This window comes from Mauremys reevesii, linkage group 2 (genome assembly GCF_016161935.1).
Source record: "Mauremys reevesii isolate NIE-2019 linkage group 2, ASM1616193v1, whole genome shotgun sequence".
In the NCBI taxonomy this organism is placed as follows: Eukaryota; Metazoa; Chordata; order Testudines; family Geoemydidae; genus Mauremys; species Mauremys reevesii.
Window position 1 is genome coordinate 260,396,775 of NC_052624.1, and position 72,089 is coordinate 260,468,863.

At 41.5% G+C, this 72,089-nt stretch overlaps 2 long non-coding RNA genes across 2 annotated transcripts; one reads left to right on the top strand and one right to left on the bottom strand.

Annotated features, from left to right (window-relative positions):
- The first annotated feature begins 286 nt into the window (after nt 1–286).
- Nucleotides 287–13,240, top strand: LOC120399228. Its single transcript, XR_005595041.1, has 3 exons — nt 287–372; nt 12,708–12,779; nt 13,154–13,240. It is a non-coding gene; the product is annotated as an uncharacterized LOC120399228 (long non-coding RNA).
- Nucleotides 7,327–24,908, bottom strand: LOC120399227. Its single transcript, XR_005595040.1, has 3 exons — nt 24,824–24,908; nt 11,610–11,685; nt 7,327–7,447 (listed from the first exon to the last, which is right to left on the bottom strand). It is a non-coding gene; the product is annotated as an uncharacterized LOC120399227 (long non-coding RNA).
- Between the last annotated feature and the right edge of the window lie 47,181 nt (nt 24,909–72,089).

Here is a 72,089-nt window from a genome sequence, read left to right on the forward strand (position 1 = left end):
TCATTCCAGGATCTGCTACACACTTAATGTGTTGTTGTTATTGATCGTTGCTATTATTATTTTATTATAGTGCCTAGAAGCCCCAGTCATGGACTAGGACCCCGTTGTGCTAGGTGCTGTACAAACACGGAGCAAAAAAGACAATCCCTGTCTCAGAGAGCTTGCAACCTAAGTATAAGACAAGAGACAACAGACAGATACAGACAGTCCAAATGGGGGATTATGAGGAAACAATGAGATAATATCAGTCAGCATGACAGTCTGTAGTCTCAACGCACCAGCAGCTTAGCAGTTGTCAAGCTTTTTATATGCTGGGAACAGCGAACTGTGGCCACTGGCAGCTGTGAGGGGCTGTGCCTGAGGAAGATCAAGGTAAATAAAATGTCTCATGGCCCACCAGCAGATAACCCTGATGGACCACCTGTGGCCCACCACTGCTCTATGGCCTAGTAATTAGGACATTCACCTCTGAGGTTGCAAATGCCTATTTAAATCCACAGGAGGAGGGAGAACTTGAACTAGGGGTCTTCCACATCCTGGGTGAGTCCCCATCCACTAGGTTACAGGTTATAAGGGAGGTACTTCTTCCTTGGCTTTTTTCTTCAGGCCCCACATGTGACTTAAGCAGCCAAATGCCAATTTTCACCCAGTTTGTGGCTCACAAGCAGGCATCTCCCTGCAGCCTGGACACAGAGAGGGGTGGGGCTTAGGACATACCTCAGTCATCAACATCTCCTATTGGCAACCTTAAGCGGATCTCTGTACAGCATGTGGCTCACACTCTAAGATCCCTAGCTCTCCCCATGCATTGTATAGAAGCCTAGGTGCTTGTCTCAGATTTGTGGATTGTAGTGTTGTTCCTGTGATTTTCTAGGCACTGTTGATGCTCAACATTGCAATGCTTAAGTCCCTTAATGGATCCCACCCTTTGTGACTGCTTTATGGTGCAAAAGGTCTGTACCAGGCAGAGAACATAGCCCCAACTTTCCTATATTCACTCAAAATATCTTTACATGAATATTTTAATACTGACATTCATTTCTGGTTTAATTATACATTTTAAGTAACCATTACTCCAGATAACTATTAATTATCATTTGAGTAAAAAGGTATTATTTGACCATAAGCGTTTTTGTTCTGGTTGTTTGTTTTTACCATGCTGAGTTTGTTTGTGGCAGTATGAATTATTTAATAATATTGGCACCAGCAGCTGTGAAATGCAGAGAAACAAGATTATTGGGTTTATCAGATCTCATCTATCTAAATATGTTTTGGTTGATCATTGAATGCACACAAAATTTAAACAAAAAACAAAGTGTCCTAGATCAGAGCCTGCTTCACTAAAATGTTAAAGGGGATTACTTAACAAGGACTTCATTTAAAAAAAAAAAAGCTAGCTGCAGAGTTCACAAAAAATGAGCAAATGCAGGGTCCTTTCATTTATTAAAGCACTCTTCCTTTGTCATAAATGGTCCTCTAGAGAATGCTGTGCAATCCAGAACAGTTTTAGTCATCCAAAGACAGCTAAAAAGAAAATACGTACTTACCCAATAACAAAACGAAATGTAAAAATATCCCACTAATGATGAAGTATTTTCTGTCATAGATACAGCAAGGTGGGGCAGATGACCCCTGTCAAGAAAGGGTGGTCAAAGTCAGCCTCAACCCAATACACCTATGTGGCTTGTTGGAGCTGGGGGGTGGCAGCCCCTTAAAAGAAAGGAACTCAGCCTATTTGGGGTATCTGGTTGAAACAAGTGTTACTTGCTGTAGCGGGGTGACCACCCGCTCCAGCCTGGAAGGGGTTGGAAAAGCCCTGCAGAGGGCAAGGTGAAACCCTGGCTGATTGGGGGAAGTGGCTGCAGCTGGAGCCATGCCCCAAACTGAGCAACAGGGCCTTATAAGAAGGCCAGGGAAGCCAGAAGAAGCAGTCTTCCTCTGCCTGTAGAGGGAGATGGGCCTGGCTGCAGGGAGCTAGAGACAAGGTACTTGATTGAAGCAGGGCTGGGGAAAGGCAGAGGAGCTGGGGAGCTCCAGTCTGGAAAGCCTGAGACTGCAGCCTAGCAGAAGACCAAGGAGTACTGGGGGTTGCAGAGGGCAGCCCAGGGGTAGGCCAAGGCAGCAGGTCCAAACCCAACCTTGCCAGTGATGAGTAGGCTGATACTGCAGTCTGCCCCAGGGTGCAGGGGCTAGACAATGACTGGCAGTAGCCATATACTGAGGCGAGGTGGGGATAGAGGGTGGGGGTTTCCTGGGGAGGGAGACCCTGAGAGAAAGGGGTTACTGCCAGGGGGCAGCACCCCATGTAAATGGGCACCGGGTCCAGGGAGGGACACGAGGGCCAGAGGACAGGCGGATCACTGGCCTGCAGAGGGCACTCCAGAGCTGGAATGAGCTAATTCCCAGGAGTCACCGGCAGGAGGCGCCACAGGGGTGAGTCCGCTCATCTACACTTGCTGACAAGGAGTCAGAGTATTGGCAGACCAAGCCCTCTGAAAGAAGAAGTTGAGTCGGTTTGTTTCTTTTGTTGAAATCTCTAGGACTAACTCTTGGCCTTTAACCACACAAGAAGGTGCAAGCTGAGGATCCTGTAAAGCCTGAAAGTAGGGGGCCTTGGCCCTTGTGGACTGTGGAACTTCCTTTTTTGTTTGGACAATTTTTAACCCCCCGCCCCACAGAAGAGGGAATACTTGCTTTGTGGTACAGCTGAAGGGTTATATCGCACACTGCAGAACTGCTGTTGCCCAGGGAATGATGCTGACTGAGGAGATATCTCAGCAGTTAGTGATTATCTTCAAAAAGTCATGGAAGATTGGTGAGATTCCAGAGGACTGGAAAAGAGCAACTGTAGTGCCACTGTATAAAAAGGGGAATAAGGACAACCCAGGGAATTACAGACCACATTACAGTCATCTTAACTTCAGTACCCAGAAACATAATGGAGCAAATAATTAAGAAATCAATTTGTAGACATCTAGAAGATAATAAAGTATTAAGCCTTGTGGATAGGGGGAAGCGGTAGATGTGGTGTATCTTGACTTTAGTAAGGCTTTTGATACTGTCTCACATGACCTTCTCATAAACAAGCTAGGGAAATACAACCTAGAAGGAACTACTATAAGATGGGTGCATAATTGGTTGGAAAACCATTCCCAGAGAATAGTTATCAGTGATTCACAGTCAAGCTGGATGGGCATATCAAGTAGGGTCCCACGGGGATCAATTCTGGGTCCAGTTCTGTTCAATATCTTCATCAATGGTTTAGATAATAACATAGAGGTTACACTTATAAAGTTTGCAGACAATACCAAGCTGGGAGGGGTTGCAAGTGCTTTGGAGGACAGAATTAAAATTCAAAATGATCTGGACAAACTGGAGAAATGATCTGAAATACATAGGATGAAATTCAATGAGGAAAAATGCAAAGTACTCCACTTAGGAAGGGACAATAAGTTGCTTACATACAAAATGGGAAATGACTAAAGTACCATGGAAAGGGATTTGGGGAGTCATAATGGATCGGATCACAACCTAAATATGAGTCAACAGTGTAACAATGTTGCAAAAAAGCAAATATCATTCCAGGATGTATAAGCAGGAACGTTGTAAGCAAGACACAAGTAGTAATTTCTTCTCTCTTTTCTGCGCTTGTTTCGCCTCAACTGGAGCATTGTGTCTGGTACTGGGTGCTACATTTCAGGAAAAAATGTGGACAAACTGGAGAGACTGTAGAGGAGAGCAACAAAAATGATTAAAGGTATAGAAAACATGACCTATGAGGGAATATTGGAAAAATTGGGGGTTTTAGTCTGGAAAAGAGAAGATTGAGAGGGGGCATGATAACCATTTTCAAGTACATACAAGTTTGTTACAAAGAATACGGAGAAAAAATGTTCTCCTTAACCTCTGAAGATAGGATAAGAAGCAATGGGCTTAAATTGCAGCAAGGGTGGTTTAGGTTGGACATTAGGAAAAACTTCCTAACCATCAGGGAGGTTAAGAACTGGAATAAATTGCCTAGTGACATGGAATCTCCATGGAGATTTTTGAGAACAGGTTAGACAAACACCCATCAGAGATGCTCTAGATAATACTTACTCCTGCCTTGAGTGCAGGTGACTGGACTAGATGACCTGTCGAGGTCTCTTCTAGTCCTACAATTTTATGATTCTGTGCGTGATGTCATGGAGGCACCTGCCTTCGCAACAAGGGGATGACTTTGGGACATAACCTTTGACACACAGTTTGCATGAATGAGACTTGAAACATAACCAAGAGATAAAAAGTCAGATGAGATCCTCAGTTGGTGTAAACAGTCTGTGGCGAATTGCCGGCACTATTATGATGGGTCTCGTGCTTTCTCTTCTTGGGGGGGGGGGGTGTCAGGGCACCATTTCTTGCCCCTGAATTGGAATATTAATTGCCCCACTAGTGTCCTTGAGGAGGGGAGTGGAGAGGGAGGGACCCGGGCCCGCCCTCTACTCCAGGTCTCAGCCCAGGGGCCCTGAGGATAGTGGTGAACCACTTGAACTGGCGGTTCCTTCCCCTGGGCTACTTCCCTCTCCTGTCCTTCAGCTTGTGGGGGGGGCTTCCTGCCCTCCCTCTGCACAAGCCAGGTGCCCCTTACCTGGGTCCAGGGTCTTGGACTTCTTAGCCCACCGCAGCACTCCTCCAAACTTTCCTCTGCTTCCCTTCAAACTGTTCTCTGCTCCAATACCAATCCTTTCTGCTCCAACTCCTACACTGTCTAATTGAAGCAGGGGTGTTTATCATGTGACTGACTGCAGGTGCTCTAATTGGCTTCAGGTGCTCTAATTGGCTTCAGGTGCTCTTGTTAATCTATAGCAAACTTTCTTCACCTTACAGGGAATAAGGCTCCCTTGTAAACCTCTCCTGCTGCCCTCTGGCCATGCTATATCACAAATCATACACCTACTGATGATAATTCACACCATCTGAAGATCTGCTCCAAGAGTATCACCAGATCACTTATATGACATGCATGCCAGTGTGGTTGAAAGTCATCCACATGCCCCTCAAATATCACTTAAGGTCTCTAGATAGGGTTTAAGAAGGACTTACGTGGGAGGATAGACCTTGTATAGGATCTCTGCACAGGGGTGAATATTACCCTATACAAATACAAAAATAAAGATGGCAAAAGTACTGTCACTAAATCATGATTATTTGGATACAGATCATTCAGAAGATGTGTGTAGCACATTACCAAGTTAACAAGGTCAGACTGATACAGCTTGTTTCTTATTAATTAGGCGAGTATACTAGAATAAATGCTTAATGCCAGATTTGTGTGCAAGAGTTGAGGAAGGGAGCAAGGAGCCTCAGGCAGAAGCAACTGCAGTCCTTGTCCTTCCTCAATAGCAAGGATGGCTTTATGTTAGCAACTATAGCAACATTAGACTCTGTAAAAGGGGGTGATGGGAAGAAAGGGGTTGTGTCATGCAGGGATGGTTAGATGTAGGGAAGAACTTGTACTGAAACCTATAACAGAGTGGTGCAATGGCCATGCTATTCCTATGTTGGGATTCCCACCTCAAGCATTCTAAAGTAATCATGAGATTGGGTTATAAAGCATGAGATTAAAACAGCCCCACAATTTAAGGGTTCTTTGTCTTCTGGTTTCTGAGCCTTTAGGGTACACTCTAATCATATTTTCAAGTTTTTTTCCAAACAGAAATGACTTAAAACTCTTTTAAAATGAAAGTTGATATCTTTATGTATTCATATTACTCTGGGATCTTGGGCTTTAAGTAAAAGACAAAATATAGCAAGAGGGAGCAAAACTGCCTATGCATTGTAACAAATTCTGGGCTGTAATTTAAAGGAACAATAATGCCTACTGTGTCTCATAGATCTAATTTGGGCTGCTCCTGTTGGTGACACACCAAATTACTGTAAAGAAGATGAAGACTTAGGAGAATTGGATGTTTTAAGCTTCCCTGGGCCTCAGCATGTGACAAAACTGTCTCCTCCTTTGGTCTCTAGAAACTTTCCTTGGCTCTGACTTTCAGTGTGCTATCCCTTCATAGAAATGGAGTGCTTCAACCCATCTGCTTTAATCCCCAGTGCTGAGCCCCAAGATACTCCAGTAATGTAAACACTCCTACTCCCAAAATCCCACTGGGAGCCTTCTGGGTTACAGGTTAACTTGTTCAGGGGACACACAGTAGGTGTAGAATATAACTCAGATAGACATGTAGTCCCTCCCCCAAAGTGTGGCTTAACACCTCCTTCCTGGTGTTTACTACTTGGAGTAGCTTCCTCCCTTTCCTCACCTGGGTTGGCTCCTGGGTTCCTTTTTGTGATGCCTGGTATCTTCACCCAAGATGATTTGTCACTGTGCCTGAGACACCAGGGGTGCTGTCCCTTGGGAAAATGAATAATGCTACCACTGCTGGCAGGAAGCATCAAATCCAATACACAATAAACAATAAAGTACATCAACACAAACCCCAGCAAAGAAATGACACACCCCAAAATAACAATATAACAAAGGGGGAGTGGTAAAATAGGATCCAGGGAAGGATAGGGTTAAGGTTAACTAATAAGTACTAAAATATCAATAAATGAACTAATCCCCCACCTCCTAAAACTCAACTCTTTGCAGGCCACAGCTCCCTCCCTGGCAGCTTGCCAGGCAGGTGCTACACTGAGGATGAGTCCCGGAGATGAGTGTTGCAGTGCCATTAACATCAGCCAGCTTAAACAAAAAGGGGCCCTCTTACAGTGTCTCCTGTGAAGGTCTCAGCTGGCACCAGGTTGGATCTCTGTCACTCCGGAGGCCAGTCTCTGCCAGGCTGGAATCCTGCACTAGATCCCACAGCAGTTCAAAGACTCCCTTTGTGGGGAGAGCGAGTTAATCAGAGGAGAGTCCCTGAGCTGTTCTGATTCTCTGTCTTCTCTCAAATTCAAAGTTCAAAACTGAAACAAAAACTAATCTCTTTGTGTCTCAGTCAGGCTGTTCCCTCCCACTGAGGGGCCAAGCAGCCCTGGTTCATCACTGGCCCAGCAAACTGCCTGTCCATGTTATCCCATGCAGAAGTTTCCTAATTGCCTTATCTGGGTTTTCTAGTCCATTCTGTTCCACCCCTGACTTCAAGAAAGCTGAGCACTCTGCTAGGTATTGGTAGCCATTACTGTTGTAATCCATAGGGTAGGACCCCTCCACCCTATCAGCTCAGTCCAGAGTTCCAGGAACTGGCAAACTCCAAATGAGGTTTACAAATACTTTCCACTGTTGCTCTTTACTTAATTGTGCAAGAAATGAACAGATCCATACAAAATAACACACCCTACATGCATTACCCCCTTTCCCGCTCATCCTTCCTTTGGGAGTCCCTGAAGGACAATCTTTGCTCGTGTAGCCACAGTCTCCCCCTGTTCAGCAGCTTCCATCTCCTCCTTCAGCAGCTTCCATCATCTTAAACTTGTGAAAAATGGACAAAGAGAAAGTAAAGCAGTTTCTTCCCTTTTATTACCTTCCAGCCTCAACAGGGGACCACAGAGTCCTACCTGGCAACTTCCTTGATAGGTTACTTTTCTCCAGCTAAACTAGTTCCTCTAGACAGGGGATGGCCTTTTGTGTAGAGAGATGACAAATCCATGTTCAAGCACCTTTGTTAGTCCTTTGCTGCCACCTTTGGAATTCGAGTCTAAGGGCTTGTCTACACTTACCAGGGGATTGACGAGCGGCAACTGATGCATCGGTGGTCAATTTAGTGGGTCTAGTGAATTGACTGCAGATTGCTCTCCCGTCGAGTCCTGTACTCCACCAGATCAAGAAGTGTAGGAGGAGTCGATGGGAGAGCATCTCCTGTCGACATCTCATAGTGTGGATCCCCACAGTAAGTAGGTCTAAGCTATGTCGATTTGAGTTATGCTATTCACGTAACTCAAATTGCGTAGCTTAGATCGAATTTCCCCTGCAGTGGAGACAAGGCCTAACATGGAGGCAAGTAGACAATAGAGACAAAAGTGCAGCACATTCAAAATGGAGTTTGCAGCCTGGTAAAGATGTATACAGAGAACTCAATCTAAATAGAATCACATAGATTTCCCCAAATTGTCACAGTGCCATGGTTTATAAATCAGATAGATGACCATAGGGACTGTGAATTAGGCTGTTTAATAGCAAAAGTAGATATTGAGTGTTTATAATATATTGCTGGTTTACCTGTGTTTGTTTTCACCTACTTAATATTGAATAGCAAATGGAATTGATTTAGTTACATATGTGTCCTCACACTGTGTTCTTGCTTGATTTTTGTGATACTTTTATAGTGGGTAATCTTGGAAAATTGGGTATAAAATTACAACCTTATTTAAATGATTCCTTGTTAAATGAGCCCCCTCAAATGCTGAAATGTGTATAGATCTGTTTTTAAGGCAAACGTGAATTTGATTTCATGTACAAAGTAAAATGGCATATTACTGCTTGAGCTCAAGGTCTCTTTAAGCAGATGGATTTCTCAACCTGCTCTGAACAGAATAAACACATGCTGCACAGTCTAAACTTACCCAATTCCTGTGGCTTGGATTTTGTTTTGAAAGTTTCACGCAGCTCCAGTGAGAAGACATTATTAAAGTGCAGGAGACAGGAGGAATTATGACCAAAAAAATAAACTACTCAAGCCTTTTTTTGACCTTCAGCTTTTGTAAATAGGAATGGGATTGTTAATTTAGGTCAACAGAGGTGCTCTGCTAAAGGTTATATTTTTGGTCTCACAATTCAAGAATGGTTCAGGCTGTTACTAAGGAGATGGTGAATCTGAAGCCATTTCTGAGATGATTCAATAATGCTGGTGTTAAAATGTTAGATATTTAATATATTCCATAAGGGCAGACCTTTTTCAGAAGTTCTCTATTAAAATTGCTGATTTCTATCACATATCCAGTTATCTCATTTCAGGTTACTGACACTGGAGGCATGACAATTATTTTAGTCTTCTCTCTCTCTCTCTCTCTCTCTCTAGGGTAGGGTGTGTGTGTGTAAGTAAAACTCTTGCTTCTTTCCCTTCTCATACCTCCTCCTTCATTCCTTCTCTCATCCCATTTCCATCCCTTCTAAAAGAGTATATGGATACATATAGAGCATTGCACTGTAATTTCAAGATACCCACACAACATACCTAAGTAAAGACCAAATCCAATACCTAGTGAAACCAACAGGAGTCCTTCCATTGACAGCAATGGACATTAAATAGTCCATAACTGGATAAGACTATATCAGTCTTGCTTGTTCTCCTTTTCCCCTATCAGGTTGTTGCATCTTGCTTTATATTTAGACAGTAAAGTGTTCCTGGCAGGGAAGGAGTTTTCTTATCTCCTGTGAAGTGCCTCACACATTCAGAAATACTGAATAATCAGAAAACATGGACCATAAGAATTGAAAAATTGGTTCTGCTTTTGCTAGCTTTACATTAAAATAGGAGGGGTGAACATTTTTTGTCACCTGGAATTTGGTGTATATTGTATTTTCTGAAACATGATTTTACGCTGAAATATTTTGTTAGATTAAAGGAAAACAAGAAGGGGTGGGGGAGGGAGGTGATGACTATAGAAAGCTGAGCATATTGCTCACTCTGTAAGATCCCCGTCCTTGGATCCCCTTACAGCTCTGCCCTGTAGCAGATGGGCAGACACACTTCTTAAATGTAAAGATGTAACACAGAGCCTACAGAATTAAAGCCACCACCGCTACAGTGTGCTTATCATCAGGTTAGTCGTGTTACAAGGTAGTTGTGGGCTGCTATCTGTGCATGTACTGCAGTCACCAGAGCTCAGGGAATACTAAAGAAGTTACAGTGGCGAACATATTTAAACATTCAATAATTTTAAATGATAACTCTTTATGACCAGAAACAAACATGTGCACTGTTGTCCAGTTGCATTCAAGTGCTTCCTTTGTGTCTCCCTACTCTAGGGCTTCTGCCACTGGGCAACACCCCAATGCTCTTATATATGTCATTTCAAAGACACAACATGCAGTATACTACAGACTTGGAGGTGGGACATAACCCAGCTCCTTGTTCCTATCCTAAGGAGGAAGTGAGCAGATTTATTCTGTAATTAGTGTGGCCTTTGCATACATTTAAAGGAAAGCCTGATGAGGTGCACATTATAGTAGTCCAGCCTGCCTGTTACAATGGTCTGGACTGTGAAGCCTCCATCTGAGAGAAATGTGGGTATTGGCCATGTTGCAGCATTTAGCCAGGTCTCAATAATAAATTCAAGAAAAGCTTCTTCATGAATGGTTGACTTGAACACAGTAGTTCACTATTGTCCTAGCATTAAGCAACCTATAACCAAAGAAAATCACAGTTTCCATCTGTGGAGGCAGTTTTGCTTTCCAACTACCAATGATCTTTACAATCCAAGTCATGGCTGCTCTTACTGCTGTATCAACCCTTCCTTTATGTGGCTCATATCCGGAGGTCTTTACTCAATTTTTGCTTAAGCCACTAACTTCAGCATAAGCAATGTTCTAACTATATGGCCAAGTGACAAAGATTTCACATTGGCCTCTACTGCTTTCCTCCCCAGCTAGGATATTCTGCAAGATTCCCAGCCAGTGACAATGTTCTCTATCAGCTACTTCAGACTAGCAGCCATCAAAGGGATAAGGATACATATCCTCAGTTGACTATCAAGAAAGCAGGATGCAGCAAACTGCATACGTGACTGTACTCCCACAAGAAACTCTACCAATAGACATCTCATACGTTAATACACACTATACACAGTGGGGACAATCCTACTCCTGCTGAAGTCAAAGGTGGCAGGATTAAACCAGTCATGTTCCTGCCACATATTATAGCCATCATGAAATTAAAAGTGGCTCTGACCAGAGGCGTGCAGATTAAATTATACTGTCACTCTTCTAATCTGATCAAGTAAAGGAGCATGGAACGTATTCTTTTAGAATCAATTTTACTATTTCAGTAACAAAGTAGGGCTTTCCAGAGGAAGCAATTAAGATGATTTCAGCTGAAAGGCTGGAAGATTCAAGAAATCCATTAAGACACAAGAGGTTTATAGGGGTTGTTTTTTATGAAGTTGTCTTTGTGTATTGAGAGCAGATAGCTAAGAAGAACATTCAAAATGATGTGTCGAATGCAGGTATATAAACTGAACAGAAAATTGTGTAAATAAGCATAAGTAAAAGGTCATTGTAAGTGACATGGGTCACAGTTTGGAGAATTCAATAATTTGATTCCTTAAGGATTGATTCTGGGGCCACTGTTATTCAGTTTAGTTAAAGACCTAGACCAGAGCTGTGCTTCAGACTGGCAAATATTTCTGAAGATGAAAAGACTGGAAACATTTATATCTTAAGTAATACAGATGCCATCTTCATAAAGACTAACATTTCAGGAGAGTGGGCTATACTTGTTGTACACCAATTTTTGTACAGATTTAACAAATTCTTCAGTTTAGAATGTAGTGATAGCAGGCTTCTTTCTGTCATGCCTACAATTTCATTTCACTGAGACTTAGAAAAGGACCTGTTCTAAATAGCCTGAATTAAACTCAGGACACAATTCAATTCCTGTTGTTTCAGTGCTCTGCTTAAGAATTTCAGCAAATACCTTTACAGCTGAAGCCATCTGTCTCTGTCTAGAATCCTTTAATTCCATAATTCCCGAACATTCATTTCTGAGAATCCTGCAAATGAGGGAACATTTGTATTATGGTTCTGAATGTCTGCCAAATAGTTCAGGTTTTCTTTCTAGCTCTCTCCTTAGTTTTCCAATGTTGCTTCCACCATCCAAGTGTACCAAAAATGCTCTCTGGTTCATTTACATTTAAGTTACTGAAACTTTTAAGCAGACTGAGATAACTAAACCCAAATCATTGTTAAACTATAGTTTAAAACAATACACTAGTCTATAGCAGAGGTTCTCAAACTGTGGTCCGTGGACTACCAGTGGTCTGCGAGCTCCATTCAGGTGGTCCTCAGATAGTTCCCTCTAAGGTGCATGCCTGGGTGGCCGCACACAAGAGAAGGAAGGGCCACCCACCTAATTAGTAGAGTCGTGCAGGCATGGCTTCACTAATTAGGTGCCTGGACCCTGGACAATACGCATATGTAAGGTGAAGCGGTGGCCTTGTGGGGGAATAGGAAGTAGGAAGAGGGGGTGAGGGGAATTTGGGATTTGCAGGGCTGTGGCAGCCAGAGAAAGAGGCGATTCTCCTCAGCTCCAGGGCTACAGGGCCAGGGAGAGATGACCCTCCTTCCCAGTCCCAGCTCAGGGGCTGTTGCGATGGGGAAGAGAGAGCACATCCATCACATTAGAAAGGTAAGAATACTGATATTAAAATGAGTTGTGTGCTTTTATTTGTAGAACAAAAAAACCTTAATATTAAAGTTTTTTTTATATATATAGCCCTTTTATCCAAAGCGCTTTACAATAGTTAGCTAATGGAACAAACAACATTTGGAAAGATCATTAAGTGGTCTGCCAAGACCCTCAGCAATTTTCAAGTGGTCCCTGAAAAAAAAGTTTGAAAACCACTGGTCTATATAGTAAATAACCTTGAAACTGTGACCAAATGTTACATTATACATATCACTACCAGCTGCAGTTATAATTAAGTTTGCTTAACATTTTCCATATTAAGCCATTGTTTGCAGTTGCTTTATAAGTTTTTGGGTTGAATTTTTCCATGCTTTGTCTTTGTCCCAGGTTGACTTTTATGTTTCAGTTTCAGCATAAATGGATCAGCTGTTTTCAAGAATGAGGTTAGAGAAAATTAATGTAAGTAGTTTTGTTGACTTTTTGACAAATGTCTAATTGTTTGTGGGGGGGTTAAAGATGGTGCTGGAGCACAGCAATGATTTGGACAAGGTATTGGAAATTTTGGGAGAGAATAGGCTGGGGTTTTGTGTTGCCATGAAAATCTACTTAGATGTGACCAAATAAGAAGCTTCTGAATATCACCATGTGCACATGCTCCATGTTAATAGACTTGATCCTAACATTTCTGAATATATCATTATACTGAGCATGCTTCCAGATCCACTGACCTTCCATCTGCTGCATGTGCAACTTTAATCTGACACTTGTGTCTGTATTATGATAAAATATATTATATAATCACTATTTTTCTACTTATCTTCTGCTTCATTCAGTGCACAGGATAGACAGTGAATGAGGCAGAAGTTTCTACAGTCAAGGTTGTTCTCTTATGGTTATGACACTGAACTGGAAGCCAGGTGAGCTGGGTTTTATTCTTGGCTCTGTCACCAACTTTCTATCTGATGCTTGACGATACTCTCACAATGAAGTCATATAAGGGGGGCAAATTAAAGTTGCATGGAGAGCCTTAATTCTGGCATTTCCTAATCTTTTAAGAAGTTTGTTGTATGTAATTTTAACAAGACTGGCAGAACACTATTTTACCTCTACCAACCAGTGCTAAAGTAATAATTGGAGATATACCAATCTCCTAGAACTGGAAGGGACCTTGAAAGGTCATTGAGTCCAGACCCCTGCCTTCACTAGCAGGACCAATTTTTGCCCCAGATCCCTAAGTGGTCTCCTCAAGGATTTAACTCACAACCCTGGGTTTAGCAGGCCAATGCTCAAACCACTGAGCTATCCCTCCCCCCTGGTGGGAAATGCTCATTTAGAACCAAGACTACAGAGAGCTGATCATAAATTTTGGTGTAAATAAGATACTCTGGATAATATCAGTGTGATTATCATTAATAAGAATACCAACAGTGCGAGAGTCCTGCTAATTGGGTCATGTGTATAATGTTTCCTTAGTAGTATTGTTATGGGCTAATCAAATGAGACAAGTACCTAATGTCATTCACTTAATGGCCCCACCAAATTAATCTACTTTTTCCTCTTTTATTTTAATTAAGTCACTGTATATTAACTGCTCACAAACTTTAAGGGGGAAAAGGGTAATTTTAACATAGGTCAGTGACAGATGAACCCATGTAGACTCTTATTGTTGTGAGTATCAGACATTATTTCAATTAATCTTATAACTGCACACTAAGCTTCTTTGAAACCACTAAAAGCAAAGTCTAAGAGCTAAGGCTGCCTTTGAGCTCCTTCACTTGAAGGCTGCAAATAACTTTCTGCTGCACTGGTTCTTGAGAAAGGCATTGAATAGCTAAAGATATAGAGATATGGTATCTAGAAATATACTAGTGATTTAAAAAGAAGGAGGTAAAATCACGTGAACAAATTTTACTGTAACACAGGTGGTCAAGGACAGGTAACTTTTGGGACACTATTTACAAAAGAAGCGGGTGCAATCCAGACAAGTGAGGGTTGATGTCACTCCTGCCTTACAACCTCGCACACCTTACAATGCTTTGCTGTTATAGCTTCCAATTTGGTCTGCTCCTAATCAGCCTGCCAGCATGCAGGTCACACCCAGAATGTCTTTGGACAGCCACAGCAACTCTTAACCTAGCAGTCAGCAAACTCCAGCCATGCTCTGGCTTCCATCAGCCTTGATTACTACATGCAGGGTTACCCCATCATACCCCCTGTCCCATATTTTTTCTCCAAAAATGTGTGTTCTGCACTGTCTGACTATCACCTGGATAGTCCAGATATGTTAGGTCCATTGCCTATGGGGATCAAGATACAGCAGATTGCCACCTTAAATGGAGTTACACACACAATTCACAACACTGGGTTAGTTTTGATTAAAGAATAAAACAAGTTTATTTAAATACAAGGAAATAGGTTTTAAGTACCAAACTAGTCTAGTACCAAACTTAAGTACCAAACTTAAAAAACTAGACTTGGTTCAAGATGAAATTCTGACCACATGTTTTCAGTACATTACTGACCAAACTGTAAGGCCAGGATCTTCTCCTAAAGTCCAACAGCTGTTTCTCTTTTCTTCTTAGGTGCAAAGAGAGAGATGGGTAGAGAGAGAGAACTGGCAGCATTTTTGCCCTTCAGTTTTGTAATTCAGTCGCCCTTTGAAAAGGATTTTCCTGAGTGTGACCCCCTAGTTAAAGGTATTTCTGGCTGAGAGCGAGGAAACATGGAGTCTGGTGGAAGAAGTAGGCTTCAGGCTTAAATGCAGATTTTCTTTGTCATCTTTCTTCACCATCTCGCTGACTGAGAACTCAATTTACAGCTTATATGCAGTTTGAGGTAAATGCACATCCCTTTGTTTAAGACAGGCCTGCTTGACCAGTTCTACCTAACTGGGGCTATGTGAGTTTGACTAAGTGCCTTTAACATCAGACAGGCAGGATTTCATAATTTTACACATACTGTTGCTACATACATTTCATCATGATAATATTGACCAGTGAGTTTTTAGTTTTCACAATACCTCACAAGACATATTTTTGACAAGGGTTATTACAATAGTTTGTAGGGTCTGAATGAACGGGTGCATTTGGTCACAGTGGCTAAAATATGATTATAGGCACAGTGCTAAGCAAGTCATCGGAAAAGCTGCATCAACCCAGGAGGTATTGTGACACTCTGAGTTACAATTCCTCCCCTAAGTTCCCCTTTGCTCCCCAAGCATAGGAAGTTACTAATTACTGTGCTACACAGCAAGTTGGGGATAGGGAGCCAAAGTGCCACCCCTTCCCTTTGGGAATGCAGTAGGCAGACATTGTAAGGCCCCATTGGTCTAGCACTGAGGCTTGGAGAGTTACTAGGCAGCTGACAGCTCCAGGGTGCCACCCAGCAGCAGCTATAACTAGCTTGTCCTCCACTTCCATGACTGGCTATGGACACAGACCATGGGACGCTCTGCCTCAAGAGTTTGACAGATAGCAGTCTCATGACTCCTGATTGGCTCTCTGCCCTCTATAAACCCAAGTGGTGTTCCAGGAAGTTTATAGGAAACACTGTGGATTTCCTGTAGCTGCTATGACCGTTCCTGAATTCCTGGCTTTGACCATGGCTTGATTTGGACTTTGCTGCCTGACTCAGACTCTCTGACCATGGTATTGGCCACGGCCTGGAACCTGACTGTCAATTCCTCTTCTACTCCCAGACTCAGGTTTGCTCTTCCTCTGACCCTTGGCCCTCACTGCATTTGTTGGGGATCCTGACCAGCATGTATTATGCACTAAAGGTCCATGTTGCCAGAGTAGAGGGGCACTCTGACTCCTTCCTACTCTCTTACACAGACAAACAGGTCAACTCGCAGCCTAGCCCAGAGTAACTCTCCTTGTGTTATTTCTGATTTAATACCCTGCATTTTTCTAAGTGGACCATTCTTATTTTTTTATTTCCATTATAATTGTAACTTATAGACCCAGTCATGATTGTGGACTCGTTGTGTTGGACATTGCACAAAGACACAGGAAAACACAGTCCTGTCCTGAAGGGTTAACTATCTAATAAAGCTGTATCTCACTTAGTTACTATTTTCTGCTAATGTTTCTAATCCATCTAGGTCCCTTTGTTTCATTGTTTTGCAACTTCTTTCAATTTTGTATAGCTAGTGATTTCAGTGATGTGCTGCTTCCTCTAAGTCATTAATGAAGATATCCCAAAACAGGACACTGCAGTGGTACCCCACTGGCCATCTATCCCTGCCACACTACATTTTACTACTTTCTAGCTTTTTCTATTTTCAATCTGTGACAATCCTTATGTCTAGGGCTACCTGAATTATTTTTTGTATGATTTCAGAAAGCACCAAATCTCTCTCTTTACCCACTCATTGTGGAAGTCTGAAAACTAAAAAGCAATCAAACTTATCTGGGAAGATCTATTTCTTAAAAAAAAATGCTGTTTTATTGCTCATAATTGTTTTAACCACTGGACGTTTAGTGATACTTAATATGTGCAAGAATAATGAAGGGAGGGTTTCAACATGGCCAGAGGATCACTTCTTGTAATATTGGTGCTAGAAAGAAAGATGCTTTTCCTTTCTCTAAACATTCTTATGCTTACCTGAATACTTGACAAGAAATGAATAAAAAGGTTCCCAAATACCAGCAAAGTGAATCTGTGGTTTTTATTCACAGGGATACTTGTGTGAACACTTTCCTGCTATATTTGCAAAGCTTCAGTTACTACTCTTTTTCCCACTTGCAATACAGGGATCTTTAAATGTCAGAGTATAATTATGAAATAGATTATAAAGCCAGAAAGTAGTACAGCACTCGTCTAGTCTGACCTCTAACACAGGCCACAGGACTTCCCTGAATTATCTCCTCTTTGAACTAGAGCAGATTTTTTTTTTTTTATTTCTTGATTTTAAAATTGCCTGTGATGGAGAATCCACCACAACCATTGGCTAATTCTTCTAATGGCTAATTACACTCACCACTAAAAAAAAGTTGCACCTTATTTTTAGTATGAATTTGTCAAGCTTTAATCTCTAGTCATTGGACTTTGTAATACAATTGTCTGCTAGATTGAAGAGGCCTCTATCAAACTTCAGTTCCCTGTTTGGCTATTTCTAGACTGTGATCAAGTTACCCCTTTATCTTCTCTTTCATGACTCTCCTGTCACTACCAATACTGGTTGATTTCCATAGTTTCTCTCCCTGGGATATGCTCACTTGGTACCAGCTCCTAATTTCCTTCATCAGCTTTACTCAGTCTTTATTTAGGAAAGCTCCTGAAGTCAAGTTATGTAACATTTGGGCTAAGACTAAGGAGATACTCCTAGATTTCTTAACTTATTCAAATTTTTCTTTCGTGAAGCAGAAATATCTGCTTGTAATACATGTTCCTTCCTATGCTATATTCAAGAAGCTCATAGGTCCCTATTTACAAGCCTCCATTTTTTTTAGTATTCTGAATTAGTATCATTTTGGTGTCCAGTCCTGTATGATTTATCCCGGTTTTTTTTAGGTTTGGTTCATACGTTTGTCTCATATATAACTTCATGAAGACTTGTGGTTCTATTTGCTAGCTAACAAATATCTGCAGTTGAAATCTTCCCTGAGTAGTGATAGTGTGGTTTTAAGTATTCTCAGAAATGGTCCAGACAAGAGAGTGGGAGAAGATGACGGTACTCAGTAACTCTGAAAAGCAGCGTCAAGCTGTGTAAAGTGGGGCAACCAAAACTAGAGGCTAACTTGAAAACCTTTGCCTAAATAATTTAGCCCAGTCTGCACAATGAGTCAGTGGCAGAGCTGTACTGGTTCCCCATCCACTGTAGCCACAAATCCACACTCCTTCATAATTCTTGATTTTCATATTTTTGTACTTGGTGTACCAAAAATAAAGTCAAGAGAAGATATAAAGCTAGCTCAGTTGAAAAGTCTAAACATGGATTTTCAATGGTATATTGTTGTTTTATGAAGATGTCCAAAATGTCAATCAAGTGCCAGTAAGGATGTTTGAATCATCAAGACAGAGGCTGCACTTCTGAAGAAGCTATAACATTGGCCAACAGGAGGTTTTTCTTTTTGACATACTTATGAACCTGCATTTAATTGTAGAGTGCAAATAGAGTAAAAGCTTTGGTATCTGGCACATCGGGGAAAATGGGGGAGGGGGTCAATAAGTAAAAAATTCTGGTTAACTAAGAGGAAGAGAGTTTGGATGTGGGAGGAGACTGGGGTTAGGATGTGGGAGGGGGTGCAGGGTGTGGGCTTTGGGAGGGAGTTTGGGTGCAGAAGGGGGCTCATGTCAGGGGGTTGGGACATGGGAGCAGGTGTGGGGTGCCTGATCTGAGCAGCACTCACCTCGAGTGGCTCCCCACAAGCGGAGACATGTACATGCTGCTGCTATGCGGAGATGTGGCTAGGTGGCTCTGCAAGCTGCTCCCGCCCCAAGCGCTGGCTCCACAGTTCCCATTAGCTGGGAACCGTGGCCAATGGGACCTGCAGGAGTGGCGTCTGCGGGCAGGGACTGCGTACAGAGCTAGCTGAGCCTCCATGTAGGAGCAGCAGGGACATGTTGCCACTCGCACGGAACCACCCAAGGTGAGCGAAATAGGATGAAATTTATTACTACACAGTGTCATGTCATGCACTTAGGGTCCAATAACTTCTTTTACAAGCTGGGGGCTCATCAGCTGGAAGTGACAGAGGAGGAGGAGGTGTGGGTTAATCACAAGATGACTGAGCCACTAATGGAATATGCCTGTGAAAAAGAAAAATGTGATCCTAGGATGTATTAGTGAGGCATTTCCTGTAGAGCCAGAGAAGTATTCACGCCATTGTACATTGCACTGGTAAGACCTCCCATGCAGGGGCGGCTCTAGGCACCAGCAAAACAAGCTGGTGCCTAGGGCGGCAAAATGTAGGGGGCGTCCCCTACTGCCGGGGGAAGCGGCAGGCCGGGCTGGCGGACCTGCCGCAGTCATGCCTGCGGGAGGTCCACCGGAGCCCCGGGACGACTGGACCTGCCGCAGGCATGACTGCGGAGGGGGCGCTTGTCCCGCAGCTCGGCTGGACCTCCCGCAGGCATAACTGCGGCAGCTCAAGCGGAGCCGCCGGACCCGCGAGCCGTCCGCAGCCGCGGGAGGTCCAGCCGAGCCACGCGGGACCAGCGGTACCTCTGCAGTCATGCCCGCAGGAGGTCCACTGCTCCCGTGGCTCCGGGGCGCCTCCCGCTCATGACTGCTTGGGGCGGCCAAAAAGCTAGAGCCGCCCCTGCTCCCATGGAATACTCTTTGCAATTCTGGTCACCCATATTCAAGAAAGGTGAATTTACACTTGAACAGGTGCAGAGAAGAGATACTAGGCTGATCAGGGGGATAGATGGCCTATCTTAGGAGAGGAGACTTAAAGAGCTCTGCTTCTTCCATCTAATAAAAAGAAGGCTGAGAGGGGACATGATCACTCTCTATTTATACATTGAGGGTAAATACTGAGGAGGGTGTAGACCTATTTAAGTAAGATAATGTTGATGCAAGAACAAATGGATATAAACTGGTCATGAATAAATTCAGGCTGGAAATTAGAAGGTTTCTAATGCTCAGTGGGGTGAGGTTCTGGAAAAGTCTCCCAAAAGCAGTTGTGGTTGCAAATAACTTAATTAGTTCTAGGAGAGCTGGACAAGTTTGAATTCAGTTGTATTGCCGGCTTCTTTGTGATGTGTGCGGGTGCTGTTGGTGGCCTGCAACATACAGGAGGTCAGACTAGATGATATAGTGGTCCCTTCTGGCCTTTAACTCTGCCTCTCACTCAGGAGGTGTAATTGCTGACATACCTGAGGTAGCTCTAATCTAGATAGTTTAGGTCCTGAGTATTGAAGCAACAACATTGCATGCTTCAGTGTGGACTTGTCCATGCACAATTACCCAGGGTTTCAGGCAGGTTTTGCTGCAGCTTCCCTGTTCCAAGACCTGAGTTAGCTAGATTAAAGCAAGCTTTGAGTATGTCAGCTCAAATTACAATCACGAGTATGGTCTAGACATGTCCTGTAATGCAACTATCAATAGCTGATGACCTGTGTGCTGTCCACAATAATATCTGATTTGTGGTCTGATCCAAAGCCCTCTGAATTAAATGTAAAGGCTCTGAGGGTATGTCTACACTGCAATTAAACACTGACTCAGGTTTGTGGAGCTCAGGCTACAGGGCTATAAAATAGCAGTGTAGAGCTCAGGCTGGAGTTCTGGCTCTGGGACCCTTCCCACCTTGGGCTCCAACCTGAGCCTGAACATCTACACAGCAACTTTACAGCCCCAGAGCCCAAACGCCATGTCAGTTGATGTGGGACAGCCAGAGGTGTTTAATTGCAGGGTAGACATACCCTCTGTGACTTCAGTGAGCTTTGGCTGAGGATCTCCATGAATATTCTGTTGTTCCCTTCCTCTTTCTCACCTACTACTAATATTTCAACATTACTCTGATTGACCAGGTAGAGCAGCAATTGCAGTAAGAGAAGAGATGCTCAGGAGCTGCAGAGTGCTTCATAATGCCGAGAGTTTTAAAGGTAAAAATTGTGAAATTATTTCTCATGCAGTCTATGGTGAGACACGTAGCTGTGAGTAGATATAAGGTAAGAAAAATAGGTTTAATGTGTGGCTAATTCCTCTGTGATTCTTCAACACTGTGGTGAGAAAATTCATTAGATAAAGTCTATCAGTTACACTGTAAAAGAACATAAGAGATGGCAGATGCTGGTCCAACCCAAGTTACAATAAATAAAAATGAGCGCACGATGAACTGTGAGGCTCTGCATGTTTCCAAGTACTGCACTGTGTCCTCAGAACTAAACAATGGTGCCCAGGAGGAGATCATAAGCCAAGTATCATAGCCTATTTAAGAAGTAACCAAGAAAAGCACAGTAATAAAATTAAGAATTGCCAGTTTTTCAATTACTAACTAGCATTATGATAAAAGCTTCAGAGGCTCATATTGTCAAAGCTTATGGTAGAATAGAGATAAACAAACAATCTTAAATGGAAAGCAAAGAAGCATCTGTGAAATAAAACAACTCACCTTTGTTGTTTCTAGAAGAAATATGGTTATCAAATGGCTTATAAGCTACACCACTGAAATAACTTCTATATTCAGGTGAATATAGAATAGAGATGTAATTCAACGTTTAACAGCTCAAGAGCCGCTGCTTTATATTGCAAACTCTTTTGTTTAACTCTTTGACTTTTATTTCTCTTTGTAAAGCACATAGCATATCTTGGGACAATAAATACTTGTAACTCTTTGGAGCAGGGATTGGCTTCTTCTTCTGTATGCATACAGCACCTAGATCAATAGAGTCCTGGCCCATGTCTAGGCTCCTAGGCACAACATACATAATGATTCCAAGCCTAACACTACTTCTGTGGCTTTTGTAAAATCACTTAAATATCAAAAAGGATATTTTGCCATTTTGCTGCTTAAGTGGCAGCTCTGAAGTGTGTGTTGGGTATTATTTCTGCCTGATATTTACACTAGAAATCCAGGTCTTACCTAGTCTGGAAGACTCAGTGACTTTACAACTAGTGAAATAGTAACATCACTGGAGTTGAAAGGCTGAAATTTGAGCAATTGTGAGAAAAGGTATTTTTGGTCAAACAGCATAAAAATTTGTTCTAACCACTGTGATGCATAGCTAGAAAGGGTTAAATATCCTGCAAAATAAATAACTCTCAAACGACAAGTGGGGAGATAATGTTTGTGTTTTTGTGTATTTACATATGTATGAGTAGGGTCAATGATGTAATCAACAGTCCCTTTCTATGCTATATTCTGGTAGTTCAGAGATCAAAAGAACATCCTAGAATTTAAATGAATTGTAATCACAGAATATATCGGTATTCATCTCTCTTTGAAATGTGCTGTGAATGATGGAGGAACAAGAAAATGGCTTTATGTTAATTCGTATAGCTAAGTACTGGTGATGGACCTCCTTCAAAAAGTCATCCTAATTACCTTTTGTTCCCTGAGGAACTCCAAATTGTCAAAAGACATGAAATTGTATAAAAGATCTTTGGGTCCTGATTCTGTGATCTCAGATCTACTTAGACTTCATCAGGGGAAGTTTGAGTCGCAAGACTGAGGTCCCAGTTATGCTGGTATGATCTGAATATGATATTTGGACATTGGACTATGAACTATTTCTGAAAGAACTCTTTGCAACTTCAAAGCTCATCATCTCTGCTATGAATCTGCACCTCAATGAATTGAACTTGTGTCGGTGTGTATATTGATCTTTTAACCATACTCTTTCTTTTGTTTTTTAATACATTTTAGTTTAGTTAAAAAGAATTGGCTGTAGCGTGTATTGGGTAAGATCTAAAACATTCATTAACCCGGGAGGTAATGTGTCCGATCCTTTGGGATTAGTAGAGCCTTTTGTTTTATATGACGAGATAAGATTTACAGATTTTTTCATCATATTTGATATGGGTACCTGCATGGATGCCTGAGACTGGATCACTTTAAGGGAACTTTGGTGTTTGGACTCCTGAGTAACCAGTAAGGTAATAAAGAAGCTGTTTTATGATGACTTGGTAAATCTAATTATTGGAATATCCACCAGTTTTATTGGGATTGTCTGCCCCATTCTTTGCAGTTCACCCTAATTGAGTGGCAATAGCTAGCTCCCCACTAGGACCCTGGTCACAACCACATTAATTACCATTTATGAGAATGGTTGCCTTTATTAAACATTCAGACTCTCCTTACCCTGTCTGAATACACCTCTCTGAGACCTCCAGGAAAGCCAGGGGAGACCACTTATCACTCCTTATATTCCAAAGGTAAAAATACAAAAACCCCACACAAATCCATATTTATATTAAAAATAAACAAACAGAAGGGTTAGGCATTCCTTCTATACCAGGAACAAAGAAGTCACAAACCACTGTTGGAAAATCCTTTGTACATCAACTTTAAACATCTTTGCTCCTGTGTGCCCATCTGTAAAATGTGACCAGTACTCAATGCCTTACAAGTGGATTGTGATGATCACATAGTTAATATTTATAAAATACTAAAGGTGCTAAAATTAATCAAGAGACTCAAAAAGGCGGAAGGCATAATTCAAAACTTGCAGCCTAAGGATAGAAAGGGTAAAAATGGCTTTCAGCTACTTTGAACCATTCTGATTCTAGGCTGCTCTGCAAGAAAAAACAATCACCCAGGGTAACTTGGGTAGCCTAACTTACAGTGACTCCTTACTTACCATCTATTGATAATGGCTTGCCCAGAACTATTGCCACTCATGACATAACCCATATTCTGTAGCTTGTAGGCTTCAGAGCACAACTTCAGCTGCTCTACAGCTGCAGGAAAATTCCTACAATGCAGCCGGATAAAGGGGCTTTTATAGCCACTATGAACTGCTGCAGCAGGAGGCAGAATCTCATTATCCCTAAATGGATAGGGAACTGTCATAAACAGACAGTCCAGGGTTAATTCCTCTTTTACCTGTAAAGGGCTTAGAAGTTCACATAGCCTAGCTGACACCTGACCAGAGGAACCAATGCGGGGATAAGATGTTTTCAAAGAGGGAGGAGGGAAATCAGTCTTTGGTCTGTTCTGAAAAGTTTGTGCGGGAGTGAAGGATCCAGGAATCAGCCATCTAACATTTCTTAAAAGTAGTAAGTGTTTAGAGAAGGAATGTAATAGATTATGTTTATTTTCTTTTGTGACTTTATTTTTGCATAGTGGGAGAATCAAACTGGGTGTCTTTGTGTAACTAAGGTTTTTGCCCAGAGGGACATCCTCTGTGTTTTGAATCTGTTGTCTGTGAGAGTAGTTTGCATGCTAATCTCACAGAGGTATTCCTTTCACCCTTTTTTTCCTTTAATTAAAAGACTTCTTTTAAAGAACCTGATTGATTTTTCCTTGTTTTAAGATCCAAGGGTTTTTTTTGGACCTGGGCTCACCAGGAATTGGTGGGAGGTGAATCAGTTTCAATCCTGCCAGGAAAAGGGAGATAAAGACTGGGGAAATATTTGGGGGGAAGACAGAGTTTCCAAATGACTCTCCCATAAATGTTTGTTTAAACTATTTGGTGGTGGCAGCTACTAGATCTAAGCTGGTAAATAAGCTTAGGGGTTATCTCATGCAGGTCCCCACATCTGTACCCTAAAGTTCAGGGTGGGGGTGACACCTTGACAGGAACTATCAATCTTCCTGGCCACAACTAATTTATAGAAATTATCTTTTATTTTGCCCCTCTAAATGTTAGCAACTATTCATTGACCATAGGATAAGCAAGTGAAGATCTATTCCTGCAGTGCTGGATGATTATGTCATGAGGGGTCTGCCATTATAAAATAGTCAGTAAAGGTTGTTACTGTATACTTCTATTGTAACAGTTAGGACAGAGGGGTCATATGCTTTAGGGAAGGTGAAAATGTTTTGCAGGCCCATTCAGCAAAGCTGTGGAGTAAAAAAACAAAATTTAACTTTTGTTAAATAAAGCATTACCTGATACATCCATCAAAGCAGTTTTTTACAACATGCTGGCAGTTGGAGAAGTGAAACAGAGCTGTGGCACCAGTTCCAAAAGGTCTGGTTCTATCAGTGTTACTACTGACCAGGTGTGTCTGTTTATTTTAATTGCCAGGTGTTCCTGTGGCAATCACTGCATTGACATCAAATCTTCACATTATAACTGCCTCAAATTTAGGGCTATGAAGACCTGTATATGGCTCAAGAACTATGGGTTAAATACTGGTGCTGCAGAATATTTGAAATGCTTTACAGAATCCTTGCAGTGATAATTCAACCACCCTCTGACTTCTAAATCAAAAAGAAAAATGTATATAATCTTCCACAACAATCAGATAAGTGATGTGAGTATAAGGAGACAGCTGTTGCTTTCCATTGACTTAAACACTTCAGCAAATCCTTTGCTTTGTATTAGCTTTGTAGTGAGAAGATGGCTTCCCTCAGCTGTGTGAATCTAGCTGTATTAATTTAACTAGCTGTTCTATCAAATTTAAATAATACAGATAAAAGAGATCATCTACTAATCTGTCCCTAATTTTTCAACCAATAAAATGTCCTGAGTAGCTGTTTAGAACTAGCATCCCAAAATATCTGTTTGCTAGAAAAGTTAGACCAGTATAACTGTCAGGTAGGGGGTTGTCTTTAAAAAAAAACAAAAAAAAAAACAGTGTAGTTATACTGCTATAAGCTCTACTGTCAATGAAGCTATACCACTATAAAGATACCATACACCCTATGGCTCTGGCCTTGTCTACACTTGAAACTTAGTGCCATAGCTATAGTGATTAGGGGTGTCATTTTCCCCCCAACCCCCGTGACATAGCTATGTCAGTATAAGCCCTAGTATAGATGTACTCATACTAAAATAAAAGTGCTTTTGCAAACATAGCTTATATCTCTTAGATAACTGGTGTAAGCTATGCTAGAAGAAGCATGAGTATGCTGGCTGAAGCTGCATCTACACTAGGAGGGTTTGTTGGTACAGCTATGGTCTATTTTGCTTCCCAAACCAAAACAAGCTATATAACTATAAGCAGTTTGATACTGATATAATTGCATCATCACTATTTGGGAGCAGATGGGTTGCCACTTTAATTTACTGGTACAATTAAAGCAGCAAAACTTTCTGGTATAGACAAGATTTAAAATTTTCATAATGGGGCAGGGAAGTTAATGGGATTCTCCAACAAAAATTCAAATGTGTCTTAATTCTGCATCACTTCTTATAGGCACAATTCAACTATTTTGAAAGTCCATATAAAGACATCACTGATTTTAATGGGATTTGTGTCCATTTATTCTTTTTGTAGAGACTGTCCAGTTTGGCCAATGTACATGGCAGAGGGGCATTGCTGGCACATGATGGCATATATCACATTGGTAGATGTGCAGGTGAACAAGATGATGTGCAGGTGAACAAGATGGTGTGGCTGACATGGTTAGGTCCTATGATGGTGTCCCTTGAATAAATATGTGGACAGAGTTGGCAAATTCAAAAACAGACCCCAGCAAGAAACTGCAGAACTGAAATTAATTTGCAAACTGGACACCATCAAAGTAGACCTGAATAAAGACTGGGAGTGGATGTGTCACTACAAAAAGTAATTTCCCTCTGCTGACGTTCACACCTTCTTGTCAACTGTTTGAAATGGGCCACCTTGATTGCATTGGTCTCATTAGCACTACAAAAGTGTTTTTCCCTCCCTTCGTATTCATCCCTTCTTGTCAACTGTTGAGAATAGGCCACTTCCATCTTAATAGAATTGGCTCATTAGCACTGACCCCTCACTTGCTAAGACAACTCCCATCTTTTCTTGTGTTGTGTATTTATACCTGTCTACTGTATTTTCCACTCCATGCATCTTATGAAGTGGGTTTTAGCCCATGAAAGCTGATCCCAAAAAAATTTGTTAGTCTCTAATGTGCCACAAGGACTCCTCATTGTTTTTGCCAATACAGACTAACATGGCTACCACTCTGAATATTGTCTTTGCATCAATTATTTGCTTACTAAGAAACATTACCCTGTCTTTAAAGTTGACTGGGAATTATTTACACTTACTTATCAGGGTGTTTACATACAATAGCCCTGACAGTCACACTCTGTAGGTGTAATGCTTTCCAAAAAGTCCTGCAAAGACAGAACTGTAGTCTGTGCTTCAGAAAAGAGTTATGCTGAGGTGCAGGAAGGAGGGGAGTGCCACAGAATGGTACATAATGTTGCCTCAGCATCCCATTATATTTAGATACTACAACAATAGATATAGAATAGATAGCTTTGCAGGCTGGGGAATCACACTTAAGACCTTGACTCTTCAGACAGGCAAACTACTATTTGATTTTTTTTATATCCTGGACCCTTGAGAGTAAAGATTTGGGTGCCTGAAAGAACTAGAATTACTTTACACTATGTGGAGGACTATAGCCAGTGCTTAACCTTAGCTGTACTCAGCAGTTGCCTCCTTTCAGATCTTCAAATGATTGCAATGACCTTGGGCTTCCCACTGTGCACTGCACAAGGTTTTGTAGCGAAAGGGGTTAATAACATATCACAGTCTGACTGAATGGCTGTCATACATTTCCTTTGGGTTAGCAATTGGGATTAGTAAACATTTTCAGAGTACAGGGTATTCGGTTTCTCTTCCAGCCTCACAGAACTGTTTATATAAATAATACTTTTGCAATTTTCTTTCCAAATGCAGATTTCTTCCACCTATATTCTGTTGAATCTTGAATATGGGTTAAACTGTAAACTCTTTGGGACAGTGACTGTACAGTGGCTAGTATAATGAGGCTTAAAGCACTGCTTGTGGCTTGTAAGCAATACCTCAAAACAAATAATAATTATATTTAAAGTTCAAGAATGTATATGCCTTATCATGCAGCAATATATCCTACAAATTTTATTCTATTATTCTTCTGCAAATATTTGTTGAAGATTTTACTAATCATAATGCCAGAAAATCTGGAATTCATTTGCTTCAGCCATGCCACCCCCGATGAAGCATCCACCGCAGTAAAGGATATTCATTCATTTATAACAAATCTTAAAAGAAGCAGCTCAGCATTATATGACACAGACTTTTGTACTCATTAACCTTAGCAAAGATACGTTGATATGCCTTATCCCTAATGATGCTGTCATTTGTGATTCTCTGCTAACATGGAAATTCAGCCAACACTTATCTCAAGAAACTCTGACATTTGTTCCTTGGGCTACTTTGAGACACTACTAGATTATCAACTAATTCAGGTAATGGGGTCGCCAAGATCTATGAAGATAGGGTTAATGCCCACAGTAATGTAATTTATAGGAAAATTAGAATACTTTAAGGGGAATGATTTAACCTTTCAAGATCAAATCAAGATATTCAGCTTCTGCAACACATTTAATAAGAGAGACACTTGTTCTAACATTTTCCATTGTGTTTTAAGAAAAAAGTATCTGAAACTAAATGGGTTTATATGATCAGAGGCATTTCAGTGTCTCTGTACTGTGAAACTACAGGGAAAGGCTAATCTGTGAAAAGGCTCATTTCAAAGAATTCTGCCAAATGAGTAAGTGTACAATATTTTATAGAGTAGCATTAATGCATGTTTCTTTCTTTGAAAAATTGTTTGCTGCACTTTATTGAAAATGCTCCAAAAGAAAAAGAAATTACTACACTATTTTCCAGCGAGGAACTGAAAGGACAGATTGTCCTTCCACAGAAAACTCACAGGCCTTCAGAAGCCACAGCGGTCTAAGATCTGTGTATATGTGAGTCCCACTGGAGGGGCCTGTGCCTCCACGTTGGCTGCAGGGCCACATGGATCAAGCTGCATTTATTTTTCTGCAGATTCACCACAGTGATAGGGATGGTGGGAGCATATGCTTCTCCATGGCACGACTTCTGGCTCCTCTCATGCGTGTATCTAGGGTGTACAGAGAAACTCAGGCAGAGGCTCACTACTGCATGGGCAAGGTGAAATCTGTGTAGGAGGGGATCCTTGCACATGGATCTCAGAGGGACTATGTGGCCCAGTGTGAGTTTCTTCCCCCGATGCAGATTTGAGTTGCTACTACATAGAACAGAGTGCTTGATATTACATTCCTTCCACATTCAAAGCTCCCAGTGGAGTTAATGGGAGTTTGGGATACAAAGGCTGCAGGATAACACCTAATTATAAGTGCATATCAATATTAGTTTATCTCAAATAAATGCTGTTTTTTAATGTAGGGAAAGCTACTATGTATAATGATGAATAAGACTTTATTTACTCAATGTCTATACAGTTTCTAGAACAATGGGACCTTGATCCATGAAAAGGGCCTCTGGATGCTACTGAAGTGCAAATAAATAATAGTTAATTTGAAAAAAAGAAAAGGCAAAAATCATACAATATTTAAAACTTTAAGTTACACATTTGCAAAACAGATATTGCTCTCAGAAATATACAGCAAGTAAAAAGAGTTCATATTATTATTTTAAATTATTTGCATAATCTAGTTTTAATTATGGCAAAACAAACATATTTGTCAGAAATTACACTTCTTTGGAGACCTGAAGAATACTAAAATAGTCTGCAGCATAAATCAAATGCACTGTGATTTTTTTTGTTTGGCTTTTAGATTACTTATGTCTAGCAGGAGCCGGAGCCTGTATAGATACAATTTGTTTATGCTTTCGGTCCCAGTGCTTGCTGTTAAGGAGAATTGAGTTAGTGAATGAAAGAACATGTGGTACAGAAGGAATGGGATTCATGCCCAGGAAATGCCAAGAAAACCTTTAAATACTGGCAGAAGGAGAATTTCCGATGTTTGTTTCTGAAACTACAGCCTGAAGTCCAATGAGCTCCAGAAGCAGTTATATGGGAGGAAAAAATAGAATACCAGCAGAGTGAAAAATAAGGGACCAAATTCTGTCCTCCATTATGCCTTTTTATCTTCATTGGCTAATGGCAGAATTTAACACTAGGTCTACAGGAACATTTTCAAAATCACTATTCTATTCTATCCTGTTCCTTCCTCTCTTACCATGTACTTCTACTGTTGAGATGGACTTTAATTTCCTGTCAGAAAAAAATGCAATTTACTCCATAGCAGGAACAAGGAAATGCTTTCAGCATGTTTCAAACCACAAGTTGTAGAGCACAGTGATCACTCGATTACAGAGTGAAATTTTGTGGCCTGTATTGTACAGGTGTTCAGACTAGATGACTGTTATTGTCCTTTCTGTCCTTAACATCTGTAGATGAAGTCCTGGTCCCATTGAATTCAGTGACAACACTCCATTGACTTCAGCAGTTAGGATTTTATCCTATGAAATTTAAATCTCAGAGCCTCTTTCTACACAGCTTTTGGGAAACCACATCTGACCTCAAGCTCCATCTTTCTCCCTCACCTTTTGACTAGCTCTCACCCACTGCTAAATTAGATTGCAGGCTCTCTGGCCAAGGCAGCATGGGTATATGAGTGTTTATATAGTGCTTAGCACAAATTTGGCTCTAAATACAAAAACTGATACTTCTAGGTTTTGTAGAGATCTAATAGTATCAACAGAAAATATATCAAAATCAAAATTTTCAAAGTTGAGTGTCTATTGCAGGGGTCAGCAACCTTCAGCATGCGGCCCATCAAGGTAATCTGCTGGTGGGCTGCAAGACATTTTGTTTATGTTGACTGTCCTCAGGCATGGCCCCCCACAGTTCCCAGTGGCAGCGGTTCACCATTCCTGGCCAATGGAAACTTGTGGGAAGTGACGCAGGCTGCAGGGACGTGCCAGCCGCCGCTTCCCACAGTTTCCATTGGCTGGGAACAGTGAACCGTGGCTACTGGGAGCTGCGGGCAGCCATGCCTGTGGATGGTCAATGTAAACAAAATGTCTCACAGCTCGTCAGCGGATGACCCTGATGGGCCACATGCCGAAGGTTGCTGACCCCTGGTCTATGGTATCCACCTAGATACCTAATCATATGGCTTAATTTTCAGTGGCGCTAAGAACCTGCAGCTCCTATTGACTCTGTAGGGTTAAAAGTTTGAAAATGTTGGCACTGGTTCTTGTTGGATGAGCCACTCTGAAGTCACTGCTGTCAATTATATTATTTTGGCTGTGAAGGCGTTCAGTGTTTAGGAAACTTAGGACAAAGTTTTATTTGCTATTCAGGAATATATTGGCTGCAAGTTTTTATAGGACCCTGAACTTGTGGCTCAATGGATGTGTGTGTGAAGATCTGCCAGGTTTGATCTGCAGATGACTAAAATTCACATTGTTTATCAACAACTCACGGAGTACTGTGGCTAAGTGCTAAAGCCAACATTTTCAGAAGTAGCCACTGATTTTCACTGAATCAATTTCTAGGTCACTAAAACTTTAGCCACTGAAGTCAATGAGAGCTTTGGTTGCTACACCAGGTCCAAGTCTGTGGAAAATAAGCCTCATTGTAGGACAAAACAGTATGGCTAATCCAATGCCCTGAAGTCCATGGATATCTTTCACTTTAGTGGTGTTAAATCAGCTCCTTCACATCATTTTTTTTCTCTGCCTGCTGAGGATAAAACAATGTAGGTTTATAAACTGCGTTTATAAATTGAATTGAGGCTCTTAAACAGCATTAAAGAGTTCTTATGAATAATGTACAACACCTACTTACAGAGTTGCTAAAACTCTGTTCCTGGGAATTATTTAATGTAAAATCTCTTGGAGTTTGAGAACCCAGACCCAGAATCTCATTATTTTTAGTGTCAGCTTTTGAACTTCGATATATAGCCTGTAAAATTATTCAAAGGAATGCTTAATGTGTTTTAAAATAGAGACTGAAACTGCTTCCTACTCATTTCTAAAATACTTGCACTCTGTGAGCAAAACCTGTCCATGAATTATGCACAAAAATGCGTATTAGTTGTTTGGTTCATTGTTTGTTATCTGGCAACACGGTTTATTACTTAGGATGTCACAGAAACTAAAATGGAATTGTTACATCACTGGCCATTTGAACTACTGTTCAAACATAAGTCACTGCTGCAGCATAAAGAAAGAGATGGAAATATGTCAGAGAGGAAAAGGAAGACTATTCATTTATTTATTTATATTCCAGGAATGTCTAGAAGCCCTAAGAGAGATTGAGTCTTCTCTGTGCTAGGCCACACTGTTAGTCTGTAACAAAACCAACAATAAAACTCCAAAACTCCAGAATCTCAGTCTAGTGCCTTAACCATAAGCCCATCCTTCTTTTCTGTGATTGTAGGTTTGGATTTCTACCTTGACCAAATGAATAGTTGTGAACTTAATTGGCTTGTCTCAGATCACCTTAGGCAAATTAACAACTGGTGAATGTGGTTACACTGGACCAAATTCCTTATGGGTGTAGCAACATTAACTTCAATGACGTTACACCAGCAAAGAATGTGGCCTTAGGAATTTCAGTGATACAGCAAAGGTGAATATGTCCTCCAAACCTTTTAAAATGTCAGCACTCTTTTATGATCAGTATATCTATTTATTTCTTGACTGTATGAATGATGAAAAGGAGCAGAAATGTAAGCAGGTGAGTGTTTTAAGTCTTCTTTCTTTGGGTTGTGGGTCAGTCATCAACAAGACTAAATATGTTATTCAGTATAAACACATAGGGACAGATTATGGGCTCACAATGATGTAAATCTAGAGTAACTCAATAATTGATGTACACCAGTGACACTGAAGCGCGATTTTACCCAGTATGGCTGCATGGTGTGTACATCAAGTAGAACTTGGACCAAAATTTTTAAAAGTGGCTTGGGACTTTGGATGTCTCAGTTTTGCATTTCCTAGCTTGAGATGCCTTAATGGGTCCTGATTTTTCAGAAAGTGCTGAGGACCCACCCTCAGAACTTTAGATCTTCAATAAGATGTCTCAAATTTGGCACTCAAAATGACTAATCATTTTTTGGAAATTAAGTCCTGATCTTGTTCCCACTGAATGACTAAGCTCGCCAACAGGAGCAGGGTTGGGTCCATACATTATTGTTGTTATTATTTGTTTACATTATCATAGTGCTTAAGAGCCCCAGCCAGAGACCAGGACCCCATTGTGCTAGGCACTGTACAAACAGAGAACAAAAAGACAGTCCCTGCCGAAAGAGTTTATAAACTAAGTATAAGACAATAGACAACAGACGGATACAGACAGATTGATAGGGGAGTACAAGGAAACAATGAGACAATATTGGTCAGCATGGTAGGCAATGATCACGTTTTTTATAGGCCTCACTGCAAAGGATAGTTTTAAGGATGAATTTGAAGGAGGAGAATGAGTTGTGAGAAGCTCCCTGTAATCATTCACAAAACTAAGTGTGAGGGGCAGCATGGGAGAAAGCATGATGATGCTTGTTTAAGAATTTACCAGGTGGGTGATGGAAGCTGGGCATCATGAGCTGATCAAAGGCTTAAGCTAACCTTTTGATACTGAATGAGAGTTAAGAGGCAAGGTGGAGTTAGACTGGGAAAGGCCTTGAAAGTGAAGCTTATGTTTGATACGCTAGAGAAGAGGAAGCAAGTGAAGGGATGGAAAGAGGGGTGACATGGTCTTTACAGCAGTCTTCTGAATAGATATGAGAGAGACAAGACTGTATTTGTCAATGACAGAGAGAAGGATGTTGCAGTAATCAAGATATGAGATGATGAGAACCTGAGTGGGAGTTTTAGCTTTAAAGATGAGCAACTAACTGATGGCATAGGATAATTTTTGCCTTAATGAAGCCAAATCATTACTCAGTCTGATTCAAAGAGATTTTTGACCTAGGAATTGAGAAGCAAATCCTTCCTATTATCAGAAGGGTTCTGGCTACTATATAGCAAGGACACTCCAAGGATACGAGACATGCCAAACCCACCAAAAAAAACCAAACACAGCAATTGGGCTTGTTTTTGGCTTAATTGGCTTGTGAGTTGCTTGTTGGCTAGTTTTTGGCTTGTAGTTTGTTGCTTTTTTTTTTTTTTTTTGCTTGGCTTCTGGCAAGCAGGGGCAAGGGGCAAGCTGGGGCAAAGGTGGGGGGAGAGAATCAGGGATGCACAGCGGGCCCACCCTAGGCCCAGACTGCACGCTGGGGGGATCTAAGTCACAGAGTGTTGGGGTTCTTAGGGACTGGCTTGTTTTGGCCTTGTTTTTAAATGGGATTAGCTTGATTTTTGGTTTATTGTGAAAGTCGGGGTGCTTATTTACTGTGAGAAAGTTGGCAACTGTGATCCTAGTGTATTTGCCTCCCTTGCACCAACCATTTATCACTTTGGTTTGATTTCTAACTACACTTTTTACCCAGAACCATAGTGTGAATCCGTAGTGCAAGTTCTCTTCACTAGATATAAATATAATTCCCATTCAAGTCACAGAGAGTTACGAGTGTATGTATCTTAAGAGAAGTCTCTCTAAGTGTTTAACCCTAAGTGTTTATGGTGACCAGATGTCCCGATTTTATAGGGACAGTCCCAATATTTGGGGCTTTGTCTTATATAGGCACGTATCACCTCCCAGCCCCTGTCCTGATTATTCAAACTTGCTGTCTGGTCACCCTAGTTTAACTGTACAGGCATACGCACCATAAAAAGTGTTATTCCCATGGTAAAGGCTGTAGTTCAGCATTAAATTCAACAATACAAGACCATATGGAACAGTCACATTGGGTGTTGTTTCTTTTTATACATGTTCCTTTTTTCATTTTGTCCTTTTTTGAAGAAGTTTTCTGTGTGGAGCTGAGAAAAATAACAGATAATATAAGCAAAGCAATGACAAGCAGATGAAATTAAGTGTGAATGCAGTAGTGTTAGACCTTGCATTTATGGAGAGAGAGCTAAAACAATACATTCAACTTTTATTAAGAGCTCCTTTAAAAGTTGGGCTCTAAAATAATAGCAATGTATTTTATTACCACATGATGTCTGCATGTGCTCCTGATTTATACTAACACTATTACAATAATAAAAGGTTTCAGAAGGTGTTTTTTTCTTCTGGCAGTATTATAAAATATTATAATACAATTAATGGCCAGACCTTTCTGATCATTTTATATCAGTCACAGGCATTCATTAGAACCATAACGTACTGTAATCCTGTTAAATTCACACTTGATATTTTATTTATATTAATAGTTGTGTATGCCTGTAGGAAGTTTTGAGTTGCATCCCTCTTTTGATAAATGCTCGGTAACTCATCCATCTAATATCAGTTAATGAGTGTTTTGTTTTAGAAACCAAAAATTCTCAGAGGAGATATATATATACATTGTATTAAATTGCAATATATCCAGTGTTATTTTTTCAGTCTGGATTATATCAGGCATCCATTTTTGCTCCTTTGACTTTGTGTGTGCAAATAATTGCAGGACCAATGTGTGTCTCTCTCACTCACACAATAAAGCTGGGCAAAATTTTTGCTCAAAACTTTTTCAGTGACAAATGTATATTCCACAACACCAAAAGGCTTAATGAAATTTTATCAGTTCATTGAATTTCCTGTAAAAAAAAAAAGAAAAAAGAAAAAAAATTGAATTTTTTTATGAAATTGAAAAAAATATTTTGAAATGAAACATTTTAATTGTTTTGGTTTGAAAAAAATATTTATTTTCAATTTTCCTTTATTTTATTTTAAAACATTCAAAAATGTTTTTAAAGGCTAAATGGAATGTTTCAATTTTGTCAAAACAGAACATTTTTCAACTTCTCATTCACTGAAAATATTTGGTTTTGATTTGACTCAAAATTACTTTTTTTCAATTTTTCCATTTTGCCAGCATACAGAAAAATCTATTATTTGAACAGCGCTCTCTCTCTCTCTCTCTGTCTGTAATTTGCTCCTACAGTTAAGGTCTTTACAAGTTTACGTACCAGATTTATGAACCGAAATACGTATCTCAAATGATTTCAGCCATTGGTATCTTTTATTGGGTTCCCAAGGTGCAACCTGGATGGTGGGACCACTGAACGCTCTGTCTCACCATTTTGTGGTATCCTTCTCACACTGTGATGCCATGTTAAGCCACAAATCTCTGCCAGGTATTGCACTTACATAGACATCCACAGGCAGGGACACACCCACTGAGTTACATGAGTGATCTCTCAGCCACTCATGAACCATCAATAGAGAGGCTCCAGCCAATTCCCCCTAGCTCCCCAGCCTTGCACTCCAGAACTGAACTATCAGTATAATTTTTTTTACCTAGCTTGCCCCTCCCTCGGTATGGAGAGGACACACACAAGCCTTTGTAACCTGAGCTGAGATTTCACAAGCACTTCAAACAAAACACACTGTTTTAGGTAAAAAATATAAAACACATTTATTAACTACAGAAAGATAGAGTTTAAGTGATTATAAGTAACAGGCAAAGAAATCAGAGTTGGTTACTTCAGAAACAGAAAACAGAAATAAATTTGCAGTCTGAGTTCTACAAACTAAACAGGATTTGAATCAAGCAGTGTGTCATCCTGAAAGATGGTACAAACAAGTCACAGATCCTCAATGCCCCATTGTGGGGGGATTGAGGCCAAATGATGATGTCACTTGTCCTCTTTTATAGTTTCTTCCAACTTGCTGGAAAGCTCTATACTTGTGACATGGGGATTCGCCTCCATTGGTCAATCAGTCTCTATTGTCTATGTGCTCTCTCTGAGAAGTCTTCTGTGATGGCTGTTGAGGGAGTGGATTCGCTTTAATGGGTCATCAGCATGTCTAGCAACTCCATTGTTGAATCTGAAAGACTGGTTGTGGGTGTTTCCAACCTCACAACATATTTCAGTAACACATACATAGCAAAACTTCATCACTTCACATACAATGATAGAACATACACTCCAACAGGATATTAATGTTCATCAGATCAAGTCTTTTAAAATGATGCCTCACAAGGCATATTTTGCACAAACTATATCATAATTATATAACAGTGATGAATATGGGGGTTCCAGGTTGCGACTCTGAGGTACAGAGTGCCACGGTGTCCAACCTTATTACACAGGAGGGCCACATAAACCTAAGCACAATCTTGTGTGGGCCAAACAGATTCTACATAGTTTAATAAAATTTAAAGTCACCTGTATTGATGTATATTTTAAGTTCAGGTCGTTTCATATGTACTTAGATAGTTTGTTTCTATATACAGTATTGTCTATTTACATACTGTGAAAACTAAAATGATGTAAACATGATGACAAAATGCTAAAGAATGGGCCATTAGTATATTGTGTTGAAGCTGCCTGTCAGCATTATGAAAGGCTCTGGTGGCCCGTGTATGGCCTGCTGGCCTTAGGATGGGCATCACTGATTTCGGCTGTGCTCCTGCAATAAGGTCCACGTGACGGGACCCGGGCACAGCCATAGGGATCTGCCTTCATGGATCTCATTTCAAGAGCCAAGCTTCATATTGTATCAGTACTCATTCTCCCCACCTCACCCCCTGAAATATATTCATTATGAAAATCTGGCCCTAATACTAGTGATATCATAGTAATAATAAATTATTGGCATAGCATTAGATCTTTGGGAAGGCATATGGAAATGTATTCATTATTTCATTATTCAAAAGTGCCAGACCATCATCCATGTAATTCTTATTCTTCTAATCTGTGTTTAATTAAATATCCATCTGCCAAAAGAGAGCAATAACAGCTTCGTATAAATACCTGTAGGCATTATTTGTCTACAGCGCTGCTCAATTTTACAAAGGGAGCTCATAAGGTCATACATTAGCATTTGCTTAATAATTGCAAAGCATTATTCATGCATCTTAAAACATTAGTGAAAGCTATGTCCTTTGTTAACTTACGGATGTTTTATATGAACAATGCCTGTGACTTTGTGACTTTAGCTGACTCCAAGAAAGCATCTGACATATTTAACAGGGAAATTATATTTTCCTCCTCCACTAAGATGGAATTTCTCCAAAGGTTATCAAAGTCCTCTATAGTACCTCTAAAAGCATTGTGCTCTTTGATGGATTCCAATCTGGATAATTCAAAGTGACTAGTGGGGTGTTGCAAGGAAATATTCTGGCCCAATTTCTTTTCATCATTGTCACACTGACTAAGTCAGATGAAACTCTAAAAGCAACTTTAGATTCATTACTCAGCCCAGGCAGGTCCCACAGGCACTCTACCAAGGTCCTAAACAATCTGTGCTGATTCTATAGCTCTTCCAGAGGACAGCTCTAAGTATGCACAGCAGTTTTCAAATACTTAATGGTAACATGGTGAAGGTGAACCAGTAGGCCAGCATGTCCTGACAAATGTCATTATCAATAGCTACAATAACTCCTAGTTCCATCTGGAGAGTGCCCTGATGGTGCACTTCCTCTGTATTAGTTGTTCCCATTTGATGTAGTGTTGTTAAATCGTGTTTGTTTACTTTTGCTTGAATGAGTACATAACATGTTGAAGAGAGAAGACTCAGTAGTTGCCTCTAAAAGAAAGTCTTGGTCATGGTGAAATTCCACTGTTTATTTTTGTGTGTGCAGGGGAGGCCTTGCAAATACTCCGTCTAAGGGATCCCATCCCACTTAGTGCCATGCACTGGAGCTGTGCTCCATTCAGAGGTGCACAGAGGAGGATTTGGGATTTGAGTGGGACAGAGTGTGGCCATTGGATCTAAGATTGTATACATACACACACACACACACACACACTTTAAAGATCTGCTTAAATGCTTTGCTATATAAGTGGTCTGAACACCTCTGTTGAGCTTTCTTCCAACAGATAGTGGAAACTCCAGGTTAATTCCTTCCATCCCTCCCCAGCACGACTACTTTGCCAGTATATCCTCCTCGATCCCTGTTCTTTCTTCATTCAACTTCCCAAATACATAAAATTAGGGGGAAAAAAATAACCCCCCACACAAAAAAGGAAAGCTAGAGGAGAGCTCTGCATATGAAATGCATACACAAATCTCTTAAATCTTCAGAATTCCAACATCTAGCATGAGTACCATAATGAGATTACTAGATTAATAGCTATAAAGCCAGAAGGGACCACTGCGGTCATCTAGTCTGACCTTCTGCATAACACATGTCATAGAACTTCCCTGAATCAATTAATCTGAACTAGAATATATCTTTTTTTTTTAAATCCAATCTTGATTTTAAAATTGCTAGTGATGAAGAATCCAACATGATGTATGTTTTTTTATGTGCTTCAGTAGAATACCCAGAATGTTTATTTCAGCTAGCAGATATTTAACAGCAATGCTGATGCCTGTGTACTGAGAACAAATTGAAAGTTTTGGTCATGCTGGTGTACATGAGTGAATACTTTCCTTTTTTGCTTTGTGATTGTTGCAGGTTAGAATGGTGGAAACCTCCTAATTGTGGATTTTTGTGTAAGTTATAATACTTTGGTCTCATTTCAGCTGTTGGGTTTAGCATCTGGGTGTTGGTGGCCTGTGATGTACGGGTCAAACTGGTTGACCTAGTGGTCCCCAATGGCCTTAAACTTTATGATTCTATGACTAAATAGATCGTATCTATGTTTCTATAGCTTTTCTTTTCTCAAATTCCAAGGGATCTGTGCAAGTTCCCTTCTTTCACAGGGAACATCCTGGCAACTCCAAGTATTGTGCTGGTTACATAAGTAAAGGGCCGCTCATGAGTATGTCTCAACAAGTACAATGTATTCTTTAACCTTAATCTTCACATTTTGAATGTTTAAATGGCACAAAGCACAAAGCAATTTTGCTTAAGAAATAAACAATTTGCTTATCGTGGGTAAAAGTGATTTTTTCCTTGTGTTTTTTTTCTTCAAATTGGTTCAAAACCAAGAATTGAAATTCCATCAGTTCCGCTTTTTATGTGAAATGTTTTCCACAGATCGAATAGGAACATTAATCTCAGACACTAGACCTTTTTCTTTTTGAACTGCTAAATTTTAAATTTAAGACATTTATTAGATCTGTATGTAATTTCTGTAGGTAGCAACAATTCTTTTGTATAATTTCATGGGCCTCAAACTAAAATCTAGAGGGCATGACCAAATACAGGCTCACTTGTGGTGTATCCTGAAGTGAGTTTTCTAAAAGGATCAGAGATTCCCAAGTCTATTTATATTACTACTGCAGACTTTAGGAAAGTATTTTAAAGATTTTAAACTTTTGCCAAAGTAATCAGTCTTCAGATGCAGTAAAATACCTAAGGATCTGTAATCATTTCCTACACTTACCTACATTGAAATATCTTACAAAAGATGCAATTTTGTTACATTTATTACTTACGGAGTATTGCAATAAATATTACTTTGATTTGGGTGTGATAAAACGTAATGTGCTATAATTATTGTTAGAGCTAAGTCATATTTTTAGAACAAATGAGAACTGTTCTGTATTGACAGATTTTTAAATTAACCAGAAAATGTTCACGTGTTCCACAGTGGTGTGACAAATCAAAAATGCATGCAGGATGGTAGCAACAATAAAAAGCTTCTAAAAATCATTGGTCTTGTCTCACAGTAAATTTAGAAGATCAACCACCTTTATTGACTGTATAAATTTATCTAAATTTGTTCCATTATCATCTTTATCATTGTCAGATTCTGTCAGTTCACTGCTGAGGAAAAAATTGGAATTCTTATTATCCAGATTTCACTTCTCTGCAGGGCTCTCCATTCATGCTGCCTGGTTTGTAATTAATTATGTAATTTCCCCACCTGGGCATTTTATATACATCTATTTCACTTTCACTATTCCTCCTAGTAACCACATGCTCACCATCATTTGTTTCTCTTGATATCTCACTGGTGTTTATTACATATGTTATTGATTTATCTAATTTATTTTGTTTGTCATCAACAAAAAAATGGCATTTTGTGCTCTCACTTCTCAGGTTAGTTACAAACCGGAGTTGCCAAGTTCTGTGTGATTGTGGCTACACTCAGGATTCTCAGAAATCATCTCTAGCACCAGTACTAACAAAGGTACTCTGAAACTTGGTGAGGGAATGGGTCCAGAACCTGGGCTCCAGCCTCAGTGGGAATGTCTATTTCTAATTTCAGTCCCATAGGTCAAGCCCCACAAGCCCAAGTCAGTTGACCCAGGCTCTGAGACTTGTTGTGATGGGTGATTTTGTTTTTGTTTTGTTTTGCTTTTGCAGTACCCTAAGCCTGCTTAGAGCAAGTCTGGAAGATAAACTCATTAATAAACCTCCATTAACACTTCAATTATTGTTAGGACTTCTAACCATATGCCATTAAGGGATTCATAGAATCATTGATATGTGGGGCTGGAAGGGACCTCAAGAAGTAATCAAGTCCAAGACCCTGTGCTGCGGCAGGACCAAGTAAACCTAGACCATCCCTGACTGGCATTTGTCCAACCTCTTCTTAAGAGCCTCCAATGGTGGGAATTCTACAAGCTCTCATGGAAGCCAATTCCAGAGCTTACCTATCCTTATAGTTACAAAGTTTTCCCTAATATCTGTATCTCCCTTACTGCAGATTAAGCCTGTTACTTCTTGTCCTACCTTCAGTGGTCATGGAGAACAATTGATCACTATCCCGTTAACATATTTGAAGACTATCAATGCCCTCCACCCCCAATCTTATTTTCTCCAAATGCAACTTGCCCAGCTCTTTTAACCTTTCCTGATAGGTCATGTTTTCTAAACATTTTATCATTTTTGTAGCTCTCCTCTGGACTCTCTCCAATTTGTCCACGTCTTTCCTAAAATGTGGCACCCAGAATTGTACACAGTACTCCAGCTGAGGCCTCACCAGTGCTGAGTAGAGCGGGACAATTACCTCCTATGTCTTACATACAGTAGACCAGTTAATACACCCCAGAATTATATTAGCCTTTTTCATAACCACCATCACATTGTAGACTCATATTTAATTTGTGATTCACTATACACCCTAGTTCCTTTTCAGCAGTACTACCACCTCACCAGTTATTCCCCATTTTGTATTTGCACATTTAATTTTTCCTTCCTAAGCCAAATATTTTGTAGTTATCTTTACTGAATTTCATCATGGTGAATTTAGACAAATTCTCAAATTTGTCAAGATCATTTTGAATTCTAATCCTGTCCTCCAAAGTACTTGCAACTCCTGCAAGCTTGAGTGATTGAGTGATTCCAGACTCTTGTAGAGAAGTCTTTCATAGTCCTGAATGAACTCAAGCATAGCTTGGGTATCCTTCCTCAGTGATGTCATTGTTTAATGAGTCTATAACCTTTCCCTCTCTGTGCAAGTTCTCATCATTTCCTGTTTTGGATAGGGATGTCCTATCACATTCATAAACTAAACATAGAATAAGAAGTTATATTTCAATCTCTCTCAATCTGTTATACCAATATAATAAAAACCAGCAGGATCTTATTAAGAGGGATAAGGCAAAGATGCCACATTTATTGCAAATATAATAATAAGGCAAAAGATAAAAATAAACAAAGTTGTTTTACTACTTATTCCTATTACTACTTATTTCTTACACAAACACACACACACATATTCATTCACACAATCATTCATTTAAGTTCTGTATAGGTGTTATAGTTACCAGCCTAGAAGTTGCTCATGCCAAGTTACTGGCCAGGTATCTTGGTCATGAGGATGGAGGCGAGTCTGTGTCAGACGCACCTGATGCTCCTGGAGGCTGGCAGCAGAACCAGAGACTCAAAGTCCTCAGTTTTTTGGAGTTCATTTTTATAGGAATTAATTCCTATGTTAGTCTATGGGAACCGTTTCATCCTGCTGTTGCTGGCTCAATCAGCAGATGGCACATTCCTGGTGGCTCCACACTGCCTAAGTGGCACATTCCTTCCAGGTATTTGGGGTGGATCCCAGTTTACCCTCTGGGGGTTGTCTGGTGGTCCACTTAACACATTCTTTGGCCCCGATGGATCCTTTCTAGGCTGGCTCCTCCCTAACCATTCATGTACATCAAACATTCATTAACATACATTCCACATCTTAACCATATTTTAATTTACTGTCTCCACCACTTTTGGGGTGTGTGTTAATTCCTATGAGACTCCCAGCCCTGTAATTACAGAGGGTGGGGGTCTGTTTGTTTACATTGTATCAATTACAGCGTAAGGCTAGCACAGTGTTTACTTCAAGAACAAAGTCAATCAACTTGTTTGTAAGTTTTACATAGTAATAGAGTATCTTTCACAGGACAAATACAATCAACGTTTTCTGCAGACAGGAGCTTACAAGTTTTAACAGAAGAACTAAACGATTTTTGTACTTGGTGAAACTGGGGGGTCATTGTCACTTGGGGGAATCACTGTTAGTACCTTCTTTAATATCCCTACAAATCCCTCCCTTCTCCCAAACTTCTTCAGTGCTATTGACAATTCCACCAGACAGGGAGCTTGCAACCTCAGGATATCCTCTGGCCTCATCCTTTGTGTCTCTCCTGATACCCAGGGCTCTTGTCAAATCTTGTCATATTTTCCTCTAAACCATTTCTAAAATCCACCCCCTTCACTATGTCCCCATTTCCATGACACTGGTTGAACCATGGTTCTTTCTCCTCTGGACTGTCTCCTTTTCAGTCTTCTTGACTCTTGCTTCTTCAATCCAGTGAACATTCAACAGCTTTCCTGTCCTAGCACTATGACCAGGTTACTCCTACTCCTCATGTACTTTTACTGGCTCCCTTTTGTTTCTTCATGTAGTTTCTGCAGCAGCTAAGGGCACATTATACGTTATTGAGCATTTCTACATAATACATTTAGTAGTGTAAAAACAAACAAACAAAAAACCCCTCTTTTTATATCTTTCCAAGAGTCCCCCCCCTCCCCAACCTCCATTTTTATTTGAAACTAAAAGTGTTTTCCCTCTGTTCATCTCTCAAGCTAAGATTCCCATCCTCCCCAATGTACAGGACTATCGCATAAGACATTCCAACCCTTCCCAGTGTTTCCTTCAGAATATACTGATATTCCCTCATGCTGATTTTAACTGACTGTTCAGAGCGATATCTGAGGAGGACTTTTATTGGTGAATATTGACTACTTTTCTGCCATGCAAGCTCCATGCATATGTACAAGGACAACCACATATTGTTCATGCCAGTGTACAGGGTTTTATACACCAAAGATTCTCTGCAGGTGAGGAGTTTGCTGTCTGCTCAATCCTTTCCCACAGACTTTTTTTCATAGACATACATAGTCTAGGCTACAATAGTATATATTTGTTCATTTGGTCCAAAAGTTCATTTATTATCACACAGAGGTAGTCTATTGTAGAGAGAAATATATGAAAGTCTGCTTGTTATCACTGTTGAAATACTGTTATAGTGAGTGTATCTTTCACTATCTTAGTGGAAATGTCACTATATGAAATGAAGGAGGATATGATACTTGTCATGCTAGTGTTCCCTTCACCAAGCTGCTGATAAAATTCTTCTGATTGTTCCAGGTTTCTACCTTTTTCTATAATTTTCCACAATTGGCTTTGAGAGAGAATATTTCCTATTGCCCCATCACTAGCTGTATTTCCCAATACCTTGTTACCTTAAAACTATCTTTACTCATGGCGTTATTTTTTCTGATGTCTTCTTTGATTCTTCTCTTTGTTGTCTTGTGTAGCTCATTGTATTTCATAGTCTCTCATAAAAATGACAGAAATGTAGGACTGGAAAGAGACCTTGATAAGTCACCTAGTCCAGTCCTCTGCACGGAGGCATGACTAATTGGTCTGTAGACCATCGCTGACAGGTGTTTATCTAACCTGTTCTTAAAAACCTCCAATGACAGAGATTCCTCAACCTCCCTACATAATTTGTTCCAGTGTTTAACTACCCTTACAGTCAGGAATTTTTTCCTAATGTCTAACCTAAATCTCCCTTGCTGCAATTTAAGCCCATTACTTCTTGTCCTGTCTTCAATGGTTAGGAAAATGATATATCACCTATCCTCTTTTTAATAACCTTATACATACTTGAAGTCTGTTATCATGCATGGTTCTCTATATCAAACTTTTCTTCTATCTCAGGTTCCTAGTTTCATCACATTTCTGTTTCTTTGGCAAGAACATGGAAATCCTGCATCATCTGTGTGAAAAAAGTAAAATGTGTTAATGAACACAGGGCTTGATTCATCACAGCATTATTCCAGTTTCACTCCATTTTTATGTCATCATAAAACTAGAGTAGTGAATATGGCCCAGTCTACATAAGCTATTAATTCATTAGCAGCAATTCATTAGCAAAAATTTTAATCCAAGACAGATCCTAAATAATCTCTGGTTAGATTTTTCTGTCACAGAAAAAATAGATTTTTGTAATTCAAATGAGGAAATCAGTTCAGGGTGTAGAAAATATAGGAGATAGAACTTTATTGGCAACTAGCCTACTGGAATGAATTGCACCCTGAAGGCAATGTGGAACTCACTTCTGGAAGTGTATCAGAAAGACCAGAAACCTCATTGCCCTCAGGGTGAAATTCACCCCAGCGCAATTCCAATGCACTTTTTAACCCCTATTCTGATATCTTATGTGGAACTTTAGCAATGCATACATCTTTGTTACTCTACAAAGGGGTGAATTTTACCTTAAGAGCAAAATGCAAACCCGACTTCTCTGGCCTAGCTTTCCTATTACAATACCAGCAGAACTCATAACAAAAAGAAATACCTGCAATTTGGGATTAGGGGAGCGAAGGCTACAAAGATCTTAAATGCTCAGACACTAGGGGGATGGTACTGTATATACAGAGAAAATAGCAACCTCCATCTCAAAAAATGAGGGATTTTGAGCGGTGCAAAGGTTTGAATCAGTTCTTCTCTTCTTCTTCCCGTCAAGTCTTTTTGTCATTCTCTCTGTTGGGGCCCTTTGCTACAGAGTTTAATTCTTGCATACTGGATGGGGTCTGGGAAACTTCTATAACACTGGAAACATAAGCAGAGGTTCCTGTATATCATCATTGCCATCTGTTACTTATTGGGAGATGACTTAGAGTCCTATTGTGATGAAAAGAACATGACTGCTATGCGACATTGGGGAAAAGGCATCTCTGTTGCTTAATTAAAATTAATTTAGCTGAGTTTACAAAGTTCCAAGCAACCCTGGCTGGAATATTCAGCAACCCTTTCCCAGTAGAACACTCAGGGAAGGATCAGTTTACACCCTTGTGCCCACAAGTTGTACATAAGCAAATACTCTTATGTCTGAAAGAGCTTTACAATCATGGAGAACTGCCAGGCATTGTAAAAGCAGCAAAGAGTCCTGTGGCACCTTATAAACTAAGACGTATTGGAGCATGAGCTTTCGTGGGTGAATACCCACTTCGTCGGATGCACCCACGAAAGCTCATGCTCCAATATGTCTGTTAGTCTATAAGGTGCCACAGGACTCTTTGCTTCTTTTACAGATCCAGACTAACACGGCTACCCCTCTGATACTTGCCAGGCATTGTTACTGAAGAAAGGGCAGATGTCAGTGGGCCAGAAGAGATACCAGACCTGTCAGCATTTGTGACATTTGTTGTCTAGGAGGAGGAAAGAGATGGGAGATACCATAAAAATAAGAAAGAAATCTACAGGAAAAATGAGTTGATCTTACTGTTCCTGCTGTTTTTATTTTTGTTTCTTTTTAATTATTTTAAATTTGTCAGTATATGATTTTTTTCCCCATCAAGACTGGATGCCCGTGGATAGGATACGTTATCACTGAAACAGATTATATGGGCTTGCAGAAATTAGGGGATGAGGTTTTCTGGCCTGCATTATGCAGGAGGTCAGACTAGATCAGAATGATCCCTTACAGTTGTAATACTATTAAATAGTGAATGGATTACATCCTGGCAAACTGTACTGAGTAAAAGAGCTAAATCCACTCAACATTCTGTCTTGTAAATACTACCAGATGAGGTCACAAACCTCACAGCCTCCCACACCATTAAGACATCTCCTATTACTGCAGGATGGAGAGCTCCAAAACAAGCTCACCTTCAAAGAAGATGGAGATGGTGAGCAGAGGAGTTGTTATGAGAGAGGTTCACATGACATGGCCAAAAGATATCAACATGTTTGAAGGTTTGGATGAGCTTCAGGTAAACTTGGAAATTTTTGGAGGCTGATCCAGAGCAAACTAAAACCCCAGTTCAGCAAAGTACTTAAGCATGAGTTTGATATTTTCAATTAGATTTAATCACATGCTTTAAGTGTTTCACTGAATTGGGTCACAAGTGTCCAAATCTTTTGAAATTTGTCCATCACTAACGGTAATAACCCTGCAAAAATGACATAGAACTTTAAATATGGAGAAAATGAGGCCCACTTAATGAATTCACTTTGTCTTCACAAGTGAAAAAATTGCCTTTCTGCAGTGATCTTCATCTTGTCCATTTATATTATGAAATATTAAATTGAAGTTCATTCTGATGTGACTAGTGAAGTTTTGCAAACAAGCTCCACATTGGTATTTGTTGTATTTATAGTGCATGTATATAAGGTCTCTGGTCTTGTTTGTCAGTGGGTTACAATTCACAACTGGATTCTACCAGAAATAAAAAAGAGCCAAGTGCTGGGATTCCCTCTGAGAACTTTTTCCCATCTACTTCCCAAAACCTCAGTTTGATGCCAGCCTTTGTCATTCAAGTATCTTTATTTGGCACACAGCAACACTAAGCTGAGCTGATCAGGCTCAAATGTGGGGGTGGGGAATCGGTGGATGCGGGATACATCACAGCTCCAAAGTTACACAGAAACTCTCTCCCTTTATATACCTTACATATCTCATTTGCTATACATTGCATCACATATTTTTGACTTGTCTTGATTATTTTGCAAGAACTAATCACTGTGCGGAATGCTCTGTCCATGCATTGTCCATGTTTGACCTCCTGAGCTGATGGTATCAAATTTGCAGATGAACTGAAGCTCAGTAGTTTCTCTTTGAAGTCTGGTCCTGAAGTTTTTTTGCTTCAGGATGGCTACCTTTAAATCTGCTATTGTGTGTCCAGGGAGGTTGAAGTGTTCTCCTACAGGTTTTTGTATATTGCCATTCCTAATATCTGATTTGTGTCCATTTATCCTTTTCCATAGGGCTGTCCGGTTTGGCCGATGTACATAGCAGAGGGGCATTGCTGGCATATGATGGCGTATATTACATTGGTGGACGTGCAGGTGAATGAACCGGTGATGGTGTGGCTGATCTGGTTAGGTCCTGTGATGGTGTCACTGGTGTAGCTATGTGGGCAGAGTTGGCATCGAGGTTTGTTGCATGAATTGGTTCCTGAGTTAGAGTTACTATGGTGCAGTGTGCAGTTACTGGTAAGAATATGCTTCAGGTTGGCAGGTTGTCTGTGGGCGAGGACTGGCCTGCCACCCAAGGCCTGTGAAAGTGAGGGATCATTGTCCAGGATGGGTTGTAGATCCCTGATGATGCATTGGAGAGGTTTTAGCTGGGGACTGTATGTGAGGCCAGTGGAGTTCTGTTGGTTTCTTTCTTCGGTTTGTCTTGTAGTAGGAGGCTTCTGGGTACACGTCTGGCTCTGTTGATCTGTTTCTTTATTTCCTCGTGCAGGTATTGTAGTTTTGAGAATGCTTGGTGAAGATTTTGTAGGTGTTGGTCTCTGTCTGAGGGGTTGGAGCAGGTGTGGTTGTACCTCAGTGGTTGGCTGTAGACAATGGATCGTGTGATGTGCTCGGGTGGAAAAACAATCTTTGCAATTTTTAAATTGTCTGTTTGACTCAATGCAAATTTCTAGTAATATTTTTACCATAATGTTGGGAACAGAAAAATGACATAAATTAAATCTTATTCCTGTGTTATTTCATGTCTTGGTTAAAAACAAGTCACAGAGTACTTCGTTCAGCTTTCCTCCCGCATGTTTTAGGTAAGTGTCTTAATTTTGCATCAGGATTCACTAGTACATCCATGTAAAGTTTCATTGAAATCAGTGACTACAGTTGGAGATATGCATGAGAACTTCAGCCCTAGGTCCCATGAAAATAATAATACTCCCAGTATCTAATTACTTCATTGATAAATATTTTTCCTTGATGTGAATCAACATAACTGTTAGTGCTGAAAATTAAAAGTATTGTAATAAAATGGCAAGATATAGACCACATAAAATGCATTAAAAAAAAATTGCCAGAACGATGTAATGTAATTATTATTAAACATAAGTTATTGTCATTTAGTAGTTTGTCTCTCAATTACCCAAGATGATGAGGAATGACCTTTCTGTTGTTACACGTAATTCAAAGCCATGAAAATATTTATAAGTGGCTGTATAAAAAATGTATCTGCACAATATCAACTGATTACAGCAATGGCAGAAATATGAAGAACAAACAGCATAGGTCTAAACAAAATAAATGTTCTGAGACAAATTTGATTGCTTCTTTTGAAAGAATTACAAGATTGGTGGATGCAGATAACTCAGCAGAACTAATCTATTTAGATTTTAGTAAAGTATTTATTACTGTGTTATGAAATCCTACTCCCAAAATTAATTCAAACTGATTTGGATAAAAATACTGCCATGCAGACTGAAAATGATAAGCTCTGAGTTTTAAGCTGCAGAGAAGTTTCTCATAGAATAATTGGTATTAGGTCCCTCCTTATTTCATATGTTCACTAGTGATCTAAATAACACAGCATTTCTCTACATTGTCCCACAGTTTGGACTATGGGAGCATGAATAGCAGGGTGCACCAAAGTGCTGACATTAGCCATATTCATGAAGTGAACAGCTGATGCTAACTTGGAATTTGATGGAGAAGTAGCCTGTCCTATGAAAGGGAATGTGGTCACCCACGCTTTTCAATGATGTTTGCAGCCTGTGGGTGAAATCCAGCCATCACTAAAGTCAATGTGAGTTTTACTGTAGATTTCAGTGGGGCCTAGATTTCACCCTTCATGTCCAGTATGCTACTTGATGCCTGACTTCTCTCAGAAGCGTCTGCATCTCTGTGTGCTTGGCAAGTAGACTGTGACTGATTCTCTCAGCTGTGGACTTTGGATCACAGTGATCCTTGCCTCTGCCCCCTCCAGATTGCAGTAGCACGCTGCACCATACTACCCATGGAGAAAGTTGTGTGTCTGGCCTTTAAATTTAGAGTTTTGTAGATTTAAAGTTACATTAACAATAGACTTTCCCCTGGAACAGATTGGCAATAAGAATAACAGCATGACAGAGATGAAGAAATACAGAATGACAAATAGAGATGATGACAATGTTTTAAAAAAGTCTTTTGAGTTCTGGAATCAACGTGCATAAATATTGCAGCCTAATTTGCAGCCACCCTGTCATATGACACTCTGAGGTGAGATTTCACTGTAAATCAGCAAAAATCTTTTATTTTGTACAGTTTTTTCTCTGTTGTTCTTCTCTGTTGCTATTTTCTAAACAGGAAACCTATATATGTTATATATATTTTATATCTTAAAGCCCTTTGAATCTCTCTCTCACCTGAGTGATCCAAGGGGCAGGGCCGCCCAGAGGATTCCAGGGGCCTGGGGTCTTCGGCGGCGGGGGGCCCTTCCGTTCCGGGACCCGCCGCCGAAGAGCCCGGAAGACCCGCCGCGAAGTGCAGCCCGGTCTTCGGCGGTAATTTGGCGGCGCGGGGGGGCTGTCCCCACCGCGGGTCTTCGGGGCACTTTGGCAGCGGGTCCCGGAACAGAAGGGCCCCCCGCCGCCGAATTACCGCCGAAGACTGGGCTGCACGTCGGCGGCGGGTCCCGCTTCGGCGGTAATTCGCCAGTGGTGGGTCCTTCCGCCCTGGAGCAGAAGGACCCCCTGCTGGCGAAGACCGGGAGCGAAGAAGCTCCTGCGCCCTCTTGCCCCGCCCCCTCTGGGCGGCCCTGGCCCTATCCACCCCCCTCAGAACACCCACAATCCAACCCCCCCAATTCCCTGCCCCCTGACCGCTCCCCCAACCTCCGCCCCCTCCCTGTGCCATGACTGTCCCCAGGACTCCCTGCTCCTTAGCCAACCCCCAGCCTCTTACCCCCGGCTCCCTCCTCACCTGGAGTCTCAGTGCATCGCTGAACAGCCGCAGTGTGTCTCCGGCGGGGCCTGAGCTCCGGCCCGCTCCGAGCCGCGTGGTGAGGGGGCGGGGCTGGGAGCTCCACGCCGAGCGGAGGGAGCTGAGCTCAGCCCGGAGCTCCCAACCCCGCCCCCTCCCCACGCAGCTCGGAGCGGGGTGGGGCTCAGGGACCCCGCCGGAGACACGCTGCGGCGCTGTCTGAGGACGCAGCTTGATATGCTAAGGCTCCAGGAGAGGGGCGGAGGCGGGAGCCTCAGCTGTTCTCTTGGGGGCCCCTGCAGAGCCCGGGGCCTGGGGCAAATTGCCCCCTTTGCCCCCCCCCGGGCGGCCCTGCCAAGGGGTCCTGATGAACTGTTGATACTGGCTGTCTGAAAATTGCAAAACTATTTTTCATATATTGTCCTCACATTCACCTTTATCTAGGGCTTTGGTTCTCAGCCTTGAACAGCTAAAGAACAATTTATTATTTAACTGAGAAATACCACAAAAAAACTATTTTGGATATAGAATTGTGAGACAACTTTATTGTGAAATAACAGCTAGTATGCATATCTAAGGAGGTACATAAAGGTCACACAATCTGAGCTATATTACTTAGAAATCTTGTTTTATCATGGTCACTGTCCTCAGTGTGTATACTAGTTTGTGTGTATGTGAGTCTGTGTGCGTAAACATGTCCATACGTTTGTGGGTTTGATTTAAATTACCATTTTTACCTGCAACAATTACTGTCAGAAGATAGCAGTAAGAAGACTGTTTTGAGAGTTTCACATTGAATATTACTGATTTGAGTATTTTTCTTTATTTACATTATTTGAAAATAGTAAATTTTTTTTCAAGGACTGCTAAGTAAATTGCTAACATGTGACAGAACACAGCACAAGAAAAGGTTGAAAAATATATGTGAAAATATGAATAAGAACGATCACTGCTACATAGATATCATCTACTGGATGATATCTGGAAGCTATCTTAGCTATCTGCAAGATGAAGGTTCTTGTTAAGATAGATATCAGCTTTGTAGAGTATTACATTTTAGTTCAGTCACTAAAGGCTTGATTATTTTGTAATGTATGCACAGGAGCTACTCTGCAGTCACTGTGAGTTAGTATCTTACTATTGACTAGCAGAAGATAGGGACAGAGGGTGAAACATTACATAATGATTGGTCTAACCCTGCAGTCTTTAATCACTTAAAACTCTCCATGGTTTCCATAGGATTTTGGCTTGTGTAGCACATGCAGAATCAGGCCACATGCATGCTCCAGCTATCTAACTTAATCTGTGTGGCATGAATAAAGAATGTAGACCATACTTACAGGCTGGGTAACTCTATCCTAGGAAGAGGTGACTCTGAAAAGGATTTGGGGGTTGTGGTGGATAATCAGCTGAACATGAGCTCCCAGTGCGATGCCGTGGCCAAAATGTGAGCTAATGTGATCCGGAGATGCATAAACAGGGGAATCTAGAGTAGGAGTTGAGAGGTTATTTTACCTCGGTATTTGGCACTGGTGTGACCGCTGCAGGAGTATTGTGTCTAGTTGTGGTGCCCACAGTTCAAGAAGGATGTTAATACATTGGAGAGGGTTCAGAGAAGAGCCAAGAGAATGAATAAGGGATTAGAAAACATGCCTTATAGTGATAGACTCAAGGAGCTCAATCTATTTAGCTTTACAAAGAGAAGTTTAAGGGGTGACTTGATTACTATCTGTAAGCATCTACATAAGGAACAAATATTTAATAATGGGCTCTTCAATCTAGCAAAAAAGGCATAACACTATACAATGTCTGGAAGTTGAAGCTAGACAAATTCAGACTGGTGTAAATTTGTAATGGTGAGAGTAATTAACCACTGGAATAACCACTGGTGGATTCTCCATCAAGGACAATTTTTAAATTGAGATTGGATGTTTTTCTAAAAACGATGCTCAAGGAATTATTTTAGGGAGGTTCTGTGGTCTGTTTTATCTAGTCCAGGGGTCAGCAACCTCTGGCATGTGGCTTGCCAGGGTAAACACCCTGGCGGGCCGGGCCAGTTTGTTTACCTGCCGCATCAGCTGGTTTGGCCGATCGCAGCTCCAACTGGCTGCGGTTCGCCGCTCCAGGCCAATGGGGGCTGCGGGAAGCGGCATGGGCCAAGGGCCAAAGGTTGCCGCCCTCTGATCTAATCTGACCTCCTGTATGACCACAATGGTCCCTTCTGGCCTTGGATCTCTGAATCTATGAAAGAGCCATGGCTGTTTAAATAGCACAACAATGCCATTTGTAGCAAAATATTCCTAGTGAAGACATGGCCAGAGATCCAGAGCAAAAAAGCATGAAATCCTAACCCATCCTCTCACCATTAGCTGTGGTCCTTCCAGATTAAAGCTGAAGCATGTCAGCAGAGTAGCTGAGTGAAAACAGCAAAGGCAGAGATGTATATTTAGAGATCTGTGTATAGAGATGATATTTAGTACCTTTAATTAGGTGCAGTTTAGTGACGCCCGCATTGGCATTCCCAGACAGTACCTGTTCTGAAGACAGATGGGGCAAATATAGAACAGCTTGAGTGCATTAAGGTCTGCTAATATGTGTGCAATCTTTACTTTTTGTGACACATCTATGAGAAAGAAAACAATGAATCCAACTTCTTTTTTTTTTTCATTTGTAAATGTGGTTTCAGTGAAACATTAGGAAATGGAATCAGTCAGAAATAAAATATATCAAAGCCTTCTAACAATTTTCATTGTATAGTCCTGTGATCCATGGTGGGTTTCTGAGTGGTTTTAGCTAGATTGGAAATGAATTTTCTGTAAAAATCCATCCACTCTGGAGCTATGACAATTTACACTACCTCAGGGGTTCTCAAACTGGGGGTCAGGACCCATCAGGGGGTCATGAGGTTATTACGTGGGGGGGGGGGGTCACGAGCTGTCAGCCTCCACCCCAAACCCTTCTTTGCATCCAGCATTTATAACGGTGTTAAATATATAAAAAAGTATTTTTAATTTATATGGGGTGTCGCACTCAGAAGCTTGCTCTGTGAAAGGGGTCACCAGTACAAAAGTTTGAGAACCACTGCACTAGCTGATGATCTGACCCACGATCTCCCAGCACTTTTTAATTAGCCCCACAGGCCCCTATTCACCAATGTACTTTAGTATGTGTTTAACTTGAAATCCATGAGTAGAGTCCCACTGACTTCAATGGGATTTTTGCAGAATCATAGCCACAATCACTTACATTTAAAAAATAAATGAAAAGTGTGGCTTTATGGCTATCAAAATAAAACCCCACTTACCTTCCAGCCAACAGAAATTATTCCTTTGGGCACAAAATGAGTCTACATGGATTTTTATAGTAAATTCATTTTCTATCTCGCTAATAACCCCACAGAAGCTCACAATGGACCACAGGATTATATACTGCAAATTGTTAGAATTCTTTGATGTATTTGATTTCTGAAAGATTCCATTTCCTAATGTTTCATTAAAACCACATTTAAAAATGTTAAAAAGGGAAGCATCTTCTTGTTTTCTTTTCACCCTATTGCAAAAAATAAAGAAGATTGTGATAATATAGGTGAAATCTTCCTTAGTCCATTCAAGCTGTTCAGTATTTACTTATTAAGAAAGCTCATTAAAGAATGCAACTCCTTTTATCTGCATTCAAAACATCTTCAATTTTTTTTCATCAAATGGCTGTTTCACATAGCATCCCCATAGTGGTTACGGACCGCCCTTCTCTGAGCAAGTGGTTCCAAGCAGCCTCACAAACTGCAAGGCTTAATTTAAGAGTGGTAATATCATCCTGGTGCTGGGCCATTCCTGTTGTCAAAGAGAGAGGAATGTTTGTCTCTTTCATAAGAAACCTGAAGATGATTTGTGAAAACAACCACTGTCCAAAAACATATAAATCCAGATGTCATTCCCAGCCATTCCATGTAAGTTTCAAAGATTTGTGCTCTTTTAATTCCTCAGCAGCTTGAGCAAAATTCAAGGAAAACTCAGAAAGTAAAACAACAAAATACTTTAGGAATAGGCATTAAATTAGTGTTTGTTTGCCTTCCAAGGAAAGGAATGCTTCACATTATAAAATATGGTTACAATCAGTACACTTTAAAATCCAGGGAAGATTTTTTTTCTATTACAGTGACATTTATAAATCATTTGAAATAGATTTCTGAAAATATATTCAGGAAGACTAATCTAATTTTTGAGGTAGAGGGGACAAATGAAGAAAGGTATTAAACTGTATCCTTTTTTATTACTCGGCCACATGAAGCTTCAAATAATATCTACAAGAAGTACCTGCTTTCCTCTCCCAGAAGGTCTGCACACAAGGGGGAAGGGAGATTTAAAACAGTTCTAGCAAGACGTTTGTATTGATTTTCTATGGCTGAATTATATTATACACCTCTACCCCGATATAAAGCTGTCCTCGGGAGCCATTTCCTTCCCCTTCCCTACCATATCTCCTTTGTTCCTCTTCCTTGCTGGATTATATTTTTTCTGTGATTGTTAGCATTGAAGCAGGCACACTGGGAAACTATAAGAGCTACAAGGAGGAGGATTCAAAAGCTATGTAGCACATATGTGTGATATTCCCCTCTGGTTATCCAGACCGTGATCTGCTAGGTAATTCCAATCCTTGACTCTGGGAGCCAGCCTTACCCTGCTCTGCTGTGAGAATCCCCGCTACTGGGCTGTTCACACACAGCCTCTGGCATGTAAGCTGCTCCTTGGATTGTGCAACCAAATGACACTAGCCAATATCTCTGATCCCAGACACAACCCTAGGAACCTCCATCTTGCAGTGTCCAGTTATGCCTGATGGACGCTGCAAGCTTATATGAGTTCATTAATTTAACAAAGAAATTGATATGTACCAGGCTTGTTATCCCAAGGGGAGTCCTTGACATGCTTCAGACCAAACACACTGCTTCAGGTGGAATAAACAAACAGATTTAATAACTACAAAGATAGATTGTAAGTGATTTTAAGTCAGAGTATAACAAGTTGGATTTGATCAAATTTGAAATAAAAGTAAAACGCATTCTAAGCTGATCTTAACACTTTCAGTGCCCTTACAAATTTAGATGCTTCTCAACACAGGGTGGCTGGCTGCCCTTCAGCCAGGCTCTCTCCTTTGATCAGTGCTTTCAGTCTCTTGGTGGTGATGTCTGTAGATGGAGGTGGAAGAGAGAGGAAGAGCATGGCAAATGTCTCTCCCTTTTATAATGTCCTTTCTTCCCTCTTGGCTTTGTCCCCCACTTCAGAGTCAGTTGAGCATTACCTCATCGTAGTCCCAAACTGACCAAAGGAAAGGGGGTGACTCATTCAAGAGTCCAACAGATCCTTTGTTGTTGCCTAAGCCAGTGTCCTTTGTTCCTGTGAGACTCAGCTGGGTTTGTCCCATACATGTTGTCAAGGTTCCCTCCCCACTCTGAACTTTAGGGTACAGATGTGGGGACCTGCATGAATAACCCCTAAGTTTATTTTTACCAGCTTAGGCAAAACAGTCGCTGCCACCACCAATGATTTAAACAAACGTTTAGGGAAGAGTTATTTGTAACTCTGCCTTTCCCCAAATCTCTCCCAAGTCTCTAACCTCCTCCCCTTTCCTGGGCAGATTTGAGACTAATTCCTCCCCCCAAGTCTTTACACCCCTTTCCTGGGTAGACTCCAGAGAATTTCCTCACCCATTCCTGATGAACACTGATCCAAAACCCTTGGATCTTAAAACAATAAAAAAATCAATCAGGTTCTTAAAAGAATTTTAATTAAAGAAAAAAGGTGAAAGGAATACCTCTGTGAGATTAACATGCAAGATAACCTCCCAGACAACAGATTCAAAACATAGAGGGTTTCCCTCTGGGCAAAACATTAAAGTTACACAGAAACCCAATTTAATTCTCCCTCTATTTTGCCATTCTATTCCATTCTATGCTTTTTTTTTTTTCAAATTTGGAAATATGTGATAGGATGAGTTATAAAAGTTTTAGTTATTTAGGGGTGCCACCGGTATTGCTTATACTAGAAATTAATTATCTTTTTATGGGTGCACCACATTCCTTAGTTCATGAGCCAGGTTTGCTTATTTATTGTTACATTACCCTTCTTTTTCAGATGCCAACATATATTTTGATTTATCTTATACAATCCCCACTAACCATTTCTTCATTGTAAATTCATAATAAGGTTACATTCTTTTCATTTCAAATTTCAATTTCCTTTTTTAATTAAGGTACTTCATTCCCGTTGGGCTCCTATTATTTGTTTCCATCCTTCTCCGGGTATCCACCACAATCCATTTCCTTTTGGCACTATATCATACTACCCTATTTTATTTCCCCAGGTGCTTGCATATATTACCGTATACATTTCTTGTACCCCTCCATTAGCTATACCAGAAAGGACAAGGGTGCACTGCCATATGGAACATGTATGCACTTGCACCTTCCGGGTATCTTGGAATGATTGATTAATATAGGAATAACTCAATGCCCAATTAAGTGTTTCTGGCCAATTACCTCTGCGACTTTGTTCCAAAATATCTTTCCATTGTTCTCCCAAGATTCCCTAGGTTTCCATACACACTTCCCCCCATAACAATCCTGAGCGAATCTCTCTTATTTCTTTAACAATTTCAAAAACACTTTTCCCTAGTAGTTCACTTAATTCCATCACACAGTATCCCATTTCTTAATCCAAAATTTCCCCTTGCTCCCCAGTATGTGCTGATTGTACCAGTTGTTGCAGTTTCGCTTTCCATTATGAGAGTGAGTGAGTGGGATTTCCTAACCCCATCCCAGTATTAAATGCTTCCCAGATTGCGTCTCTTTTAAACATCCCTCTTCTTTCCAAATCACAAAACCAGTATGTTTTATATTCAGGGGCAGCTTCAGGCCCCAGCACGCCAAGCGTGTGGTTGGGGCGGCATGCCGCAGGGGGCGCTCTGCTGGTCGCCGGGAGGGCAGCAGGCAGGGCTCCGGTGGACCTCCCGCAGGCTTGCCTGCGGAGGGTCCGCTGGTCCTGTGGCTTCGGTGGAGCCGCGGGACCAGCGGACCCTCCGCAGGCACGCCTGCGGGAGGTCCACCGGAGCTGCGGGACCGGCGACCGGCAGAGCGCCCCCCGCAGCATGCCGCCGTGCTTGGGGCGGCAAAATGTTTAAAGCCACCCCTGTTTGTATTCTGTAATCCATTTAGAACAATCTGGATAATGCCTACCTATTATCCAATACTCAGGTGCTAAGATTATAGCAACTTTAAATCTAGATCCATTGTATATATATATGCAGCTATGATCACAATCTAGAATTAACCATTCCATATGTTCAGGAGAATGGTTAGTGACATTATGATGTTCTCATGTCAGTTTGGTTACATTAACCCATGTTTTCCCCTCCAAGTGTTGCAGATTATCCCCATATGAGGTATGGCATTTTAAAGCACATGTATGTCGTTCAGGGCATTTTCATCTGGACACTTCCCATCCCTTAAATTGGGCATTATGATGATGTCCTTTTACCACTACCCACTCAATTCCTAGTTCTCATTCAAATACAAATTCATTACCATACCCCAGTGAGCAAGTGTTTCGCATGAACCAACCACACGCCCACTGAGACATGCTCACTGACACATCTCCACATTTTCTGTGATATTGTACAATTTTACAGCTGATCCTATATCTATGGCTGCAACTTCAGTCCCATTTTCAAACCATACCCATTGAATTATACATTCCTGGGGTACTTTTCTCAGATGGTGTTGGTATGTCTGAATGGTGTCTTCACATAGTACATTTGGTTCCCACAATCTCCCAGTTCTGGTATCAATCACTTGGGATTCTTGGGTCCCCAATTCATGTAAACAATTTGTTACACTTGAAATCCACTAGCACCTTTCAGTACTCTGATCATATTCTCACTCAACCACTAAAGTATGTTTCTGTGAAGTTCCTTGCCACCCTTTTGTTAATATTTTAGAAACTGGTCCTTGAACCCATACAGAAATGAAGCATATCCACATGCTTCATTTACTACATGAAATATCCATATCCCTTGAGTATCTTTCTTAGGGATTAACTGATTCTGTTACTTTACAGTGCCAGACTTCTCCATCTTTTACATCTAATTCTTCCTCCTCATCATACCCTTTACTGTCTCTGGCAACTTGGTATCTCCTATTAAATTGTCGAGTGTTTTCAGATTCCTGTACTGGAGAATCAGCTGCCTGGATAGGAATGTCTTTATCCCCTTTCATTTTGCTATTTTCCTGACTTTCTTCTCCTTCTGATCCTAGTGAAATAAACACTGCTGGAGTAAGCACTATTGGGGAAACAATTTCAATATTACCTTTGTACAACATTTCCACAGAGAACAGCTCCGAGTTGTTGCTTACAGTAAGGTTTAGTTTAGATGGGAATTTGATCAAATCTGTACTGCTATTTATTTCACTACTTAAATCTGGAGACCTTTTTCCAAATTTCCCCCTCTTTTGGAAACGTTTGATATGATTTCTTCCTCCTCCTCATAGGAGATTCTTTTTTATATCTATGTCCCATGAAGGGTGGAAGCAGGGTAACTGGATATTCCTATTGAAAAATCCATTCCAATCTTCTGTATTTAGGCACACTGGGGTCTACAAGCACTGATATCAATGATAGCTCTCCAGTGATTCCAGTATGCAATTTCTTTGCCTTCTTGTTGCTCCCAGATGGATGCCCATACAATTACTTCTTGTACAGTTCATTGGGAGTCAGAATATAAAACCACATCACAGTCCAAGTTACTTCACATCCCTGGGCTGACATCCTTTCACATGGAGTCATAAGTTCTTGTTCTGGAAAAAAGCAAATAGCTGCTGCTGCACAAACAAGTCAACTTTCTATATAATAGCTAGACCCATCTGTAAACCATGCCCATTTATGGTCCCATACTGCTTGTATTAAATCTCTCGTCTCTTTCACAGGCCACTTATATTGTGTTTGTATAGGTATTGGACAATCATGTTGTTCCCCTTCCATTATCAGAGCGTATGGAACAGTGGGAGCTCTTTCACTTTGTTAGCTATTAGCCTACGGTTCTGTAAAACTAAAGCCCACTTAGCCAATCGATGATTGCTTACTCTGACATCATAGGTTTTTCCTTGCAGGATTAGCTTGATAGGAGTGTGAGCAGTGGTTATGTATTCCCATTTCAGTAAGGCCCATACGATTGCCAAATGTTCTAGCTCACATGGAGAAAATGTTGATTCTTGGGGTGTTAGTTTGCAACTTCCATAGGCAACAGGATGTTGCTTTCCACATGTTTCCTTTAACAACACTGCACCTATAGTACACAAACTATGTGACATCATTAAATAAAAAGGTTTGCCTGTGTCCAGATATGCTAATACAGGTGCAGTGATAACTGCCTCGTTTAACTTCCTGAAAGCTTCATCATGCTCCGGGCCCCAGTCCCAATGTTGTTTCTTTTTTAGGAGGGATGATAGGGGTCTGCAAATTTCAGTAAAATTTGGTATAAAATCTTGAACAAATCCCATAGCTCCCAGCTATACCCTAACTGAATGCAAGTCCACTGGTTTAGGAAAGATACTTAACATTTCTACCCTTTGTTTACTGATAGTTCGGCCCTCCGGCCCCAAAGTGATGCCTAGATATTCAACTTCTTGTTGTAGCAGCTGTGCTTTGTCCCATCATAACTTAAAACCTGTCTTTTCCACTATTACCCAAACCAATTTAGTCTGATACTTACATTCCTCCTGAGAAATTGCTGTTATTAGTATGTAATCTGTATAAGAAGTAACCCATGGCTTATCTGACTCAGGGAGCTGGCCCCGCATCCTTGTTACGTGAGCGTGTGCTGTAGCTGGGGCATTATGGAGCTTTTGGGGTACTTGTCTGAAATTGAAATGTTTATTTTGGAATGTAAAGGCAAATCAAGGTTCTCAGCGCTTAACAGGATAGCGAAGAAACAATTACCAATATCCAATACGGAGATCCATTTAGCCATTGCTGCCATTCTGGCCATTATAACTGGAAGGTTAACTACTATTGGGGCCATAGGTACTATAGCTTCATTGATCTTTCTATAATCAGTTGTAAGGCACCATCTGCCATTCGTACAGGCCAGACTGGAGAATTGTAAGGACTTGGACACCCCACCATTACTCCCTGTGCTTTCAAATCCTGTAACAGTTCTTCTATATGGGGAACAGCTTCTGCCAGATAGGAATACTGAGGAGTTGGCTTTACAAATTTTCCCACTATCTTCACTGCAGCTTCTATGCCACTACATTCAGATTTCTTCCTAGCCCAAACCTTGGGAAATTCTCCTGTCCATTCATTGTCTGGCAGTACCACAACTGCCATGGCCTTACAGGCCCATTTCCTCAATCCCACTGAGATAACCCACTCATTCACCATCCTTCTCTCTCTCTCTCCCCCAGAACCAGCCTCCTGCCAAATCAATTACCCACTTTTCCTGTTGTACCTCATCTGCTCCTCATGTAGCTTCTTCAGTCATGCTGTCAGAAATCACTGTATCTGTCCAAAATTTAGTCTGACCTACTACCTATCTTTGAATAAGGTTCCTTATACTTCTTTGTCATGGAATTCACTCAAAGGAATGGTTTGTCCTTTCTATACAGCCTCCTCCACTCCTGTGTCAATTATTGCTAACAACCATTGTATGTTTTCCCTGCCCCCATCTGCCCCACTTCCACGTAAGGTCTACCAGTTAACAGGGACAGCTCCAGGTTTTCTGAGGCCCCAAGCAGCGGGGAAAAAAAAGGTGTGGCAATGCAATCGCGCTGCTCCATTCTTTGGCAGCAGTTCGGTGGCGGGTCCTTCACTCCCTCTCTTCCTCTTCACCAGCACTTTGGTGGCAGCTCAAAGAGGAGGAGAGGGACTGAGGAACCCACCACCGAATTCTTGTTGAAGACCCGGACGTGCCGCCTCTTTGTATTGGCTGCCCCAAGCACCTGATTCCTTAGCTGGTGCCTGAAGCCGGCCCTGATGCTTAAGTAGGGCTGTAATTTGGCCACTAACTTCCAATCTTTGGGGAAGGTGTTGCAAAGGCCAAGGAATCTTTATCGAGATGTGGAGCCACCCTGACAGGGGGCTACCAGGTCCATCTGAGCCAATTCCTGGGATAGCAAGCCATAAGGACCTATCAGCAGATTTCCTGTACCTGTTTCCACAGTCTCAACAGCCTTAGCTTCTGGTTGCAGCATTGACCGTGATCTTGTTACCTGGCCATCAAGTCACCTAAAGCAACTAACAAAGTCTCCAGAGGTTTCTTATCCTAACGGGCCATATCTGCCCCCCTTTCCTAAAGTTAGGCCTATACCTGTGCTCACAACGATCCCATACTAGACACTCCACATCTCCTACCAGACCATCCTTGGCCTCGGCCTCTTTCATTGAAACTACCATGCGCCATTCCAGCGTGGTCTGGACCATTAAGCCTGCTTGCTTACTATAAGAAACTTTACCAACGGCTTTCCAAGAGGAACTACTTTTTCCACTCACTACCCTTTCTGCCTCCTGGGCTGTTTTGATCAATCAAGCCTGATCCAAATCCATTAGAGATCCTATAAACACCTTGATAGGTTCCCTTAAACCATCATAAATCAAATCTGTCACCAGATTTTCCTCGATTTCAGCTAGAGAGCATGCTAATAACAATCTAGTACAATAAGCCATAACAAATTCCCCTTCTTCGTGATGCATTAACAAGACTGCCCATCTTAATTCATGGGGAATCTGAAAATTCCATCTTCCGTATAGCACTATCTTTGTCATCTTTGCTTGATTCTGCTTCAATTTTTGCCAACAACACCTTATGTGGGGCCAGCACACGTTATTATCAATTCTCTTAAATCTCCAAGATCTAGATGTTTCCTAACTGTGTATCCCAACAACCAAGACAAATGTATTTTCTGAGTAAGAGGACCCAATTACTTAGCCAATGCTTGTTTATCATTCTCAGTTAGAGGTGAGATGTCTCCTCTAGTACATAACCCAGAGGCTTAGGCATTTGAACTACCACTGCTGGCTGACTCCCTATTTTCTTCACATATCCTACAAGCTCATCCTCCTCATCCAGGAGTTGAAACATAAGGTCCCCACTTTCATCCTTTGCCACCATAACATCCTTATTAAATTTAGCTTTGAACCTCTGTCTTTCGATTATTTGTGAACACTTCATATGTATATCAATATTATGATATGTAGGCTTGCCTTCTTCTTCACCCCCATATGTTTTATCAGAATGCAATGACAGACACATGCCCTCTTGCCATCCTTTTCCTTTTTGACATCCTCATATGGAGGGGGCGGGGGTGGGGATGGGGGGTTGGCTTTACACATCCTTCCCCATTCTCTTGCACTCTTTCCTTCTGCCAGATTTTCAGTGTCCTCCCAATCCTTATCATCCCAGGGGCTATGATTAAAAGCCATACTGCAAATAGTGTTTTCTAGTCATTAAAGTAGATTCCAGCTTATTAACCACTTCAGCACATTTCTTATGGTTCTCTTTCCCAGTCAGTTTCATAACCTGTTCAGTTAAGACTGACACAGCACCTCTATACCACTTGGCTTCTTGCTTGTATTTCTGCCCTTTTTGCATCTGTGTATTCATGTCACATTCTAATTCCTGCAATGCTGCCATTTGCTGGGCATTAGTCAGATTCTGTGTCAAAGCTGTTTGCAAATCCTGTCTCATACCTTCATTCTGAAATTTTACTTTTTCCAAGCCCTGATTTAAATTCTCCCTTTCATGTTCCCAAGCCTTGCACTCTTCTTCAAATTTATTCACAGCTTGATACATAATCCAAACAGCAGCATTCGTCATTTTCCCCTTCTTGGGAGTAGGAGTATAAAATGTCTGGTATTTTAGCAACATCTAATTCAAACATCCCTCCTTGTACAGCATCTCCCAGCCACGGATCAGACCCCAAACTTTCACATCCCTATCTTAATAAACACTTATCAACCATACCCGAAGGCTTCAGGGTGTTCCCTTTATCCTCCAAGGTAAACCTGCCTTGCTTGCACTTGCGGAACATCTTTGAAGATAGCACTGATATAACCCCTCTCTCTCAATATTCTGGTTCCAAGCAACATTCAGTTCCCAATACAATGTCTCAAAACAATATCTCAGCTTGGCTTACCAGTTCAGAAACAACCAACTCTGTTCATTAGCATGGCAACCATCCAGTGCTACTAAAGTTGAAACAGATCTTTAATGGCCCACAGCTAGGCAGATTGTTACTGGTACCAGTGAAAATTCGGATTCAATTTGCTCAATGCACAGCAGTTTATTTGAGAAAATCACACAAGCAGTAAAAGGTTATATAATAAGTCTCCCTAATAAGCCTCAATTCCCCAGGCATAAACCTTCAGTAACTATGTCCGCCTTACACCAATGGTGGGCAAACTGTGGCCTGTGGGCCACACTCGGCCCATCAGGTAATTTGATTGCAGGCCGTAAGGCATTTTGATGACTTTGACCATCCACAGGCACAGCCCCCCGCAGCTCCCAGTGGCCACATTTCACCGTTCCCAACCAATGGGAAGTGGTAGGCCTCTTGTTCTCAAAGGAGTCATATGTCCCAGAAATATGGAGTCACATGTCCCTGTGGGTGTTTCATTACTGGTTTTTCTAATTATTATTTAAGAAGGGGCTGCAAAACAGACACCAAAGATCAGTCAACTTTTACCCTCTCATCAATCATTTACTTGCGCTCTTAGCATGATGCCATCCAAAAGCCTCATTTTGACCTGGGTCAGCTTGGGCCAAGCTCACTGATTGTGTTTTTGCATTTTCGTTACTTGGTGAGCTGGCCATCAGCTGGTATATTCCAAAGTTCTGTGTTTAAACATAGACTCAGATAGAGCCGCTAATCACTCTCAGTAAATTTCTATACCAATTGTCTGATGCTAAGAGAACCCTGCTCCCAGAATCCTCTAGCAAAATCCTCAGCCATATCAAGCCATACCAAACTCATGTTCACCACATTCATTCATAACAGCCACAGTAATCGATAATAATTCAGCACCATCCCAACAGTATTTACTGTTGTTGTTTTCTTTTGGCACTGGATATTTTGCTGGTAGTGATTATGTCACCGATGAAACAAAAGAAGTCCCAGAAGATCCAGAAGCAAAATGTCATTGTACATTTCCTTAGATCACAGATGTATGTGAGGGAGGTAGAGATGGCACTGCAGAGATAAACTACGACAAATCCATCAGTCCCCTTCATGCCGAGTCAATCATTTATTCCAGATTCTGCAGAGGTTTCCTTAAAGACAACTTATTGATAGAAAGTCTAAATTGTAGAAAAAATAGCAGAGAGCAAAACAAGAAAGAGCTGCCTCATCAGAATGGGCATGTAAGAGGGGTCAGAACCTGCCTAATCATTCCTTCACTCAGGGCTCAGTGCCACTTCCTTGAAAACTTACATTAAGGGAACCCATACGTAGTAGGTTATGACAGCCTTCCAGTTGATTTGCAGTGCTGGAGCAACTCAAAGCAGCCAAGAGGGAGATGGGTTGACTATCTGGTTTTTGACTCTGGAATTCACTTCCCCCTTGAACCATCAACTGAATTTGTTGACCTTCCAAGAATGTTTCATGCCTTATCTGTTCACAGAACCATTTGCTAAAAGGGAAGACTTTAATGGGTTGTGAGTGCTTTTAGTGTCACTTTACTGTGATGTATGTTTTCAAATAAGCTATTTTCTCATATGTGCACCTAGAGAATTTTGATAGGTGTACTGTATCAACAAATAAATTGTCCTTGTATAATTAGAGATGATGTGTGGGCTCACCAGTGAAAGAGGCTTGCAAGCATCCCTAGATATCACTGGCCTATATTTTTTCTGGTGTTTAGGCATTGCTTCATTCAGCACTAAGACCCAATTTTTAAAAGGCGTTTAAGTGCCTACAGGTAGGAACTTTACAGGAATTTCCAAAGTACCTATGTGCCTAACACCCTCGGAGCCTAATGCCCACTGGGTGTTAGGTGCCTAGGTGTTTTTGAAAATCTCACTAGGCACTTATCTCAATGTTTAGGAACTAAACTACCTTTAAAATCTGGGCTCACTATCCTTTGAATTTCTGATATTAGCTAGTCCATAATATATCTGTATTTGCAGTTCCACCAATAAATTGATACTATTATTGAGTGTAGGACTATTTCTTTGAAACTAAGGGCTTGCAGCTGCAGCGCTGGCTGGCAACTGCCTGGCTGCAGCAGCGCTGCAACTGCACACCAGCCCAGCGCTGGAGCGCACTGCTGGATCCAGCGCAAAACCAGCAGTGGCATCCTCCCATCCGCAGCCAGGCTGGTGGACAGAGCGCAGCTCCAGCAGTCTCCTGTTCTCACACTGCCTCCTCATTCCCACCCATCCTAGCCACGCCCTTTAACTGCCAGCCCCTTAATGCCCCTGAATTTTAAAATCCTGCTCTGAGTGTGCCTGCTTCAGGTGTTAAGTGCCCAAGGTGTGCAATTTCAGGTTTTAATGCCTCCAGGTGTGGCAGCTGAGCAGCTGTGCACAGAGGACCATGGGATGGGGAGGGAATCAGTGCAGTGCACAGTGCAGGTGTGGAGCCAGGGGGGGCCGGACAGGGAGCAGACGCTGGAGGAATCAGATATGCAGGAGAGAGCCCCGGCACGGGGTCTGCTGATAGGGGAGCAGAGGGGGAGTGCTCAATGCAGGGTGGAGGCCTTGAGAAGCAGGTGCTGCAGCAGGGTGAAGGTTGAACCTGCGGCGGATGGACGAGCCTTGCCCTGACCTGCTGAGTGCCCCCCGGACACTTGGGATGACCCACTCCCAGGCTGGGGGGAAGATGGGGAGGGGGGGTGAGGGAGCTGGGAGAGGGAGGAGGAGGTGGAGGGAGGAGGAGGAGAGGAGGAGGGAGCGGGAGGAGCGGAGGCGGAGACGGAGGAGAGGGGGAGGGAAGACAGAGGGGGGAGGAGATGCAGAGGGGATCTCTTCACAAGCCAGAAGGAAAGTGCCAGAGGCAGCAGCCAGCAGCAGCAGAGTCTCTTCTCAAGCGAAGCAGGAGTGCGGCTTAATTTGGTTTGGGGGGTTTTTGATCTGGATGGAAAGGTTGGCTGCATGCATGGTTATGGCTGCATGCATGGGAGGATTATCTGTGTGTGGTGCATCGCGCGGTCGGTCTTCAGCTTCAGTTATCTCAGTTTTCAGCCAGAGCAGGTCAGCCAGCGTGGGCAATATTGCAGTTCAATTAACTGCTTTTGCCCCACTGCCGCTTGTCGATGCGCTCGCGCCGCCGGTCTCCACTGAGGGGGGGCTCTTTTGTGAATCTGGGGATTCGGCGTGAGTGCAGGGCGCGCCCGTGGAGGGTCCCTCGCTGTGACCTGCAGCTAGAGCAGTGCAGCAGGAGACTTGGATTAAAGACTCAGGTAGAGAATGTTGAAGTGAAGCATAGTGGAGAATATGAGACTAGTCTTTACTGAAGAGGTAGAAGATTCTCCCTGCAACCTCTATCACTCCCACTTCACCCACAACCCTGCACCCCCTCACCCACTTCAGCCCCACATCACCTTCTTATCTCTTCCCTCACACACCCTCCTCCCTCCTTCTGGTTATGCGTGGAAAGTTCACTGTGTGAATGCCTCAGTGAATGAATGTGTGATTGGTGTGTGCCTCTGATGAATGGGTGTCTAATGTTAAATGCTTCATTTCATACTCCATTTGACCTTGAGTCCATGAGTGACTGGATAGAGGACACTACAGTGAAAACTACAAGCAGACAAAGAGAAGAGAGAAAGAAGAGCGAGAAGAAGAAGAAAGAGAGAAAGGAACTGAAGGAGGCAGAGAGAAGAGGGAGAAAAAAGAGAGAAGAGAAGAAAAGAACTCTGCCAAAGAAGAAAAAAGACAAGCGCAAAGGAAAAGAAGAGAAGTCGAACCAAGCTGCTGGACTGCCAAGATCCAGTCAGGCAAAGCTGGACTCCCTGCAGGCATGCAGGTGCAGCAGTCCAGCCAACCCCCACTGCCCCTCAGGCCCCCTCCCAAGCTTTTTTCCAGCCCAACACCACCCTCAGCCCCCAACCCCAGCCTTTCAGTCTTTTTACCACCAGCTACCACCCCACACCCCACTTTCACCATACCCTGCCAACCACACACCCCACTTACCTCTGCCACCACCCCCCACACCCATGAACAGTGCACACCAAAAGTGCAGGAATCGTTAAACAGTGACTGAGACACACCCTCCAAACAAACCCTTCCAGGACTGTGTGTCTGTCTGTCTCTGTTCTTGTGTCTGTGTGTCAATGTTGTGTGTCTGTCTGTCTGTTGTCTTTTTTTTTTCTTACAATAAAAATTCTTCTTAGCTTTTTCTTTAAGATGAATATAGCAGATTTTAGAAGATTTAATAAAAAGATAAAGATAGCATGAAAGATAAAGAGAATATGTGCAAACACAGCATAAGTAAAACCCACTCCTCTGCAATTCTCAAAAGCAACCTGTCCTCTTTCAGCCTCCCTCTCCAAAGGCATCCCTCCAGGCATCCCCTCTCCCCTGTGGCCCCTCTCATAGCCTCCCTCGGTGGTGGCTGTGCATCTCTCTGCCTCAGGACTTGAACCTCATTGGTCCCCTTCCTGGAGGATGTTTCACCCTTCCTTCACCATTTACCCTTCAGGGTACATGGGAGGGTCACAAATAGATGGAGGATGCTGCTCGGAAGCTGCTTTCCACAGTGCCAGCTACAGCGCCAAGCAAAAGGCAACGTCACACTCCACAGTCATGCTCACTCACCAGCCAGTCCCTGCCTTAGTTCCTGCTCCTGGCTCCCTGTTCCTGTAGGCAGGGTCAGCCTGTGAGCCAAGGCCACAACTGAAGGGCGGGGGTCTGAAGCATCTTCCCTGTCAGACAATGGGCCCCTCTCTTCTCTTTCCTGTCAGTCCTGCCTGTTCCTGAAAAGGAAACCCATCATGCACCTTCCAGGCCAGCCTGTTCAGCGCTTTCAGGCCAGCCCAGGCCAGCCTGAAAAAGCCGCTGTGATCCACAAGAGAATAGAACCCAGCCTGGAGCGCCCTAGATTAATGTGAAATACCCCAGGTGGGGCAGCCCCAGGAGGATGCCCCCCCCCCCAGAATGCCCCAGTTTGTGCAATCCCATCCCAAGACCATCCACCCATCCCTCCTGCCGCCCCCAAGAGTCCGGTCTTTTCTAGCAGGAAAGCGATTAATTGCCTTGCACACTTAACAATCAAAACAATTCCAACCCACTTTTCCACTCCCCACTGGTTCCACCCGACGACCGTAGTCTGCTGGATTTGCCAGCTCCAGATAATTTGCCCCACCACCTTTCCACTTTCAGGGCCAGCTCCAGTTTTTTCTGTCTCTGGGCGGAGCTCAGAAGCAGTCCCAGCACCCAGCCCCAAGCAGCGAACCATCTGCGAAAGTTGCAGCCACTGCCTCTGCTCATCCCCCATGATCCATGATGCCACCCAACCACCCCTCAGTGCTTGTCAGTGCCAAAGGCTGAGCCGTTCTGCGGTGCTGAGCATTTGCAGCAATTTGTGTTGCCACAAGCACTTTGGACGTGATATCGATATCGATATCGACATCGCTGTCACTGTCACTCTGCTGGAGGAATAGCTCGAGGAATAGCCGTGTTGTACTGGCGAGCGACATCCTCAGCACAGCACTCTCCTCAGCAGCAGACAGAAGAACACAGAAAGACAAAGAGACGTACACACAATAAGCGGGAAAGGAAGAAGGAAAGACAGAATGGGATGTGATGCACGGGCACTGGGGGCGGAACAGGAAGGGGGGGACACCACACACTTCCCTTCCTTCCCCCACAATACAAGCAAAAAAACGGCGCAAACAGTGGGTGGTGTGTAGCTGCCCCCACCATGCCTCTCAATACTACAGATAGAAGTGCAAGTGTGCTGCACACACGCACACGCGGGTAGCTGTCAGTGTGGCCACACTCCAGCGCTGGCCCCTACACAGCTGCATGACCAGCGCTGTAACTCCCAGCGCTGCAACTTGTAAGTGTAGCCATACCCTAAGAGAGAACAGGTGAAAGATGAATATTTATGGTGGCTTCCTTTGAAGCTTTGTCCAAGAGAGTAGCTTTAAGCAGAAGATTAGCAGGCCCTATAATTAGGCTCCGAAGGATTCATTTTTTATCAGTAAAAATTGATTTTGCCATACACACACAAACCAACAAATATTTTCATTGGTAGTAATCTAAATGTACATATAGGGAAAGTAAGAAAAATGCTATTTGAGAATGTATTACAGTTTGATTTAAGTATATTTACATTTTATATTTTAACATGAGACGATTGCAATTTGTGTTTTAATGATTATAAAGCTTTATCTGTCTGAATCTCAATATATATTGTTATTATATAATTGTCTGACACCCCATCCCACCCCAAGATTTCCACTATTGTGAAAATGTAAACTGATAAAAATTAAAAAATGCTCAAAAACATTGATATTATCCACCATTATTATAACAGAATAAAAATCTAATTCTGCCAAGTCTACTTATAACTGAGGTAAGAGTTTTACAGATATTTTGTGGTTTCCTGACATCTTCTACATAGTTGATAAAATATTCTCTCACCTGGCTTGCTTAATAAACAAGCCACAAACTTAGGTGTGGATTATGATTCCTAAAATGTTGATGATTCCTAACTGTTGTACTATCTTGGAAGGTTTTGGGAATTACAAATCAGTCATCATGAAGAAACTGTATAGTACTCTGGTCTGAGTGACCAGGTGGGTTAATACTTGATCATATCAAAGGAGTAGTAGACATATGTGTCTCTCTTCCTCAGAGCTTCGATTAGGATTACAGAAATTTGGTGCAGACTGTTGGAGATATTAAAAGATCAAAAGAAAATGCATGTCTTGAAAGACAGGACTTACTTATGAGAATGTGAAATCAGACTTTGTAAGCTGGTGGACTCTATCACCAGCCTGGGAAATATGATCAGCCACACCCAGTTCAGTTTTTAGCCCTTACCTCAGGGCCGTATTTATTCTTCAGTGTACTACTGCATGTGCACACACACACGGAACATCAACATAACGTAATAGCCCTGTTCCCAACTGAGACTATGAGGCCTTCTATCCTCCAGCAACTTAATGGTCCAGACCTTCTCCAGTCTAACAGGGCCTGCTTGCTCTCTTGCAGCATTCTGCTGCAGCCATAGGAGAATGTACTCCCATCCTTATCCTGGTCCCAGGCTCCCTCATGGAGCTGCGACCCTCGTTTATTTCCTCTAACTGGGAATCATCAGACCCAATCACTTGACTCGTCCAGCTGGGTTAGATGATTCCCAGCACTACCTGCTGGGCTCCTTTCCAGAACAGGGATGGCTCCTCCCTAGGCTCCCAACCCTTAAAGGGATAGAGCACTCAAGACTTCCTTGGGATTTCTGGAAGATAGGAAGTGCCACTGGGAGATTTTTAGTTATACTTGTTGAAGAGTTTGAGATCCAGAACCAACAGCTCTTTCGGAACCAAAGGGAATTTTAAGTAAAACTTAATAGAATCTGTCTAAAGTATTTCTTCTATGACTCTTATGTTCAACAGTTAGCAGATGGCTGCCATCATAGGCCTGAGCCGTCTGCATTAATTTTAATTTTGGGGACTGTATTAAGGAATTGAGTTATAACTTTGTAGCTTTTCTGGGCATTTTCCAATACCCACCTGTCCTGAGTGGTCTCAATCCATCTGTGAAAGAAAAAAATTACCCAGGAGCACAAAATAGATATCTGAAAAATGGCAGTAACAACAATATTAACATTCTCTTGGTAGTTATTCCAAGAAGAAAATGTATGTGCTTTAAAGTCAAATAGTGTCCGTGGTTTGATTTATGTTGTTCTGAGACCAAATCAGCTTTAGTGGAACTAAATTACAATTATAGTCATGTCAAATCAGCTTTCCATCTGGTAAAAGCAGAAAGTTGATCTGAGCCATAAAGCCATGCAGAAGATACTCTGAAATATATTCTATAGTTAGGGCATGATCAAAAACCCACTTAATTCAGTGGGAGTCGTTCTAGTGATTTCAATGGGTTTGGGATCAAAATCTTACTAAATTCTCATTATAGATGTAAGATTACATGTTTGTAAAGTGAAAATGTTGTCTGGTGTATTAGATGAGGCACATCAACAAAAATAAAATTCTCTGAGCCTCTAAAATATTGATTCTCAAAAATAGTTTCAAAATCAGTTCTAGTCATTTGGGAACACTAAAATTACTAATAAAGTGCAGTACTCTAAATGATGGAAATATTCCCTAGTTAGAAGA